The sequence below is a fragment of the Gossypium raimondii genome, chromosome 12 (assembly GCF_025698545.1).
Source record: "Gossypium raimondii isolate GPD5lz chromosome 12, ASM2569854v1, whole genome shotgun sequence".
Lineage (NCBI taxonomy): Eukaryota > Viridiplantae > Streptophyta > Magnoliopsida > Malvales > Malvaceae > Gossypium > Gossypium raimondii.
The window spans coordinates 44,981,112-45,033,979 of NC_068576.1; the positions used below are offsets into that span (position 1 = coordinate 44,981,112).

The following is a 52,868-nucleotide window of genomic DNA, read 5'->3' on the forward strand; positions in this document are numbered from 1 at the left end:
AATATTTAAAATGAAAAGAAATTACAAAAAAGTTATAAAAAACTATAAAATTAAAAAACAATATAAAATTACTAAAATTAAAAAACACATTAGATATTTTAATATTTTAAAATTTTATAGATCACATTTACTAGAGCTTGGATATGGTCTCTTGGAATGATATCACCTTTATAATATAATTAATCGGAATTTATAAATGGTAGATAAATTTGGATAAGTTTTTTAGTTATTTAAATAATAAAAATAATATTATTTCAAATCAATAATATTTTAATTATTTCAAATATTTTTACTATCTCAAGACAAATTATTTGTCTCAATACCAAAATCTTAAAACTATTGTTGAATGTTTGACCATTCTAAAAACATTGGTACAAAATAAAAAGAGCATGTGCATAATGATAAATGAAGAACGCTTACTCCATAAATTAAATAGGGAACCAAGTCAAATAAACATGTTGTCAGTAACACTAGTAAAGTACTAAAATTGATATATTTTAAAATATAAAATTATTCAATCATTATTAAAATATAATTTTTATAAAAATGATTGCATTACTATATACAATTTTTATATCAATTTTTAATATTTTAAATATGGTTAGCAATGATATACTTTATTCTAAGATATAATAATTTTACTAGTTTTTAAATTTTAAATAATTATTTATAATATTTTATGGTTTATAATCATTTTTATAATTTTTACAATAGTTTACAATTTCTAATAATTTTTAATCTATTTTTAATAATTTTAAAGGATTAAATCAATTTTTTTATTTTTAAGAGGAGCCAAAGTACAAATTTACCATTACTAATTTATTTATTTTATAAATTATAAAGATTCTAAATAAAAAAATGATTTTAAAGGGTTAGAGCCTCTGGCTTTGCATATATATATACTAGACAAATTGCAATAATTTTTTTTTTGCTTAACCAATAAGATGATTTGCAAGCTATTCTATTTTTTTTCCATCTTGGCACTTAAATTATTTTTCTTAAATTGATACTTCGCTAATTAAATCATTAAATCTATTTTAAAAGAAGCTTAAGCCACAAATTATTTGCACAAATGGAAATTTATTGGTAAAATGATATACTTTAAGTACTACTTTATGGATTAAGTATGGAATGTTTAATTATTTTTTAAAAATTCCTATTAAATTTATTATATATTTTTAATTTCAATACAGATGAATGCAACATGCTTATGTTCTAACCGGTCGAAAATGCCATGTTATACATTTTAGTAAGCGCCACATGTTAATCCACTTTTTCAACCCCAATACATTGAATCGATTAACAAAATAACACTTTGAGTATCAGTTTAGTTTAAAAAAAAAAAAAAAAAAGGTATAGTGTAGGGCTAAATCATTCTTTAAATCTAAAAGGAATGATGTTAGATGGAACAACAATGAACGGCCCAAAGCATACTTTACTGTTCAAAATAATATTTAAAAATCAAGTCATTTATGTTAAAGGTTAATCTAATATGAACCCGTGTATTGACATGATAACCAGAGTGTTTACTGTCCTATACTTTTACTGTTTCAGGTATGATTTGGGTTCAAGTTGCGCTAATTATATTACTATTAGAGTTTTGTCTTCCTCCTGTAATTCACCAAAAAAATTAATATAATATTTTTAGACAGCCAAAAATAATGTTAAATATACCTTAAATTTATATATATGTATATTATTATAGTTAAATTTAAACACAATTTTATTATTAAACAACAAATTTTATAGATATTAAATATTAATGATTAATATGTAGTTTGTTCCATGAACTTATTTCAAAGCATTTAGTTGGTAGCAGAAATTTTATTTTGGATCTAATCTGTATCTGAACTTATATTTCGTCACCTAGGTTGTTACCTCTATACTAACACCGTTAGTTTATGCTGATGTAGCACTGATAGCCAATCTCTTGATGATGCGAGGCAACCTCTTAATATAACATGAGAAAAATATACAATTAAAAATTAAAAAATACTTCTAAAAATATATAAATTAATAAGAGAAAGTATAATTTTTTTCGCATAAAAAATCTAGACTAAAATTTATAATTTTATTAATTTATTTATTTTAAATATTTTTTATTTTTTTAATTAATGTTCGTCACATACTATGTTATAAAGCTACTATATGTCATCATTAGATTACGTGAAGAAATCAACTTGAATAACAGAATATAAATTTAAATACTAACTAGATCTAAAAAATTAAATACCAACTAAATATTTTTAAACAATTTTAGAAGATAAACTACGTATTAAAGCAAATATTAATTTAAACCAGCCTAAATTCATAAACTTAAGTGCAAAATCTGACCCTTGGTGTAATCAGTAATGAAAGGACAAGGGACTCTAAAGATATGTAGCAATAGAATAGCTTTGGGTTTCCTTTACTTATTTAGGCTTCTCCCTCAATTCTACTCTTTTTTCTTTTTCCTTTCCTATGTAAAACATTGCCCACTCGGTGTGTGGGTGTGTGGTGCTATGGGAGTGACAGTGAAACCTCTCCCCAAAATAATGCCTAAAGTGTTTATGGGTAGGCTGAAGTCGAGTTTAGGGATAATATTGACATGTTTTATGTTTGTTTAAGTTTGGGTTAGATTTAAATATATATTTATATTACTTTTAATTTAACATTTAATAATTTTATATATTTTTTATTTATTGAAAATTTGTATATAGCAATTTTAACATTTGTTAATGTTTATATTATAGTAGTATATAATACTACTATAGATTTAATTTTTATGTGTTATAAAATATATAATATATAAAAATAACATAATATAAAACATTAAAAACTTTAAAAATGGACCGGGCCAAGCTCGGGCCTTAAATGTTTAAGCTCGAACCTGACCCATATTTTAAAAGGGTCTAATTTTTTCTCAAGCCCATTTTTAGGCCAAATATTTTTATACAAACCCTTTTAAATTTTGAGGGGGCCTTTGGGCTTCGGCGAGTAGCCTGACCCATGAACAAGTCTACCTAGAACTATCCATAACTCATCCTCAACTTTTAAATAGGAGAATAAACGTGTTTTAGCGCACTCGAACTTACGTCCTCCTGCACTAGCAATAAGGCAGATGTCAACTGAGCTAATACTTAGTCGGCTCTCCCTAAAATAAGCTTAAGAAAGCGATAAAAAAATCGATTGAGTCTTAATTTAATTAACACTGTTGTTGTTAAAGTAGTTTTACAATGTGGAGTTTAAGCATGCTTAAATGTATTATCCTTCAATTTAATTAGTTTGGGATTTGGGAACTTTAAAAAAAATTAAGAAATGTATAAAGAAAAGGGGCTTAACCAACAAATTGGTACATAAATTATATTTTTTCATTTTGGTACTTTAACTTTTTTTTTAGTCACAAGTAATACCTAAATTATTTTTTTCTCAAGTTCGTACCTCTATTAGTTCAAACATTAATCAAACCGTTACGTCAAATTTTTTAAAAAAGGCCTAACCCACAAATTAATTCCTAAACTATATCATTTTCTTAAGTTGGTATCTAAACTTTTTCTGTCATTAGTGGTACCTAAACTATTTCTTCATTACCATTTTACATCAAAATATTATATTGATTAAAAAATTCCAGCTAATAATAGTACCTAAACTATATTATACTTTATTGATTAAAAATTCCAGTCAAACCGTTAACGTCAATTTTTTTAAAAAATGCTTAACCCACAAATTAGTATCTAAATTATATCATTTTTCTTAAGTTGATACCTAAACTTTTTTGTCACAAGTGGTACTAAACTATTTTTTCATTACTAATTTTACATCAAAATATTATATTGATTAAAGAAATTTCAGCTAATAATAAACTGTTACATTATATAAACTTTTAAAAAATAATTTTTAAATTCCTTTATTTTCTTTTACATTATTTTTTTTTTCACAAAGCCAACAATGCTCAAAATTTGCCCTCTCGAGGTTGAGGCGTTAGCAATTAATTTTGTTTTCAAACTTCACTGACTACTCGTTCGACCTGACAGGATCAAAAAAGTTTTTTCATTGATCAAAACTAGTGTTTTCAAAAATAAGGGTTGAATGGATTGACTCACAAACTGATGGTCCGATACTGATCGGTTGAATTGAGCTAAAAACCCAGTTGAATTGGTTTTTCTCTATTTTAAATCTATTTTATAAATTTTTAATAATTGATTTGATCAAATCGCACGAACCAATCAAACTAAGAACTAGTAGTCTGATCGATTCGACTATTGATTAGCTTTCGAAAACCATTATCAAAATTATAAATCCCAAAATGTTCTGTAAAAAAAAGCATAAAAGGAGAGGAAGAAGGAATATATATACAACCTAACCTATATTTGATATTGTAATATATTGTTTTATTTTTATAATTTTATCACATAAAAATTAAACTTATAATAAAATTTAATGTTATAATGTCAATATTAAAAAATGTTAAGTTGTATATATTTAAAATTTTAATAAAAGAAAAACACATAAAATTATTGTATAATAAATTAAAAGTAGCATGAATTATTATTATTTTTATTTTTAAGAAAAATAAGGACATACTTAAATTGGGTTTAGACTTTATCAATCATTTACAAATTTAAGTATACCAGACTTAAAAACAAAGAAGAAAAAATTGTTAACGCCATAAAATAACTTGAAACCCAATCTCAATTCTCATCCAACCCACCAACAACACTAATCGCAGTTGCTCCCTCATGTATATATAAAAGCACCATTTTATCTTTATAAAAAAAAAGTGTTCCTTCTAACAGGTATTTTCTTAAAATAATTCATTAAGAAATTTCTATATAAATTGAGACATGGCATATGGCGTATTGCCCAATTGGCCATCTAGGGTTTGTTAAATTTATTTCCATAAAAAAAAAAGTTAGATTTGTGATGGGTGTCGAATCCACCAATATAAACCTACACCTAATTTTGCAAATTTAAGCAGTATAGGGAGTAGGGTCGATCCCTCAGAGACTGGGTTTACTGCAAATTGTTGCTCTCTTGACCAAATTTATGTCGGGGCAGTTGTCGTGCCCAAAAAATTTGGGGAGGATAAAATCGAAAACCTGGAACCTGAAATAAATAAATAAAATGCGTAAAAAGTAAAAGCCAAAAATAAATAATAAAAAGCAGTTAAATAAATCTGAAGAAAAATTAATTAAAATAAGCTCAGCTTTAGGCACGAATTTTTCCTCGTCTTTGAACCGATCCTCAAAATTAGATGAACTCCTCTTTTCCAATAAGCTAGTTATAGCTATCAAGGACGCCTCGGACACCAACTCTTCCTTGTGTAAATTAGTTATGGAACGTCTAATAACTAACCCTTACCAATCGAACAACCACGAAACGTTCGTGATTTAGAACTCCGGCGGCAAGTTTGCGTTCTAGAAGAACCTAACTCGAACCAATGCCCTCAACCGCGTGGGACATTTAAATCCGGTTACTACTTCCCTTGACGGAACCAAACAGCAATCTCCACTTGGCACGCCAATGTGTTCACAGAAAACCGATTAGAAACGTTCCTTTCGGAATTCCAACTGTACGTCTAACCACACTAAATCAAACGACGTCTTTTTTGACTTAATGTTGATCTGACTTTGTGAGTTGACAAAATCATACTCCTAATCAAGAGAAATAATAAGTACTGAAATTTTAGGAGTTAATTTGCTCGGGTTCGTAACTCATGGATCTTGACGAGGCTAACTCCAACCTAAAGCTGAAAATTTGACTAAGGTTTGGGACATGTTGGTATTGGTCATAATTGGAGAAGATTTGAATAAATGAAAAAGAAATGAAAATAAATGGGTGAAGGTGACGCAAGGTTTGGGTGCTAAAGCTAGAAACTAATAGATGTAAAAATATAAGGAATTGTTTTCAGCAACTAAATTTGCAAAAAGGAAAGAAAAGCTTGAATTGCAAGAGAAATAAGCTTGATTGAAAACTTGATTAATGACTTCGTTCAAGACTTGATGATAAAAATGAATGAAGTAGTCCACTATTTATACTAGTAACTTTGCTAAATTAAGAGCCAACTAGTATAGAAAATCAAGGAATAAAATATTAAAAATCCCTACATAATCTCCTATTAAGTCAACAAAAATTTCAGCTAATTAATCTTGGAAAAATTCTGCTTTGGCCCTCCTTCTTTGCTCCTTTCTTCAAACTAGCCCAATTGTTTCCTTTTTCTTCTATTTAGCCCCAAATTGCACCCCTGCACAAAATTCAACAAAAACATGGAAAAATTAGTGGTGCACTCTCATAAATTAACCAATTTAATTACATAAAATATGTAACTTTAGCATTTAATCAATTTGTCAAACATGTATGGCCCAATTGCTCTTGTGAATGAACTTAAAATCGAAGATGAGTACCGGTTTGGCAGGTAATCAAACAACTATGGATTCGACAGCATAGAAAGCATGGTAAGGATTAAGGAAGCAGAAGTAACGATGTTTCAAAGCACGAAGAGAAGCTGAGAGTTGCATGATGATTCGGGTGAAATGTGAAAAGTTCGAAGAAGAGTATGCGGACAATTTCTCGAGTCGAGAAAAGACGAAGGAAGAAAATGGAAGAAGTAAAAGTTTTGGAACATTCACATTGTGATTATTACACATTATATATTTTTTAACTAAATATTAAACACGCAAATAAATTTTCAAATTTTAGAACTTTAAATCTTAATAAAAACCAACTAAAATCAAATTGCTCATTGTTGATTCTATATTTGAAAGAAAAATGCCAAAAAGAATAAAATAAAATAAAAACACCGCATGCTCAGGTGTGTTTGAATGTATTCCATCATGTTTTTGACAATATTAGGTCAAGTTAAACAACTGAATCATAAATTATAAATATAAATAAATAAATAAATTATGCTTGTTATTATCATAACAATAAAAGAATCGAAACTGATCAAAGTTTGGTGCAACAAAAGAAATTACTCTCAATATCAGCACCGAAGCACCAAAGGAAAATAAAAAAAGCAGTGTTGGAAATGGTTGATGGAAGGATAAAGGGGAAATATGGACCATAGAGATTTTAAATTGCAAAAGCCAAAATGCCATTTGCCAATGAGTCACGGCAACTTGTATTGGTTGGTTTCCCTTTTCGACGGTCAAATCTATAAAATATCTCTATTAATAGGTATACACATCTTTACTCAGTTTCTTTTCAATATAATAATATTCATAGCGATGTTTTCCTTTAATTTTTCGATTTTTACATATTTAGAAGATTATATATTTATGTTGTTGATGTAGGGTAAAGCAAAGGTGGTTTTTAAGTCATTGTATGGTGCCTGAAGATAGAGAAAATCAAGAATAGTAATATTAGGACGAAGGGTGTAATGCAGAGCGTTGCCTGTACTTTTTTTAGACATGTCTTGGGGAGGCTTCAATGTCTAAGTCAATGTTTGAGCACGGCGCACATGTAACTCTCGGTCTGTTACGTGTTCTGCTTCATCGGTTATTTAGTTTTGCTCCAATAATTTATATTTGAAAATGGGGGACGAAGTAAAACATGTTTAGGAGAAGTTGGAAGTTGCTCCAGCCTTAGCAAATTAATGTGGAGTTTAGATTGACGGTTGAGTACGGTACGGTGTGTTTAATTATTGTCGAAACCACTTTTTTTTGAAAAATAAAAAATTTTGTTATCGACTTATTAAAAATGAAAATGGAGAGCCGCCACCGATCTTTTATTAAGGTGTGATCGATTCACCATTAAAAATAAATTTTAGGTCTGCGAGATTTGAGAAAATATGTCCGGGAGTCGGTTACGCACGAGGAAGGGTTAGCACCCTCGTAACGCCCAAAATTGGTACCTAATCGATTGTTTAATGTCTTAGTGTCGAAACTTTGAAAAGATTTTAAAATACGATCCTTTGAAAAGAAAATTTGAGTAAAATGAATTGGACGATGAGATTTACTTATTTCAAAGAAATAAATCGTCACACTCAGTAAGTTAGAGTGCAACACTTTAAATCCTCAAAATTAAATTTATTTCTTGACTTTTAAAACCTATGTATTTTGAGAAGGATATCCGATTATTTGGGTCAATCGAGAAATCAAAACCCAGTAAGTTAGGGTTCAATTTCTTAAAATTCCTAAACACCAAATATTGCCTTTATTTATTTGTTAGAAAAAATCATCGTCTCGAGAAAGCAATACGTCATATCCAATGCGTTAGGACACCACGTATCGAATTCTCGAGAATGAGTTTTTTATCTGGAATTTCTAAGTTTAAATTGAAAAAGGGATATTCGGTTATTTAAATCATCAAAGTGAATTGAAGCCCAGTAAGTTAGGGCACAATCCTCTCGAGAATCTTGGATACCGAGTGTCGAAACCATTTTTTTGAAAACAAAAAATTTAGTTACCGACTTTAAAAAATTGGAGTCGCCACCGATCCGTGATTTAGGTGTGATCGGCTCACCTTAAAAACAAATTTGGTCTACGAAATTTGAGAAAACAGTTCGGAGTCGATTCACATACGAGGAAGGGTTAGCACCTCAATACGCCCAAAAATCGGTACCAAATTAATTATTTAATGTCTTGGTGTCGAAAATTAAAAAGATTTTGTTAAATTCAAATGTTGAAATCTGAAAAGGATAATCAATTATTCAAGTCATGCGAAGAAATTGAGACCCAATACGTTAGGGTACAATTTCTCAAAATCCCCGAATTTTGAATATCACTTTTCAATTAATTTCAAAGAAAATCTTCATTTCGAGAAAATAATAGGTCATGTCCAATACGTTAGGACATAACCTATCGAATTCCTGAAAATGATTTTTATTTATTTTAAATAACGAATATTCTCGGTTATTTGGAATTAACGAAGAAAATCGGAACCCAATACGTTAGGGCTCAATTTTCCTCGAAAATCCCTAACTTTGAATATCGTTTTATTTTGAAAACCCTTGAATCATAAAAAGAAATCGATTTTAATATTTGACAAAATCAAAATGTATTTTAAAAATATGTTAAAAGGTTAATGCAATATGAAACAAGTATTTTACTTTAAATTATGTGTATACAAAAGTTATGAAAATAAAATATAAAATTTGTACATGTATTTATAAAAGTAAAAGTATATATATATAAAATATTAATAAATTTTGAAAGCATGTACATGTACACATATATAAAACGAATGTGAAAATGTATTTATAATAATTTTGAATAACATGTATATATATTATAAAAAACATATATAAATGTATGAAAATAAAATAAAAGTAAAATATAAAAGATATATACGCATTTAAATCCATTTAATATATATATATAATGTATAAGCATATATAAAAAAATTGTAACATACGAAAACATTTAAATGTTATAAAATATAATGTATATTATATGCATATGTAAAACAAAAACTACGAAAGCCAAATAATAATAAAATATATAATATGTATATGTATCTAAAAACATTTGAAATAAATACATATATATTAACATACATATACGTATATATATAGATATAATAATAATAAAATAATATAATAATGACAAAACGGCCAATTTAAAACTTAAAACAGTGATTTGGGGTAAGTTTGAAAATAATAAAATGCGAATGGACCAATTAGAATACGCAATTAATAGTAAGGGACCAAAAGGGGAATTAATCCACTCCCCAAAACGCTGCACAACAACACGGGTTAGATTGAAACAGGAATAAAATATGCGGTAAAATCTGAAAGATAAAGAAAATAATTGAAGCACTCCATAAGAACATGAGGACTAAATGCACAAATTGTCCTTTTTGAACCATATATAACCCCATCTCAGAACCCTAAAAAAATCACTTTTCAGCCACTCCCCAAAATTGCGCCGTAACTCTTCTCTCCCTCTACTGTTCCAACTCCTCCTCTACTCCGATGGCGTCAAAGCAAAGGAGTCCTCCAACAACACCGCACCGGTAATGTCTTTTATTCCCTTTCTTTATTGTCTTTGTGCTTTGAAAGAAAAAAAACAAAAAAACAAAAGAGAAGCAAAAATAACAAAAAAAAACAGTAAAAAACGAAAAAAGAAAAGATCCGAATCTATCACCTTCAAAACGTTCTCTTTTTCTCTTTGATATCTTTTTTCAGTGTTTTAGTACAAATTTTGCTAACCTTCTATCCTCTATTTCTTTTTTTTTTTCTCTTAATTTTTGTAACCCCCCTTACAAGATTTTGAATGGCTTTTTTATAGCCAAATCCGTTTACAAATAGCTATCCTCCCCATTTTGCTTCTTTGTTGTTCGTGATTCTGAGATCTGTGCTGAAGGGCGAACGTGAGCGACGTGGAGGTTGCCGAACGATGGAGGGGCAACGTATGCACCCAAACCGCTGTTAGTCACCGCTAGGGTTAGGTGGGGTTTGGGCTTGTTCGTATTGGGCCCGCAATTTGGGTTCTTGGGTTTAGTAATTTGGGTTATTGTAAATGGGCCGGGCAAAATTTGTTTATTACAGCTGCCCCTCTTTGCTCGTTGTCATGTAATGAGAACATAGCAAAGACTCTAAAATAACCAATTTTGCCCGGCTATACTGGACTTTGGTACACTTCTTCTTCAAGTAACCACATTCCTTCTTACTTGTAGCTTTTCAAAAGAACAAAATTTGCTATTTTTAGTCTGCTCCACTGCAACTTCAGGGAGATAAAACTGGATGTGACATGCTCTCTGCAACCTCAGAAATATAAGATCTAGATGTTAATCCGCTCCACTGTAACTTCAGGGAGATAGGATTGATTTCTTCTGCCTGTTCCCCTGCAACTTCAGAGAAATAAGACTGGATGCGATCTGCTCTCTGCAACCTCAGAAAGATAAGATCTGGATGTTAATCCACTCCACTGCAACTTCAGGGAGATATGATTGATTTCTTCTGCCTATTCCCCTGCAACTTTAGAGAAATAAGACTGGATGCGATCTGCTCTCTGCAACCTCAGAAAGATAAGATCTGGATGTTAATCCACTCCGCTGCAACTTCAGGGAGATAGGATTGATTTCTTCTGCATGTTCCCCTGTAACTTCAGAGAAATAAGACTGGATGCGATCTGCTCTCTGCAACCTCAGAAAGATAAGATCTGGATGTTAATCCACTCGCCGCAACCGGGGAGATAGGATTGATTTCTTCGCCGATTCCCGCAACTTCGGAGAAATAAGATCGGATGCGATCGCTCTCGCAACCTCGGAAAGATAAGATCGGATGTTAATCCACTCATTGTAACCCGGTGAGATAGGATTAATTTCTTCGCTGTTCTCTGTAACCCGGAGAAATAAGATCGGATGCGATCGCTCTCGCAACCTCGGAAAGATAAGATCTGGATGTTAATCCGCTCCATCGCAACCGGGAGATAGGATTGATTTCTTACGCTGTTTCCTGTAATTTCGGAGAAATAAGATCGGATGCGATCGCTCTCGCAACCTCGTAAAGATAAGATCTGGATGTTAATCCGCTCTATCGCAACTTCGGGAGATAAGATCGGATGCGATCGCTCAGTAACCTCGGAAAGATAAGATTCGGATGTTAATCCACTCGCCGTAACCCGGGAGATAGGATTGATTTCTTCATCGCTCCATCGCAACTTCGGGAGATAAAAGCGGATGCGATCGCTTCAGTAACCTTAGAAAGATAAGATCGGATGTTAATCCACTCACGCAACTTCAAGGAGATATGATTGATTTCTTACATCGCTCCATCGCAACTTCGGGAGATAAGATCGGATGCGATCGCTCTCGCAACCTCAAAAGATAAGATCGGATGTTAATCCATTCGCTACAACCGGGAGATAGGATTGATTTATTCGCTCGCTCCACCGCAACTTCGGGAGATAAGGCGGATGCGATCGCTCTTCGTAACATCGAAAGATAAGATCTGGATGTTAATCCACTCCGCCGCAACCGGGAGATAGGATTGATTTCTTCATCGCTCCACCGCAACTTCGGGAGATAAGATCGGATGCGATCGCTCTCGCAACCTCGGAAAGATAAGATCGGATGTTAATCCACTCCGCTACAACCGGGAGATAGGATTGATTTATTTCACTCGCTCCACTGCAACTTCGGGAGATAAGATCGGATGCGATCGCTCTCGCAACCTCGTAAAGATAAGATCTGGATGTTAATCCACTCCGCTGCAACTTCAGGGAGATAGGATTGGTTTCTTCTGTCTGCTCCACTGCAACTTCAGGGAGATAAGACTGGATGCGATTTGCTCTCTGCAACCTCAGAAAGATAAGATCTGGATGTTAATTCACTCCGCTGCAACTTCAGGGAGATAGGATTGATTTATTTTGCCTGCTCCACTGCAACTTCAGGGAGATAGGATTGAAGTTTCACCGGTTTGTTCTCTGTTGAACATGACCTGTATAATTCAATTTATAAACCTAATTATGTCTAATGATTAGGATGTCATGATCAGAATAAATCAAATGCTCCTAACTAGACGTGTATGAATGACATTTGAATGTAAAATTTTTCTTTTAGAGAATGACCCCGCTTAGGTTGTCATTACTCAAAATTTATTAAGGCTTTATCACCGACGTTATACAACGCCTTCTTGCTTGGCTAACATCTTCAAAAGCGCTTAATCCAGTTGCCCCCACTGTAAACTTCCAAGTTTAATCTACTGGGATGCAACATTTGTACCATCTTTCTCCCATTGTAACCCAATGATAGAAAAAACTAGCCTTTTCTCAATCCTCCACTATCACAATGCAAGGACGCAGAATGTAAAGCCCCTCCATCACTTTCACCATTTCTAGGGAGTCATACCAAACGCACATGCAAAAATGAAGAATATTCTTTCTCCGAGAAAACCTCCTCTTATTGCAAGGTGATCATAGTTTGTTTGTTCATTGACGCTTTGTCACCAACACGATATCTTGTCATTTTGTTTAATTAATGCTTTTGACAACAAAATCCAAAGAAATAGTCTTAATTTAGACTCTTCCTTCTCAGATTTCCCACCTTTAAACCAGGCGTGTTTTAAACAATAGTCCTATTTCAGGTTCCCGTATTATTTAGAAACTTCTAGAGTAATATGCAAAACTTCCCTTGTGAAAGTTTTATTAGTCTACTAATCATTATTCTAATGCAATAAGCTCTGCTCGAACTGAATAAATAGAATTGAATTAAGAGCATAGCTCGAAATGAATAAATTATCAATAATATTGAGAACAAAAGAGGAGTTGACTCGTATCTTGAAAAAGAATAAAGTATTCCAAGAATAAGCAATTCAATATAAATAGTATGAAGACTAGGTGCCCCAGATATCGCAGTTTGAACTTCTCTGCACAAACTTCCTGAAGACCACTCTGAATCCGACATGTGCTTAGAAGATCTACAGTACTCTGTCGATGCCCCCAAGATGTTGCGTCCCCTTTCCCACTGATTCAATCATTGCAAGATCACCGGATGTGTCACCTGATCAGCATTTGAGCCGCCCTTTTTCGGGTTTTCGACTCAAATCCCCTTTTGGTCCCAAAGTGCCCTTTACGGGTTTTCACATTGGCCTCTCCCTTTTCTTTCTTTCTTTTTTTTTTAGGAAAAGTATTTTTTAACTGAATCCGAGTTTACGGGATTTGGCAAGTCCTTGCCATCCATCTCACTCAAAATCAAAGCTCCCCCTGAAAAGGCCTTTTTTACAACATACGGACCTTCCAAATTTGGCATCCATTTCCCTCTAAAATCCTTTTGTATAGGAAGGATCTTTTTCAACACCAGCTCCCCCTCATTAAATTCTCTGGGACGAACTTTTTTGTTGTAGGCCCGCATCATCCGCTTTTGATACATCGACCATCTTTGAATGACTTTTAGCCTTTTCCCTTCAATTAAGTTCAATTGATCGTAACGAGATTGAACCCAATCTGCCTCATCCAATTTCAACTCAGATAATACTCGGAGAGAAGGAATTTCTATTTTAATAGGTAGAACTGCTTCCATGCCATAAACCAAAGAGAAAGGTGTTGCCCCAGTCGACGTCCTGACAGATGTTCTATAAGCAAAGAGAGCAAATGGTAATTTCTCATTCCAATCCCTGTAAGTCTCGGTCATCTTTCCCACAATTTTCTTGATATTCTTATTGGCTGCTTCTACTGCACCATTCATCTTTGGGCGGTATGGCGACGAGTTATGATGTCTGATCCCGAATTGACTGCAGACCTCCGCTATTGCACTATTGTTTAAATTCAGCGCATTATCAGATATGATCCTCTCAGGCATTCCGTATCGACATATGATTTCCTTTTTCAAGAATTTGCTAACAGCTGACTTCGTGATATTTGCATATGAAGCAGCCTCCACCCATTTGGTAAAGTAGTCAATAACCACAAAGATGAAGCGATGCCCGTTAGAAGCTTTGGGCGATATTGGCCCAATGACGTCCATACCCCACATAGAGAAAGGCCATGGAGAAGTCATAACATGAAGAAGTGAAGGAGGTGCATGTATTTTATCACCATAAATTTGGCATTTATGGCACTTCTTAGCATAGCTGATGCAATCTCTTTCCAAAGTAGACCAATAATACCCAAATCTCATGATCTGCCTGGCCATTGTGAATCCATTTGCATGTGTTCCACAAATACCTTCATGGACTTCTTCTAGAATTTTTCTAGCTTCTACTGCGTCTACACATCTTAGCAGTACTTGATCCTTCCTTTTTTTGTACAGGATTTCCCCATCTAGAACATAGTCAATAGCCAATCTTATCAGTGCTCTTTTATCATTCTCCGTTGCATGATCTGGATACTCACGATTCTTTATATATCGCAATATATTCAAATACCAGGGATGATCATCCTTTTCCTCCTCCTCAACATTATAACAATGAGCCGGGGCCTCAGAAATACTTATCTGAATAGGCTTCATATCCTCTAACCTATTCACTCGGATTAGGGAGGCTAAGGTAGCCAACGCATCAGCCATTTGATTCTCATCTCGTGGAAGATAATAAAAAGTAACGTCATCAAACTCATCCATCAATTCAAGAACCATCTTTCGATAACTGATCAGTTTAGAGTCCCTTGTCTCCCATTCTCCTTTGAGTTGATATATCACCAGTACAGAATCCCCATACACTTCTAACACTTTGATTTTACGCTCATTGGCTGCACGAACACCCATAATGCATGCTTCATACTCTGCCATATTATTTGTGCAATCAAAATCCAGTTTGCTAGCGAAAGGATAATGATCTCCACTTGGAGATATTAGGACTGCCCCAATTCTATTACCCACAGCATTTGAGGCTCCATCAAAATTTAACTTCCACACCTGATCCATTTGGGAATTTTCTTCAGTGGTTGCCACGTACATTAAATCCTCATTTGGGAAATCAAAGTTCAAAGGCTCATAATCCACCAAGGCTCTGCTAGCTAAAAAGTCAGCTTTTGCGCTCCCTTTCACAGCCTTCTGACTCACATACACTATGTCAAATTCAGAAAGCAAGATCTGCCATCTAGCCATCCTCCCATTCAAAGCAGTCGACTCCATCATATACTTTAAGGGGTCTAACTTTGAAATTAGCAATGTCGTGTGATACAACATATATTGTCGTAATCTTCGAGTTGTCCAAACCAAAGCACAACACAACTTCTCAATAGCTGAATATCTCGCTTCACAATCGGTGAATTTCTTACTGAGATAGTATATTGCCCTTTCCTTTCTCCCTGTCTCATCACGTTGGCCCAACACGCACCCCATGGATTTGTCAAATACTGTTAGATACAGTATTAATGGCCTATCCGGATTAGGTGGTGATAACACTGGAGGATTAGACAAATATTGTTTTATTTTGCCAAAAGCCTTCTGGCAATCTTCATCCCATACACCAGGATTATGCTTTTTTAGGAGACGGAATAGGGGATCACATTTCTCAGTCAGTTGTGAGATAAACCGAGAAATGTAGTTCAATCTTCCCAGAAAACCCCGTACTTCCTTCTGTGTGTGTGGTGGAGGCAAATCACGTATTGCCCTGACTTTGTCTGGATCAACTTCAATTCCTTTCCCACTGACTATGAAGCCCAACAACTTCCCCGATCTAGCTCCAAAAGTGCACTTTGTTGGATTAAGCTTGAGTGGAAATTTCTTAATCTCAAAATAATTTTCGCAAGACTTGAACATGCTCCTCTTCTGTTCTAGATTTTGCAATCATATCGTCAACATAAACCTCAATCTCCTTGTGCATCATGTCATGAAATAAAGTTACCATAGCTCTTTGATAAGTTGCTCCCGCATTCTTTAATCCAAAGGGCATCACTTTATAACAGAACGTTCCCCATAAAGTGATAAATGTGGTCTTTATCATATCTTCTGGGTGCATCTTTATTTGATTATATCCAGAAAAATCGTCCATGAAAGAAAACAATGAATAGCCTGCAGTATTATCTACCAAAGTATCAATGTGAGGCAACGGAAAATTATCTTTTGGACTAGCTTTGTTCAAGTCTCTGTAATCCACACACATTCGCACCTTCCCGTCTTTCTTAGGGACAGGGACAACATTAGCTACCCATTCTGAATACTTAACTTCTTGCAAGAAACCAGCGTCAAACTGTTTCTTGACTTCCTCTTTTATCTTTAGCACAATGTCAGGCCTCATTCTTCTGAGTTTCTGCTGAACCGGCTTGCAATCCTCTTTTATGGGAAGACGGTGCACCACAATATCAGTGCTCAACCCAGGCATATCTTGATACGACCATGCAAAGACATCTTTGAATTCTCAGAGTAACTCAATGAGGTCTTGCCTTGTTTTGGCAGAAATGTCAGTTCCAATCTTTACCTCCTTTCCCTCCTCTAGACTCACAATCTCCAATGATTCTTTATGAGGTAAGATTTGTTTATCCTCCTCTTCTACTATTCTCAATAAGTCCGGAGATACATCACAGTCTACGTCATCTTCAAAACTCTGTGATCCTTCTAAACACCTATCTCGTTCGAGAGGTGATTCTGAGTCTGAAGCAGCTTCATTCATATCATTGATATCTGGGGACCTATGATAGGTGCCAAAGAATATACAAAGAGTATATGAATTTATGAACAAAATATGATTATGAAATGAATAAAGAATGATGTAGCAAAAAAGAATAAAAGAATAATTACTCGAAAAAAAAGAAATAAAAGAATACTGGCTCAAAAATGCATACGAAAAAGTATATTTATTATAATATCCAAGATGTGCCTAATCCATAAAGAAATTATATTTTAAGTTAAAACGATAAGGATGTTCTGCATATTTACTCTGAACAAGCTCTAAAAACTACAGGAATCTCTTCCGCAGTCCAATTGTCTAGATCATTTCCAGGCTCGTAAGGGCGAATCTCTAGCCAAGTCTCTCTTCCAATCGTGTCTAGGGCATTGATGTGAACATCTCCTAATATTTCTTCAACACCTTCCACCTCAAGCACTCTTTGTTCCGTATGAATAAACCCTCCTGACACGAAGGTCTTGGATATATGAGGAAAAACCATAGGCTCCCAACTAACTTCAATTCCACTCAGGCGTGCCTTTCTTCTCTCATGTCTTCTCTCTATTTCCCTTCTTCTTTGTTTTACATTTGGTCTATAACCCAGACCAAAGCGATCAAACTTTTCTTTCATCACTGGTGCTTCAACTCTTCCTTGCAAATCTCTTCCCAAACCTTTTCCGGGTACAGCTCCTCTTCCCACCATTAATTGAAGGCCCATTCTTGTAGTCTTGGATATCTTTGGTACTGGAATTCTATTCCCCTCAGCAATAAATGTTGTATTAATAAACTCTAAAGTCTGGAAAGAACATTCCACCACCTCTTCGTCCGTCTCCACATATGGTGCATTGCTGGTCACTGACGCAATAATACTTTCCTCGGCATTTATTGTCACTAACCGTCCTTCTGTCACCAATTTTAACTTCTGATGCAGCGTTGAGGGTACGGCCCCTGCCGAATGTATCCAAGGTCTGCCCAATAAACAATTATATGAAGGCTTGATATCCATTACAATGAAATCTACTTCATAAGTATTCGGGCCAATCAGCAACGGTATCTCAATTCTCCCCAAAACCTTTCTTTCCGTTCCATCGAACGCCCTTACCACGTTTTGACATGCTTTCATATGTGAGCTATCTACAGGTAGCCTATTGATAGTAGATAAGGGCAGTACATTCAATGCAGACCCATTATCGATTAAAACTCCCGAAACCAAACTTCCTTTACACCGAGCAGTAATGTGCAGAGCTTTCGTGGACCCCATACCTCCAGATGGTATTTTGTCGTCGTTAAAGAAGATAAAATTATCAGCGCTTATATTGTTCACCAACCGACCCAATTGGTTGACAGAAATATCACTTGCCACGTACGCTTCATTTAAAGCCTTCATCAACGTATTTCGATGTAACTCTGAATTCATGAGCAAAGACAACACAGATATATGAGTTGGCTGCTTATGTAGCTGCTTTACCATGCTATACTCACTGTGTTTCAGAAATTTCAAGAATTCAGTGGCTTCTTCCTCCTTTATTGGCTCATTAATCAATGGCCTTAATTCAGCCTTCTTCTCTTTCTTTTGCTCAGCTGCAATAACTTTTTCCTCCACCGATTCTGTCTGATCATCTATCCGACCATAATACTTCTAAGTATTCACATAAAAAGCTGTCTTTTGTTTTTCTCTCTCAACACTAACTAAAGCTTCTTTCTCCGAAACTGTTACCTCGCATTCATAATTCCAAGGGACCTTCTTGTTATCCTTATATAGAAACTTCACCGGCTTTTGAATAACAATCTTTGGTGTCATTTGTGCCTTAACTTCAGTAACTCTTGGGCGCGAGATGATTATCTTCGGAATCCTCGTCTCTGACTCCGATGCGTATATATTTTCTTTTCTTTCTTCCTCTTCAAAAAACTCTATTTCTCCAATATCCATCATGCTCTGGATCAGAGCTCTGAACTTCTCACATTTTTGAATTTCATGTCCCACCTCCTGATGGAACTCACAATAATTTTGGGTCTTGCCACCCTCCACTAAATCTGAAACAATCAATCTTCTTCCTACCATTTCCTTCCAAACCCTCCTCAAAGGGATCTTTACCTCAGCAATATTCTTCTTGACCTTCTTCCCTGTACCTTCACCTACCATGTTTACCCCTGCATCATTATGTTTGGGTAATGGATTTTCCGTACCTGATGAATCATCTATCTTGACAACGCCCATCTGAAGTAACTTCTCAACAAACTTTTTAAAAGCAGTACAATGCTCTATGGAGTGCCCCGTAACTCCTGCATGGTAATCGCATTGTGCATTTGCGTCATACCATTTAGGATATGGAGGCTGTAAGGGGGTCAAATAAAATGGGGCAACAACGTGCGCGTTAAATAAATTCTGATACAACTCTTTGTACGACATAGGAATGGGTGTAAACTGAGGCCTCTCATTACTTGGCCTTGTACCAGATTCCTGTTTTGATGAACCCTGTTGACCTGTCACCACCTTCCTCGGCTGATTCACCGTAATTGATTTGCTATGTGTATTCACGTTGTTTACCTCACCCTCTTTTTTCTTTGAATTTTATCTTCTATTGTTATCTCCAACATCAATCTTCCCGCTCTTTATAGCACTTTCAATCATCTCACCACTCATGACTATATCAGCAAAATTTTTCGTGGCACTGCCTAGCATGTGTGTGATAAAAGGGGCCTTTAGCGTGTTTACAAAAAGCATAGTCATTTCTCTTTCAAGAAGCGGTGGCTGGACCTGCACTGCCACCTCTCTCCACCTCTGAGCATATTGTCTAAAACCTTCATTCGACTTTTTCTCCATGTTCTGTAAGGTAATCCTATCAGGAATCATTTCTGCCACATGACCGTACTGCTTCATAAAAGCCTGTGCTAAATCCCTCCAAGAGCTAATCTTAGCACGGCTTAAATGATTATACCATTTTGACGCAGCCCCTGTGAGGCTATCCTGAAAACAATGTATCAATAACTGGTCGTTATTGACATGCCCAGTCATTCGCCTACAAAACATAGTAATGTGGGCTTCAGGGCAAGTGGTCCCATTATACTTCTCAAAATTCGGCATTTTAAACTTGTACGGAAGCACCAAATCTGGCACCAAACTTAAATCCTTAGCATCCATCCCATGACATCCTTCAGTAGTCTCCATCGCTTTGAATTTCTCCTCAATCCACTTCCATCTTTCTTCAAATTGCTTTGGTAATTCTTCTTTTGTTTTCTCTCTTTCAACTGCTTCATCGAAATCAGGAACAATAGGATTGGCAGTATTATTCTCAGGACTTGAGCCTGATTCGATTTGAAAATTCATCGACCTTGAAGCATCGGCTTGAACTTGCTGAGGCCTAATCGTAACAGAAGATTTACGCGGGTACCCTTCCGCTTGGTGCTGCACATGTAAAGGAGTGAAGCCTGGAGGATAGTGGAGTCCATCCTCATCTTCCTCTTCAATACTTGTTACAGGGTTCTTTCCCTTATCTTTCCCTTCGGTTAACAATCGCGTTAACTTTGTTATCATACTTCCTTGTGATTCCTCCATTTTATCCATCAAACTTTGTTGAATCTTCTCGAGTTGTTCCTTCATTTGCTGTTGAAGCTGATCTTGCATTTCTTTTTGGAACCCTTCGAGCTTTTCCAACCTTTGGTCCATATTTCTTGATTTCGCTCGTGTACTGTAACGGTGCTGAACTAGCTGGCTAGATTCCAGATTAACTGAGAAATGATTTTGATTAATCAGAACCCTTTGATAATTTTTAATGCATGCAATGTGATGTATGAAAATGAATGCAGAGAAGGCATTAATTCTAGTTTCAATTACTTTCAGAAAGCTTTATTAGAAAATAAATTTCTTTACATAGAATGGGTTACAAATATGGCTTTGCCCTAACACTTAAGACATTAATCCTTTTAAGCAACGATGCCAACTCTTGTCCTCGATCTGACTCTAGCTCGTACTTTACGCTCAACGTGTCAGCTTGTACCGCCAAAGTTTGCAAGTGATCTGCCACTTCACGAATCTGCACAACAGCTTCTCCCATAATGTGATCCCTATTTCTGACTTGATCCTGGAAATAATGAAGCTGCTCATTCTGACGACCTTCCTTTGCCTCTAGATGCTTAATCCGACCCTCACAACTTTGTAATGCTGCTTCCAACTCTTTTATTTTACCCTTCATTTCTTCAATCTTGCTCAGACTTGCTTTCAGCTCTATTACAGAATTTCGACTTCTGTGTTGACGGAGAGACCCTTCTAACTCAACGACTCTGTCCTTTAGTTTTCCTTTTTCTTTTTGACTCTCTGACAAGCTCTTCTCCAAGGCTTCATTTCGTGCTTGGACTTCTTGGAATTTTCTTTCCCACCGGTCTGACTTGTTTCTTTCCTCTCGAATTTCTTCACGCCTTTCGCTCAAGTCTTTCCAAGCCCTAGTTCTCATGGATGACGCGACTTCTTGTAATCAGTCTTCAAGCTATCTAACTCCTCTTCAGCCTTGTGCTTCCCTTTCCTTAGTTTATCAGCCTCGAGCTTCTGAACATCCACATCTAGCCTCAAATTCACTTTTTCTTCCTCCATCTGCTCGATTTTCCTCTCTAATTCTGCATTTTTCCTTTCGAAGTCTTGCTTTATGATTTCTAGCTCAGTAGGGACAACACGCAAATACTCCTCTATTGACTGGCTATTTTCTGAACCCGGCCCAGGAATGTTATCGTTAATCCTCTTAGCCCACCATTCACCATATTCGAGAGTTGTCATGGGACCCACAGCTAATCCCTTCATTCGGCGAGTCTTATTCCATGCACTGACCATCTCTCGAACTCTCCTCTTGTAACCATCGCCTCTATACGAGAACTCACACTCGGCCAATCCCTGAGTTGCAGGCACGAACTGTCTTGACCTGTATTGCCTAAGTACTAGCAATGGTGCGTAACCAACGGCTCCCCAAATCCCAATCAAAGGAACTCAATCAAAATCCCCACATCGATATAGGATCTAACCTGGAAGCAACCATGGGGCTCTCCACTCAATATCGCCCTCCTGTAAATTTTGAAAAATAGCCATCCATTTCTCTTCCGAGATGTCATCCCTCCTCGGTGTAGCCACTATGTCATCCCTCTTCGGTGTAGCCACTATCTCTTTCAATGGTGAATAAATGTCAGAGAAGACCCGATATGAAACCTTATCGATCTTCCAAAAATGACTATGGAACCATGCAAGTAAAAGCTGCGCACATCCAATGAACCTACCGTCTCCCACTCTCCGGCATGCATTCAGTGACCTGAAGGTTTCTGCCAAAATTGCACGGACTGGTGTAACTCTCTTTTCAAGTCGATCAAATAAGTCAGTAACTGCCTCGTCAACATGCCCCAAAATCTTAGGGAACATAACCAAACCATATATACTTAAAGCAAAGACATCTACCTTCTTCCTTGCATCTGGGTGCGCTAGAATGAGATCCTTCAAAATTTTCCAAGGAATACACTTGCTATTTCCCTTTTGCCTGATCCGAGCTGTGACCCACTGCTCACTCATCCCCGTTATATTCATCAGCCTTCGAATAAACCTTATCCACTTGAATCTTCGAACACCGAAGTAAAGCCGTGTATTCTTCTATTGTAGGCACCAAATCAACCCTCCCAAACGTGAAACAACTATAAGCGGGGTTCCAAAATTGTGCGAGAGCCCGAAAGAGACGCTTATCCACCTTCATATCAAGCAAAAAAGGCAAATCCCCATAATTTGAATAAAATAATTGTCTAACCTCATCATTACACTGCTCCCAAACTTCTTTCAACTCCTGCAAGTTGTTCTGGGTTACGCTAACACGGGTGAAGTCCCACAATTCAGATATGTACCCCTCGGCCAAACTATCACCTTTCTCGCGCTGTGTGATTTCAGCCCAAGTTCGGACAGCCGCATTATCTTCCACGCTATCAAGAAACCCATTTCCCATGATAAGCCTTCTATCTAGCAATCGAATACGAACCAACGCCTTCTAAAATGAAATGCCATGTGATAGTAATGCCATGCAATCAGAGTAAAACATAAAAAGTCAGTAACAATTAAATATAATCCAACCAAAAATAATAAAAACTCCTAATTAGGCATTTACTAAGGTTAAGAGTAATTCTACCTAAGGTGAGTTCTTATGGTTCACTATATGTGGTTTGGTTTCTAGAGTAAAGGTACCCGAACCAGCAGATTCCTCGATCCTCACCCATTATAGGCTCATATAGACCGAGTTCGGTTCAGGGGAATACATTTTCCTATGGCTGCACGGAGATGAAAATCTCACGAAGACATAGGTGATGTATCCCGAAAGTGATCCACTATCCTGCACGGAGGTGAAAACCTCACGAAGGAGTAGCTTCTCACTCCCACTTAGAGGGGTAAAAACGACCGACGTTATGAGATGCAAAATGCAAATAAGATAACAGACTTAAACCAAACAAGCAAACAATGAAAATCAACGAGTGCAAAGGAAAATTATGATTTAAAAAAAAACTTTAATTTCCGACAAAAAGACACCAAATAATCAATTTATGGCTCGACTCTCGAAGTCCCCAGCGGAGTCGCCAAGCTGTCGAAACCATTTTTTTGAAAACAAAAAAATTAGTTATCGACTTTAAAAAATTGGAGTCGCCACCGATCCGTGATTTAGGTGTGATCGGCTCACCTTAAAACAAATTTGGTCTCTGAAATTTGAGAAAAGCAGTTAAAGTCGATTCACATACGAGGAAGGTTAGCACCTAATGCGCCCAAAAATCGGTACCAAATTAATTATTTAATGTCTTGGTGTCGAAAATTAAAAAGATTTTGTTAAATTCAAATGTTGAAATCTGAAAAGGATAATCAATTATTCAAGTCATGCGAAGAAATTGAGACCCAATACGTTAGGGTACAATTTCTCAAAATCCCCGAATTTTGAATATCACTTTTCAATTAATTTCAAAGAAAATCTTCATTTCGAGAAAATAATAGGTCATGTCCAATACGTTAGGACATAACCTATCGAATTCCCGAAAATGATTTTTATTTATTTTAAATAACGAATATTCTCGGTTATTTGGAATTAACGAAGAAAATCGGAACCCTAACGTATTGGGTCTTAATTTCTTCGCATGACTTGAATAATCGATTATTCTTTTCAAATTTCAATATTTGAGTTTAACAAAATCTCTTTAATTTTCTACTCCAAGACATAAAATAATCAAATTTGGTACCAATTTTTTGGGCGTTACGATGGTGCTAATCCTTCCTCGTGCGTAACTGACTCCCGAACCTGTTTTCTCAAATTTCGTAGACCAGAATTGTTTTTTTGGTGAGCCGATCACACCTTAATAAAGGATCGGTGGCGACTCTAATTTTTGTTTTTAAAGTCGATAACCAATATTTGTTTTCAAAAAAAATGGTTTCGACACCGAGTATTTGAAAACTTATGGATAAGTCGATTTCGATATTTAAACCAAATACAACTTTTTAGACGAAATAAAAATGTGAATGAACGATAAATCAGACCACGAGGTGCTAATTCGCAAGCTAAAACGTATAATAACGAATGACAAACAATCAATAAGTACAAGTGAGCAATACAAAACACACGAATTCCATGATTTCATATCACATATTATACAAATATTAACGACAATATTAAAAATTGAATTGGAGGTTAATATAATGATATAAAAACAGTACCATACATATAATAATAATTTAGCGTAAGTTAATGAGAAGATATAAAATAATATTATATGAGAGTTTATTTATATGAAGAACAATTAAAAATCAATGAAATATAAAGGAGAATTTTTATAAATAAAATGAAATACGTTAAAGATATGTACAAGTAAAAATAATAATAATAATAATACTAATACAGCATAACTTCTAAGTAATAATGCATAATAATTTTAGAATAATAATACACAATAACTTCAAAGATATGAATACATGATACAAGATGAAATAAAAAAATAATGCATCATAAGTTTAAAATAATAATATGTAGTAAACTCAAAATATAGTACATAATCATACGATAACTTTTATGTTGAAGTATAAATATTAAAAATAATATTAGATTTAAAATTACCTACATTTAAATAATAATGGGATAATAAATATTTAAGAAAAGAAAATATAAAACAACTTAATAAGGGTCAAATTTTAACTTAAAGCAGAATTAAAGGTAACAAATAGAAATAAATCAAAATGCGGGGGTTGAAACGAGAAACGCGAATAACAAGGGGACCAAAAGGGAAATATTCTCGTCCCTCAAAACGCGACACTTTAGCGTGGATTAAAATGAAACAAAAATGAAATAAGAGATTAAATTCGAAAATAAATAAAAGTACTAGATTGAAGCTCCCTTGAAAAGTGGAGGGACCATTTGCGCAAATAAGCCATTGAGATGAAACGCGTGGATCCTTCCCTCGGGTCGGGTCACCGCGCGGGTAATGGCCAATACGGTACCGTTTTGGAGCCACTGAGTCTAACCCCAAACGGTGCCGTTTCGAATACCTCCAAATATCACTCTAAACCCTAAATAAAAAAAAACCAAGTTACTTTCCTTTTCTTTTCAGAACAATCAGCAAACCTATGCCCCGTCTCTTCTTATCCGCCGCTTTTAGCCCAGAAACCCTTGCCGAACTCCGATCACGGCAAAGGAGACAAGGATTCCACGGCGAAAAATGAAGGTAATCCCTTTTCTTTTCTCTTTTAGTATGGAAAATAGAAAGAAGCAAAGAAAAATAATAGAGAAAATGCAGAGAAAAAAATAAATAAAGAAATAAATAAACAAAAAAAAATCGTGCATCCTTCTCAAATCTGATTTTTTATTCAGTATGTGTGTCCGAAAAAGAAGGATACAAGGGGTTTTTGTTCTTATAGCCTTTATCGGCCAAAGAAACTAATCAAGAAAACCAACTGAGCCTGAAAATAAAAATAAAAATCAAAAGAAAATCCCATTCGTTTTTGTTTTCTGCCGTGTTTTTGTTTGCGTTTGCAGGTACATCATACAGCTTCAGGGGGCGTGGCGCGTACGGAGGAGTGGACGTGGAGGCGTGGCACGTGGTGGTGGCGCACGTGCGATGGAAGGCTCTGGTGGCTGCGGCACTGAAGGCTCGTTGTGGCTGCTAGGGTTTCGGCGTTTAGGGAATGTTTTGGGCTAGGTTAGGGCTGGATTAGGCTTTGGGCTAGGCTAGTGTTTGGGCCATTGGGCCCGTTGTCATATATTTTTTTAAAATTGTTTTTAATTTGGTTTTATTTTTTTGGGTTTAAGCCGGGTAAAATTTGGGTATTACAATTATTATAGTATTATTATAGTATCTAATCTTATCGTCACCATTATTTTTACAATCTTAACATCAATACCGAGTGCCCGATTATGACTATCTATATATTTAAAGAATTAGCTGTTACAAATTTTGAATGTAAAAATCCAAAAAAATAAGAATTGAGTATGAATTTCACATGACTTGGTTTTTTTACTACTTCCATAAAAATAATTCAGTATCAAGGTTACTATACCTTTATATGGTTGTCGTTTGTTTCTGATTTGGGCGTATTGCGTAGGGTATATTCCATCATCATAGCCATAGGCGGCATTGGTTACTTGCCTCAAGACCATCACAAATTTAGTAATGACTTAATTTATCAATTATTTAAACTTTGACTTGAATAAAGAGGCAACCACTGGCTGATTTCCCTTAATTATATATGTGAAAGGAAAGCTTCTAACTATACAATCAACATCCTCTCAAAGTCTTTGTTCATCTGCACGATAAAATATCTAATAATAAAAGTTCAATTTTATACTTAAAAGGTTTTTTTGTCCATTAATTACTTCAACTTTATTTTTAATTTAAATTGGTATTTATGACTTTTTAGTTCAAATTAATATTTACAATAAATGATTTATTTTAACCGATTTAAATTATAAAACCAAAATCAATTACCAATTTAAACCAAAAATATTAAATTTATGTACCTAATTAAACAAACAAAAAAAAAACGAAAATACCAAATTAAACCATGAAACAAAGTTCAAATACCAAAATATATTTTACCCAATAAAAACTTCCACCCAGATTTCAAGTCAAGCATCACACAGTTCCCCCATAAATGGATTAATAAACCAAACAAATCCATAGTCAAAAAGTATTACGTTTTACCAAGTCAATCCATTCAAAGCCGCCATTAATACTCGACTTTAACTCTGTTCATTCTATAAAGAAACTATCTCCAATTTCTCCATTAACAAAGCAGCCATTGAAACACCATGTCTTTGCTTTTCTTCTTCTTCTATTTCTTGGCTCTCTTCCTCTGTAACCTTCCGCCATTGTTGTCCCAGCAAGGCCAATCCTTCAATTTCTCGGATTTCCCATGGACTCCATCTCAAAACAAGTTTCTTATCTCCTCAAACAAAGTCTTCGCTGCTGGGTTTAAGTCAATAGGTTCTTCTGCAAATCTCTACACTTTCTCTGTTTGGTATTACAACATATCTGGAAATAACACCCTTGTTTGGTCGGCTAATGATGATTCTCCGCTGACCCGAAATTCGTCTCTTGTGATCGGGGACAATGGCGAGCTTCGTTTAATAAACTCTTCGGGCCAAAACTTGTTGCCGGGGCAGCCATCAGCGACTGGTAATCGGAATTCGACGAGGCTGGTATTGGAAGATGGGGGAAATCTGACTTATGGGAATTGGCAGAGTTTCGATTTTCCAACCGATACCATTTTACCCAACCAGAAGATGAAAACAAATGGGACGACTATTCGTTCAAATAACGATAAATTCATCTTCCAGAACAGCAAAAGCCTTGTTTTCAATTCATCTCAATACTGGGCCACTGATAATCCGTTTCTGAGACTGGAATCAAGTGGGAAAGTGGTTCAAGCTAATGGGGCGACTTTGGTTTCTTCCGATTTCGGCGAACCCAATCGTTTACGAAGACTGAAATTGGATTCCGATGGAAATCTCAGGATTTACAGCTTTGATTTGAGATCCGGTGAGTGGGAAATCGTCTGGTTAGCCGTTCAAGAAATCTGCACCGTTCATGGAACTTGCGGGCCTAACGCTATTTGTATGAACGATGCAACGAACTCGGATTCAACATCTTGCGTATGCCCGCCGGCATTCAAGAAAAAATCGGGTGATAATTCTTCATGCGAGATCAAAATCCCGCTGGGGGAAAAGACCAAGTTTCTTCACCTGGATTACGTTAATTTCTCTGGCGGCGCAGATCAAAGTAATCTCAAGGTTCAAAATTTCTCCATGTGTCGATCCAGATGCTTGGCAAATCCAAATTGTTTGGGATTTGCGTTCAAACTTGATGGAAACGGCTACTGTGTGCTCCAGATTGATCGGTTGTTGTTCGGGTATTGGTCTCCGGGGACGGAGGCCGCATTCTACTTGCGCGTCGATAAATCCGAGACAGAACTATCCGAGTTCAGAGGCATGACGAGCTTGTTAGAAACGACATGTCCCGTGACTATAAGCCTTCCTTTACCGCCTGAAGAATCCGATACAACGACGAGGAATTTAGTGATAATATGTACCCTTTTCGCTGCTGAGCTTATTTCTGGGATTTTTTTCTTTTGGGGGTTCCTGAAAAAGTACATCAAGTATCGAGACATGGCTCGAACGTTCGGACTCGAGTTCTTGCCTGCAGGCGGGCCTAAACGATTCACCTACGCTGAGCTGAAAGCAGCGACAAATGACTTCTCGAATCTTATTGGGAAAGGAGGGTTTGGCGATGTTTATAAAGGGGAATTACCTGATCACCGCGTTGTTGCGGTGAAGTGCTTGAAGAATGTGGCCGGTGGGGATGGGGAGTTTTGGGCAGAGGTTACCATCATCGCTCGAATGCACCATCTAAACCTGGTCAGGTTGTGGGGTTTTTGTGCCGAGAAAGGCCAACGAATCTTGGTGTATGAGTTTGTCCCAAATGGTTCGCTCGACAAGTACATCTTTCGATCCACTCCAGTCCCCTCTAATGAATCGTTGGCCCAAGTCCCTAATGCCCTTATTCTTGATTGGAACATCCGATACAGGATCGCCCTCGGGGTGGCAAGATCGGTTGCATATTTACATGAAGAATGCTTAGAATGGGTGTTACATTGCGACATAAAGCCTGAAAACATACTTTTGGGGGATGACTTTTGCCCCAAGATATCTGATTTCGGGCTAGCAAAGCTGCGAAAAAAGGAGGACATGGTTAGCATGTCGCGTATACGGGGGACTCGAGGTTATATGGCACCAGAGTGGGTGAAAATGGATCCAATAACACCGAAAGCCGACGTTTATAGCTTTGGGATGGTGTTGCTAGAGCTGGTGAGTGGGGTTCGAAACTTTGATATGCAAGACTCATTGTTGGATAATAGTGAAGATTGGTATTTCCCAAGGTGGGCATTCGACAAAGTGTTTAAAGAAATGAAAGTGGAAGATATTTTGGACCGTCAAATTAAGCATTGTTTCGACAATCGAATGCATTTGGAGTTGGTGGATCGAATGGTAAAGACGGCTCTTTGGTGCCTACAAGATAGGCCAGAGGCTAGACCATCAATGGGGAAGGTTGCTAAGATGTTGGAAGGGACTGTGGAAATTACGGAACCTAAAAAACCCACAATCTTTTACTTGGTAGACGAATGAGACTTTAGGTGTTTTTTTGAAAGAGTATTCGTCTCTCACATCTAAGGCTATAGTAGGTGGATATCAAAATCTTAAAATAATATATATTTAATTGTTTATATTTGTATCTGCTCTAAATTTATTGTGGATAATAATTAGAATATATATATTAAATCTTAAAATAATAGATATTTGTATCTTGTACATAATCATATATGTGTATAGGGATATATTCCTCAAAAACAAAAATCAATATATCCCTCTTGAAAATAAACTTATATTAAGGGGTGAAAGCAGAAAATGTTTTAGGGGTCAAAATTAAATTTTAATTTTTACGATAATAAAATACAAATTCACAATTTAAATAACCTATACTTTATAATTTTTAAAGGATTAAATTAAATTTTATCATTTTAGAGAGGGCCAAAGTACAATTCTACCTCTACTAATTTAAAATTTTAAAAATTTAAAGAGCCTAAATAAATATTTTTCCATTTTAGGGTTGGGCCCTGCTTATATTCAATATTTACACTTAAGTTTAAGTATCAAACTAAGCTTTGACAATAGATTCAAGTATTTAATTGAGACAAAAAAATTATATATCAAGTTAAACATTGAAACTAAATTATGAAAAGGGTGAACTATCAAAATAGTCATTTCTATTTACCTCAGGTTACATTTTAGTTATTTATGTTTGAAATGTTACGTTTTAGTGACTTACATTAACATGTTGTAATATTTTAGTAACTGAGTCGTTAATTGTTGTCAACAATATAACGGTAACCTGACATGGCCCATTAAATCATAATTTCAAATAAAAATTTTAGGTTAAATTCTACAATTGGTCCCGATATTTTTTCGTTTGGTCAATTTACTTTTTTTCTTTTATGTTCTTTTAACTTTTCTTTATTTTCTATTCTCTTATGCTTCTCCCTTTGTTTTCCTCCTTTCTCCATCTCTTTGACATATTTTTTCTATGTTTTTCATTTGTTAAAACTTTTTATATTTATGAAAACATAGAAAAAGTACGTTAAAAGAAATGGAGAAGGGAGGAAAACAGAGTGAGAAGGAGAAGAGAATAGAAAATAAAGAAAAAAAGATAGGAAAGTTCAAAGAATATAAGAGAACAAAAATTAAATTGTTCAAAACGAAAAAAATATAGGGACAAATTATATAATTTAACCTTTTTTTTTGTGAAATGATAATTTAACGTGCCATGTCAGTGTATCGTTACACTGTTAACGGCAATTGACGCTCAGTTACTAAAATGCTACAACATGATAACGTAAGTGACTAAAACATAGCATTTCAAACATAAGTGACTAAAATGTAATATGAGAGAAACAAAAATGACTATTTTAATATTTTACCGTTAAGAAAAACCAAATAATAAGTTAACGAGAATGCAGTGTAGTAGAAGATAATTATGAATAAAAGTATTGAATAGGGCAAACTTTTTCAAATCATACAACAATAACATACACGAGGGCCTGGGCATTCGGCTATACGACATGTTATTAATGTTATATTCACACCTTCCTTTTTCTTCCCATTCAAATCACCAACTCTTCTGTTCTTGCCTAAAACATATTGAAAATATAAATAAAACCCAATATTAAATAAAATTAGACATCTTAAATTTGTTTTAAACTTCATATAAAAATTTATTTTATAAATTCATCTTTTGAAACAAATGCGAAAATGATAATAAAATATATGGAAAAAAACATACATTCATAAAGATCCGAGTTGTCAGCAAATATAATGCATAAAAGAATGAGATAACTTGAAAGAAATTTGGTATTTGCCATTGTATGAAATGAAATTTTGATAGTAATTATGTTGAGAACTTGGGTTTATATATATATATATATATATGGTTTTCGTTTTTTTCAGTGGCGGAGTCAAGGGGGTTGACAAGGGTTTTGGCCCCTTTAAAATGGAAAATTTCTCATTTAAGCCTTTTATAATTTATAAAATTTTAAATTATGAATGGTAAATTATATTTTGGCTCCCAAAAAATGATAAAAATTTGATTTAATCTTTTAAAAATTATAAAGATATAGACTATTAAAATTGTGAAATTGTATTTTATTATCATAAAATATACAATTTAAGTCCGACCCTCAAAAAATTTTCTAGCTTTGCAAGTAACTTTTTTTCTTAAAGTGGATATGATTTTTCACTAATATGAAAGAATTATTGTATTCAGATCTGGTTAAGATCTTGGGTTTATACATATGGCACTTAATCTTTTAAGGGTTTCTTTTGGAAAGGGAATATGAATTTTTACTAATAAGGAAAAATTATTTTGAACCTTTTAAGTTTTATAGTTTTCACCCATCTATACTATTATTTAAAATTTTTATTGAGTTGGTGTCATCAAATTTTAATTTAGTTAAATAAATTATGAAAATATCATTTAATTATAAATAAATTATATAATTTTAAGGGTACTTTTGTCTTTTATTATTTTAATAAAATCAATGGACATATCTCAAAACTATCGTGAATTATGGTTTAATGTGTAATTGTATACATGAACTTTAATTTTGTGCAATTTTATACATGAAATTTTGATTTGATCTAACTCTTGTAAATTATTAACACAATTATTCATATAACATTATTTTATGTTTATATATTGCATATGTAAATAATTATATTTATTCAATATAAAAATAAATTGATGTATTTATTTCTTTACATGTGCATCATTAAATCAAAATTAAAGTTTCAAATATACATTTGAACCACGATTAGAGTTTTATGTGTATAATTGCACCAAATTAAAGTTCATGTATACTGATTGCACATTAAATCAAAATTCATGTATAATTTTGATATTTATCCCTAAAATCAATATAAATTTTGCATATGTTGAAATTTGAACTCATGCCACTAGCATCTATAAAATATTTTTTACCACTTCAACAAAAAAATATTTTGATATTTTTATACATTTTCAATGTTGTTACATAAATTGTTTGTTTAACTATACTATTAAATTTGTGCGTGTTAGGATTTGAACTAAGGCCACTAGCACCTATAAAATCTTTTTTTTTTTAATTTCATCAAAAGCTTTATTTTGATACTTTAAGCTCTTGGTTGAGTTGGTGTGACGAGTTAATCGGATATTAAACTATCCTTATATATTTGAAACAAATTATATCTTACAAATGTTACTTTTGTCTTTCTCTTCATTTTAGTAAAATGAGTGTAAATTTTGCATATGTTAGACATTTGAACACATGTCACTAACATTTATAAAATGTTCTCTTTACCACTTTAACCAAAGTTTTATTTTCGTAAATTTAAACATTTCAATGTTATTACATAATTTACTGTGAAATTTAAACTCATTTTTATTTAAATTCGTAAGTATTGTATATGTGTTGCTATTATTATTAGTTTGAACCTTACATTTTATTAATTATTGTATGTTATTTTTAAACGTGTTCTAAATAAGTAGTTTCCACGTGCATTGTGATAGAATTTCTAGTACTTTTTAAGATCTTAGTTTATATATAGCTTTGGATTAATATTTTGAATCTAAATTTCTTCGTCAATATTTTGGATCTTAGTTTATATCTTTTGTCAATTGGGTCATTATTTTTCTTTTGGAGCTAAATTTGGTTGTTAATATTTCAAAAGAGTTAAATCGCTTTTAATGAAATATTGACTAAAATATTAAATTTTAACGATGTTGGTATGACATCAACGTGGCAATCCACATATACTTTATGCTAACATAACACTATTTGTCTTATATATATCATGTCAACAAATAATTTAAAATTTATAAAAAATATTCAGAATTTATAACTATAAATTATAAAAATTCAAAAATATTAGCATAGAGTACATGTGGATTGTCATGCAGACTAAAATGTTTAAAAATTTAAAGTTTTAGTCAAGATTTTCGTTAAAAACTCTCAATTTCACTCTTTTTAAAAGTTTATGATTAAATTTGACTCCTTTTAAAATGTAGAGTGCCAACTTTAACTAAAAAAGAATAAGGGTAAAATTGACAAAATAGATAAACATTAAGGTTAAATTTGATATTATGTCAAAATTAAATTCTTATATATGTATAACACTTTTTATGAAAGCGAATTTTGGTTATTTAGAAGTTGAAAGTTAATCGAACAACTGAATATATTTAATATAATTGTACTTTTCATGAATGTAAATCTTTTAATAGATATGAAACCTCTAAATATTGTTTAACAGTTGAAAGTTTCTTTTACGTTAAACAACTATAAATAGTTAGAATTTTTAATTTACTACAAAATTTAAGTACATGATCTTAATAAATAGAAAATGAAATGTGGTTATTAGATTATTAAAATATTGATCATACAAAAAGGTATGTAAATATATGCATATTTTATACCTATATAAATGAATTCCTTCCCTATATATGCATATTGTAACGGGCTAATTTTATCCGGCCCGAATAAAATAAAGCAAACCAAAAATAAAAAAATAAAGTCCAAAATAAGAACAGTCCATTTACAACAAATATAGCCCAATATACTACAAGCCCAGTGGCCCAAAACACTTAAAAATTTTTAGAAAGTTAGAAACCCTAGGGTTTCCCGTATAGCCATAGGAAAATGTATTCCCCTGAACTGAACTCGGTTCGTATGAGCCTATAATGGGTGAGGATCGAGGAATCTGCAGGTTCAGGTACCTTTACTTTAGAACCAAACCACATATAATGAGCCCTAAGAACCTATCCTATGTAGAGCCACACCAAACCCTTAATGGTCACCCGATTAGGTGCTCTATTTATTTCTTATTTCTTGCTTCAAATTCTAGTTTGTATGAAATATACTGACTTGTTTCGTTTTGTTTTGGCTGTGATTGCATTGCATTTTCATCATAGAAAAGGGTGTTGATTCACGTTCAGTGCTAAATAGAGAGCTTGTCATGGAAAAAGAATTTCTTGATAAAGTGGAGGACAATGCGGCCATTCGAATATGATCTGAGAAGACATAACAAGAAAAGGGTGACAACCTGATGGAGGGATACATGTCAGAATTATGGGATTTCACTCGCATCTGTGTGACTCAAAATAATCTCCAACAGTTGAAAGAGGTATAGGACCAATGGGATGACGAAACCAAACAACTATTCTACTGTAACTATGGTGATTTACCTTATTTACTCGATGGCAAGGTGGATAAACACTTGTTTCGAGCTTTAGCTCAATATTGGAATCTCACCTACAACTGCTTTACTTTTGGGAAAGTAGATTTGGTGCCTACTGTGGAGGAGTACACAACTTTACTTCGTTGCCCGAGGATTTAAGTCGACAAAGCTTATTCTAGAGCCGCCAACGTCCCGGCTTTCTTAAAGAAGGTAATGAGCATTACGGGGATGAGTGAGCAATGGGTCATGGCTCGGATTAAGCAAAAAGGAGATAGTAAATGTATCCCTTGGAAAAGTTTGCGAGATTTGATATTGGCACGTCCGGACACGAAGAAAAGGGTCAATGTCTTCGCCTTGAGTATCTACAGGTTAGTAATCTACCCCAAAGCACTAAGGCACATAGATGAGACAGTTTCAGATCTATTTGACTGGCTTGACAAAAAGGTCACGCTCGTCCCAGCAATTTTGGCTGAAACTTTCATGTAACACCCATAACCTGTATCCGTCGCCGGAATAGGGTTACAAGGCATTACCATATAAGACACGGCTCAAAATAGTCATATTACACATGCTTTAAAATCCCACCATTCGAAACATATATACTTCTTACTCATATCATTCAAAAATCAAATTATAAGATAACTCATCACATTACAAATTCCATGCGCATACATTAAGACATCCAAGCATTTTTTTTTACTTCTTAAGCTGAATATCAAACATATTAATTCATACTTCTATTCATGTGCATAAAACCAAACAATCCATATCGCTTGGCTTATTGTCCATCAGAAAATGCAGCATAATCAATTTCACCAAATAGTCAAGTTTAGCATATAAACATCTTAGCCACAAATGCAATTAACCTAATCAAATATGCACTATTTTTTTAAAAAACTCAACTAATAAGACATACATGCTTAACTTCCCGTTTAAGTGCAAAACATGTGTATGCTTTGCCATTCATCTTATCTTCTATTCGGCTAGCAAACTAACCATACAATTTACACCCAATTCGCATGCTAATTATTAAGCCTAAAATACATATAAAACCAATTCATACTTTACTCACTTGACTAACATTAGCCATTTTCCAAGTACTTTAGCCGATTCAAAACGTGCCAATTCCATACAATATAAATCATGTCAAAATTTCATATACACACCCAAATCAATTTATTATATATATCTAGTCATGCAAATTAACTTCTATATAACATTTAAATCACATACAACCTTTGCCATCCTATATTAAGCCTAAATAGTCAAATTTGTAACACCCCTAACCCGTATCTGTCGCCAGATTAGGGTTACGAGGTATTAATAGACATAGCACAATTGAATACAATTAAAACAAAGTCTTAATTCAGAAAGTGATTTAAAGAAATAAATATATTTTACTAAATAAAAAAAATAACTAATTATACATAGTGAACCATTCAGTTTAAAACAAAATGACATCTCATATTAAGCAGTCAAAATCAATTTATCCGAGTATGTTCGAATATAAATATTTATACATATATATATTTATTCAACATATATTAAACCTATGTTTTCATGTTTGCGAGTTACAAGTATATATGTCTATATCGATTATCAAATCCTATAAATATAAGTATATGTACTATCATCTCTTAATTTACTAAAGGAAATTTTGTTTGTCATATGATCTTCAAATAAATATATTTATACTTCATAAAATACACCAACCAAACATGCAAAGTCAAACATCATTTTAATCTCAAAATATTCTAAACCACAAAGCCAAAATTTCACCTATCAAGTTTATATATAAATACCAAAACCGCATATACATATTCATAATTATTTATACAAAACCATTTACAAAAGTTTTTCATTTCATTACCTTATAACAATGCATTTCATATCCCATTTTAAATATATATACTATCATATAAATTCAACCTTTAGTCCTATGAATTTAGCTTCCCATTTGTATAACCTTGATCAAACTCAATTCCAACAACTAAAACATTTATATAATTGAACATTCATTCAATGCTTATAATATGTTAGTAAAACATTTCCAAAATTTCGCATATATACTTCCATTTATATGCATAATATATATCTATATATATCTATATATATATTCATCTGGAACTAACTCTAACAAACCACACAACCATGCATAAATATAATATGTCTCGTATAATACTAAACCTCAACCAAAATATGCATAATTATTCACTAGCATATAGCCTGTTAGGCTTGAAGCCTGACTCAGAACACCGGCATTAAGCCTGCTAGACATTAAGTCTGAAAAATTTACCGGCATTAGGCCTGCTAGGCACAAAACCTGAATATCACAAATACGAAGATAATTCCTCATATAATTCTTACTAGCAATACACATGTTCGAAACATTTATGTATAATTCATGTAAACATTAACCTCACTTCAAGAAATTTGCAAACCATGTTCGAATTATATAGGTATTTAAAATTCATACTTTTAATTCAACTCAAGTAATTGTATATACATTTATATCCATTCAACCACACACATTCATATATATAAAGTTCATACCTTAAATTTATTTCAAGAATCTATATATACATACACCTATACTTGAACCTCACACATTTACATGTATGTTTTTCACATCTTTAATTCAACTCAAAACTTATACTTATATATATATATATATATATATATATATTCAAAATTCACATATACAATATAATATACATACCTTTAAATCAATTCCAAAATTTATACAAGTATATATATATATATATATATATATATATATATATATATATAACTTCCATACTTCAACTAAATTCAAGAACCTATATGTGTATACATATATATTGAACAATATATATATCATTCACACTTTAATTAAATTCATTCTATATACTTTTTATCACAGCTCATTAAGAATACAATAAATATACACGTATATATGTTGATTTAATAACATTAAATTGCTAATAGACTTACCTCGGAAGTGTAAAATCGAAACCGGACGATTAGTCGACAACTTTAGCTTTTCCCCAATCCAACTCCGATTTCTTTGGTTCTTGATCTAAATATATTCAAAATGAGCTAGTTTAAATATTATTACATTCAATTTAGTCCAAAAAAACATAAATGGGCAAATTACCATTTTGCCATTGACATTTACACTTTTTGCAATTTAGTCCCTATTGCATAAAACACAAAATACACAAAATTTGTCCACACCATACAAGGGCCGAATGTTCCTAGTGTTTAGGCAAGTCCACACATTTTATTTATTTCATATTTTAGTCCCTTAAAATTTTAATTTCACAATTTAGCCCTAAATTCTCAATTTCACCAAAAATTCAAAGACAAAACATGTTAATCTTTCACATATCTTACATATTTCATCATCAACTATCACAAAGCTCAAACATTCATCAATGGCATATCACAAAATCAACACCAAATTCAAAAATTAAAGCATGGGTCTTGTAGTACACAAAGTAACGATCTCAAAAACGTAAAAATTATCAAAAATCGAAACAAAACTAACCTTAATCAAGCTATGAAAGTGCCGAACTTTAGAAAGCCATAGTTGAGTTTCTTTTTGCTTAACATTCGGCTTGGAGAAATATATGTCTATTTACTTAATTAACCTTACTTAATTAACATATATTATAATATATGTCTATTTACTTAATTAACCTTACTTACTAAATATAAAATATATATACATTAAGGTTAGTCTTGACTTTAACCGTCCACTACCTATATAGTGGTTAAATTGCACCTTTAAGCCTCCCGATTTAAAAGGCAACAACAATTAGATGCTTTTAAATTAAATCCCTAAATTTTTATTTTACGCGATTAAGCCCTTTTTATCAAATTGAGCACTCAAACGATCAAATTTTCATATGAGATTTTCACAATTAGTAATTCACATACTGCAAATACCAAAAACAATTTAAAAAAAATTTTTGACTCGGATTTGTGGTCCCGAAACCACTTTGTCCAATTAGGCTCAAAATCGGGCTGTTACAAAATCATAATAATGACATAAACATTTCATAAACTTAAAAGAACACATACAATGCAAATATTTCATACTTACAATAACAAGTCAATTACCATAATCGATCATACCACTATGTATACATATAGCACATTTTGTAATTCAAGCATTAAAACCATTAGTCCTTTACATACCGAATTATCAAATAACTTATCAACCGAATATATATATAATAATATATCAATTTCCATTTTCAATCCATTTCACCAATGTACTCATGCCATTACAAATTTACTCAAATTAACCATTTAAATTTACCAAATATTCATAGCATAACATAGTCCACACATAATGAATACAACCAAATTCAAAATTAACATATAACTAAATACTTAACTACATGATTTGATCACCAATGCCGAATCACAAACTAGATTATGACCATCACCTATATTTACATCACATAAATCGAAATAACCATTATTTCATCTTCAATATATATCGTATTTTACCTATTTAATCAAGCCAAATCTCAATACCATTCCATCACACAAATTAGACCATAATTCATGCTTACAAATTAGGCTAATACATGACTGAAAATCACTATCATTAGCATCATTAACAAACCACAACCATAACACATCCATCATCCATATCAAGCTTACCAAAATAAAATAATTATAAACCATATATATATCATTACGTCTTACCAAATTCATATACCAAGCATACCCCACACCTTTACTATGACCAAAATTGCTTAAACCTTGGATCATTAGCATTAGATCAAGCCATTTTCGCATGGCTAAATATATATACAAAAACTAAATTAAAACTAGCCTATACATGCCACATAACTAAAAACTCAAAGCTTTAATTTACCGAAGCGATAAACCGGATAGTGTGATGACGACTCCAACGAATTCTAACCCGAGCAAGTCTTTGGAACTCTAAAAATATAGGAAAAACACACAGAGTAAGCTATTACAGCTTAGCAAGTCATGAGCAATTAGATAACTTAACAACATTTAATTAGTTACAACAAAATCAAATAATGTTTTCCATATTCATATCCATTTCCATAATCGAAAAATACATTTATCAAACACATACTATACATCAAATCCATATTTAACCGAATACACATAAGTTTAACATTTGGCCAAATATATATATAATGTCATTCACATGTGCACTCTCATTTTAACCTCATTATTACATATCAATTTTGACCGGATATAAACTACATTATCAACTCATTTTTAACCAAATTAAATTATACTAGCATAATCACATTTAACCTCAAGCTTAACGTTTCATATAAAACATGTGTTTTCTTAAGTAAATCTTATCTTAACCGAATGTATATGTATATATATTCAAAGTGTCATTCAATTCAAAGACATAATATCATTATATATCCGAATATATATTTACACACGTATACATATAATTTTGAATCAAAATATAACATCATATGCATATACATAACATATGGCCGAATATACTTCACCAATGTACATATGCTCATATTAGTAACTTATATAATTTGTATCACATACCAACTGACCAACTTACCTTATTTTTAAACAAGTAGTCAAGTAACTCATACCTGATCGTTTTAGCTCGTTTTACACCTTCGATCACAACTTATCATTGCCCGTTGAACCATTCAGAATTTAATAGGATACTCGGATAATCACATATATCGAACAATGCCAATGTCCCAGACGTGGTCTTACATGCTATCTCATATCGATGCCACTGTCCTAGACAAGGTCTTATACGAATCAAATACAATGCTAATGTCCTAGACATGGTCTTACACGTAATCACATATATCGATGCCATCGTCCTAGACGTGGTCTTACACGAGAACACATATCGGAAATCCTATGTCATGACATATGTATCCTAGCTATTCTTAAGGTTCGTACGGGGCTTTCTGACGTCGTAACTCGATCGAAACGAATTCATAAACATAGCTTCCAAGCTTATTTTCATTTGGTTAACACATGTATGATTTCACATATTTCCTTTCAGCATATAAAATTCATATTTAATTAAAATAAACAATATATATTTGCTTATAGACTTACCTCGGATTTATCTGAAGACACAAAAGAGTGAAAATCCGAAAGCTCTTTTTTGTAGTTGTAATTATAATGCCAAAAAATCAAGTCGGCACAGTCGTCTTTATGTTGATCGTTACAGGCCTCTTGAATCTTCTATTTACCTACTTATTTCTTTTTCTTTGCTTTGATTTGTTCTTTGTATGAAATGTGGCTTTATTCTTGTTTTCTTTCTTTTTGATAGGAATTCTCTTATTAAGACCCTATGAATCAATTGAAACTTCAGATTCATACCAGAACCGCGATGATTCAATAAAACCTTCAAACTAAGTCCAAAGATTCTTTGAGTAAGAACCATTGGATCATCACTTATTCAAGCAACTACAGAAGGGTGACGAAGCTTCTTTGCATGACGGGTATATAGAACGACTATTCAACTACTATTTTTTTCCCCGATCCAAGTCCGATTTCTTTTTTTCTTTATCTATACAATTTCAAATTAAGCTCATTTAAACACAATTTCATTCAATTTAATCCAAAAACACATAAATGAGAAAATTACTAATTTACCCTTGACATTTTATACTTTTTACAATTTAGTCCGATTTGCATAAAACACAAAACATACAAAATTTACACATACCAAGCTTTGGCTGAATATTCATTATGTCCATACAAGCCCAAAAAATTCATTTATTTCACATTTTAGTCCCTCAATTTATTATTTTTGCAATTTAGCCCTAATTACTCAAATTCATCAAAATTTCCAATACAAAACATACTAACCCAAAACATATCTTCAATAATTCATCATCAAACATCACAAAACACAATTATTCATCAATGTAATAACTCAAAATATTCATCAAAATCAGAAATTGAAGCATGGGTCGGGTAGTATTTGAAGCAACGATCTAAAAAACGTAAAAATTATCAAAAACTGAAACAAAACTAACCTTGAATTAGCTCCAACAATGGCCGAATGTATGAACTTCTTCTTTTTTTTCGTAGTATTTTAGGCTAGTTTATGGGCAAAATGAAGGACCACTTTCATTTTATTATATTATAACATATAATATATTAAATCATTTACTTAATTAACCTTTAATAATAAATATAAAACCTTTATATAAATAAGTCAAAACCGTCCACTAACTTAAATTATGGCCAAATTTCAACTTAAACACTCCATGTTAAAAAGACAAATGCAATTTGGCCCTTGCACATTAAACCACCAAATTTTTATTTTACGCGATTAAGCCCTTTTATTAAATCGAACATCTAAACGATAAAATTTTTAAACAAAATTTTAGCACATACTAATTCAAACATTATAAACACCAAAAATATTTTTAAAATATTTTTTTTCTGACTCGAATTCGTGGTCTTGAAACCATCGTTTCGATTAGGATCAAAATCGGGCTGTTACATTTCAGATCTTTGAGTGCATGCCGGAGAGTGGGCGAAGGAAGATTTATCGGGTGTGCACAACTCTTGCTAGCTTGGTTTCACAGCCACTTTTGGAAAGTAGAAAAGGTTTTCGAGCATTTTCCGAGAATTACTCTTCGCTGAAACAATCCGTAGCTATACCAAGGCGAGAAGACATTTCGGAGGAGAAAAGGATGACAATTCTCCAGAGTCTCCAAAATGAAGAGGTTGAATAGAGAGCTCCTTAGATGATCCCTAATGGTATTCTGTATCGATGTGAAGACTTCGATTGAGCCCCTCTACTCGGGATATGGGGAGCTATTGGATATGCTAACCTACTTACGTTGAGGCAGTATAGATCGAGGCAGTTCATATTGATAACGCAAGGGTTGGTTCAGTGCGAGTTTGCGTACAAGGGTGACAATTACAAGAAGAAGGTTCGTGAAATATCAAACGCTTGGATTCAAACTCATAGAATAAAAAGATTTTCACAAATCTCATGATAACCCTCAAATATGATTAGTGGTGGGGTAAAAGAGTCAATGACAATGTCCCCATGTCAAGTTAAGAAAACACTTGGCCAATGGAAGAACATCTACAAGTGATCCCGTCTGAGCTAGAAATCATAAAGCAAAACTTTGAAAAGAGAAGTTCAAAACTGGGGAAAAAGATAGAACAATTGAAAGAAGAAGAGATGCAGCTAGGATTAGACGTCGACGTTCAGAAGTTAGAGGTCGAAAAGATGAGAAAGGAAAGAACAAGGCTGAGGAAGACTTGAACAGTCTAAAAAAATATTATAAGAAGTTGTGTTTGTCGATAAGGACTACTTGGTTGGGAAAAACATCAGAACAATGGCGGCAATAGATTAAAGAAGAAAAGATTAGAGCCGATCAATGGGAAAAGAAATTCTAAGATGCTTGAGTTCGAGAAGAGGCTCCAGAAAAGAGTTTGTTAGAAAGCTGAAATGAACCGGTTGGATTAAAAGCCTGGGTAGCAGAATTAGAAAGGTCGCTTCATCAGTATCGTAGTCGCAACTCCGCAATTGAGTTGAAAGCAAACCTAAACAAGATTGAAGAGCTGAAGGGAAAGATAGAAGAACTCGAAACCGCACTGTAAAATTACGAACTTCGAGTTGAGCTTCCTGAAACAAACAATTAACACTGGAAAGAGCAACTCCAACGCTCTCAAGGTCAGGTTAAGGATAGATATCACATCATGGGCGAAGCTGCGACTCAAGTACGGGAAATGGTCGATCATTTGCAAGCCCTAGCAGTTCAAGCTAACATGCTGAGCTTAAAATACGAATCAGAATCAGATCGAGGCCGGGAATTAGCCTAGCTCCTTAGGAAAGTCAAGGCTTTGAGTATTAGGGCAAGTTCGTATATGTAAAATATCCGTTTTATGTAAAAAGATTTGTTTTCTAGTAAAGTTTTTCTGATAGAATTAAATCAGAATCAATGCCTCTTTTTGCATTCATTTCATACATCAACATTACATTTCATCATATGCATTAAATTTCATAAAAAGACCCTAATTAATCAAAATTATGACAGTTACCCTAGAAACTAATAAGAATCTACCAATTGAATATCGTTACGGTACCCGCAGTAAGACCAAAGCAATGGATCAAAGATTAGAGAGATTAGAACAGATTCAAAAGGACATGCAAGATCAGTTGTAAGCGCAACTGGAGGAACAATTAGCTAAAGTACAACAAGACATGAGGGATCAAATACAAGAATCCCAAAGAAGTATGATAAGCCAGTTGACACAGTTGCTGGCCTACCCCTAGGCTTTACCCCGGTAAATGTCTAAGCCAACCAGAAACATATCTACGAAGGGTACCCATTACCATAAGACTTCAACCATATCAAGTCGGTACCTCAGCGCCGGTTAATTACCCGGCGGGTTCAAGTTCCAACCCCGGGGATAATCTTACCAACCCAGTAATTCCCGATTTAGACGACATGACTGAAATGGATAGGGCAAAGATTGAATTGCCAAAAGAACTAGAAGATCGGTGCAAGTGGTTAGAAGAGAAATTCAAAGCTATGGAGAAGCCGATTACCTTTGCGGGGTTGATGCTAAGGAGTTGAGCTTAGTCCCTGATCTAGTGCTCCCACCAAAATTCAAAACTCCAGAATTTGAAAAATATAATGGGACTAGTTGTCCTGAAGCCTATATCACAATGTTTAGTCGAAAAATGACGGGATACGTCAATAATGACCAACTGTTAATCCACTGCTTCTAGGATAGTTTGATCGAGTCGACCGCTAAGTGGTACAACCAGCTAAGCCGTGCCAAAATTAGTTCATGGAAAGATTTGGCACAGACTTTCATGAAACAATACAACCATGTGACTGACATGACACTCGACAGAATTACACTGCAAAACATGGAAAAGAAGCAAAGTGAAAGCTTCAGGTAGTACGCTTAGAGATGGAGGGAGGTGACAATGCAAGTTCAGCCATCTCTTTTGGAGAAAGAAACGACAATTCTTTTTATAAATACTCTTAAAGCCCCGTTCATTAACCATATATTGGGAAGTGTTACCAAGAGTTTCTCAGATATAGTAATGTCTGGAGAAATGATTGAAAATGTAGTAAGTAGTGGGAAAATAGAAGCAGGGGAAAACGGTAAAATATCAGTCCCGAGAAAGAAAAAAAATGAAGTGAACACCGCGAGCGTGTATAATAAAAGCTATTCAAAATCGGTTACTGTGGGCCAACCAAGGACCGTGACAACCAGCCACCAAGGCCCTTCGTGGCAAGAATCCAACTAAAGACCAAACATAGAATAACTCTAGATCACACCCATCCCGATGACATATAGGGAGTTATATCAGAACTTGTTCGATGCGCATGTGGTATCCCCGTTTTATTTAAAACCCATGCAACCTCCGTTCACAAAATGGTACGATGTGAATGTCAATGTAAGTACCACACAAGAATAACGGGACACTCAATTGAAAACTGCACCGCATTCAAAAGGCTAATTGAAAGGTTCATCAAGATGGGGATCGTAAGGTTTGATGATCCATCATGACCTAATGTGGCAGGAAATCTGTTACCTAGTCATTCAAATCAAGGGGTAAACGCAATAATTGAGAATAGAGAAAAGATGACCAAAACTGATGTGGTGGAAGTAAAAACCCTACTAAATGGGTTTCGCAAAAGATGATAAACGTGAGATTAATCGTTTAAGATTCAGAGGAGTTACCTAAAGAAGCGAGGAGTTACTATGAGTTCCACGCTGAAGAAGGTCATGAAATTCAGGAGAGCGCTGAATTCAAAACTTTGTTGAAATATCTAATAGATAACAAAGAGTTGGAATTTTTGAATAGGTCAAAGGCCTGGAAGGAATGTTGGGAAATTTGAGCATCAATGCCATATCTGAAAAAAGAATTGGGGAAGAAAACATGTCAGACATTCGTCCTTATATTCGCGGAAGTGTTTTGAACAATTGGACTGCGGAAGAGATCCCTGTAATTTTTAGAACTAATTTAGAGTAATGATTCAAAACGCACTTATTGCTCTAAGCCTGGAAGCATAAGAATCCTTTTGTGCAATAGGCATAGGTCCAATATCTTTATTTCAATAAAATGCATCTTTGTGTCTCATTTTGGTAAATATTATTTTATTTCTTCCATTTCATCATACTCATACCATACAAATAATTATTCTTAGAATCATTTGTTCTCTGGGTCTTCCTTCGTTCCTATAATAGGTCTCTAGATATCAATGGTATGAGCGACATTGCCACTGACTCAGGGTCTCCTTTTGAGCAAGATATGTATCTCGAGGAACCTTAGGACTTTGAAGATGATCAAAATTGTAACATATCTCCTGATTTGTTAAGGATGGTAGAACAAGATGATAAAAAAATCCTACATTACTAAGAGTTAGTAGAAATTGTGAGCTTAGGAGAAGAGAAAGAGGTGGAGATTGAAGCTTGCATCACCGTAGAGACAAAGTGAGACCTCATTGAGTTACTCCAAGAATTCAAAGATGTCTTTGCATGGTCATGTCAAGATATGCCTAGGCTAAGTATTGATATCGTGGTACACCGACTCCCCATAAAGGAAAAGTGTAAGCTAGCTCAATAGAAGCTCTGAAGGATAAGGCCCGACGTCTTGATGAAAATAAAAGAAGAGGTCAAGAAGCAATTCGGCACTGGTTTCTTACAAGTGGTTAAATACATAGAATGGGTAGCCAATATTGTCCTCGTCCCTAAAAAAGATGGGAAAGTATGAATATGTGTAGACTACAATGATTTAAACAAAGCCAGCTTAAAAGACAATTTCCCGCTGCCTCATATCGACACCTTAGTGGACAATACGGCAGGTTATTCACTTTTCTCCTTTATGGATGGCTTCTCCGGAGACAACTAGATAAAGATGCATCCTGAAGATATAGAAAAGACCATATTCGTAACCATGTAGGGAATATTTTGCTATAAAGTTATGCCATTTGGACTAAAAAATACGGGAGCGACATATCAAAGAGCCATGGTAACTTTGTTTCATGATGTAATGCACAAAGAAATTGAGGTTTATGTCGATGATATGATTGTAAAGTCCCGAACAGAAAAGGAGCATGTACAAGTCTTGAGAAAATTATTCTTAAGATTGAGAAAATTCTATCTGAAGCTCAATTCAGCAAAATGTACCTTCAGGGCTAGGTCGGAAAAATTGCTAGGATTTGTAGTCAATGAAAAGGGGATGGAGATCGACCTAGATAAAGTTAAGGCTATACTAGAGTTGCGTTCACCGCACACTCAAAAAGAAGTTCGAGGTTTTTTAGGAAGACTAAATTACATCGCTCGATTTATTTCACAACTAACTAAGAAATGCAACCCCATATTCCGTCTCCTTAAGAAGCACAATCCAGGTGTATGGGATGAAGAGTGCCAGAAAACTTTTGACAAGGTAAAACATTACCTGTCTAATGCCCCAGTGCTGATGCCACCTAGTCTAGATAATCCGCTGATACTGGATTAGCAGTATTTGGAAATTCGCTAGGATACGTGCTCGACCAACATGATGAGTTAGGAAAGAAAGAAAGAGCGATATACTACCTTAGCAAGAAGTTCATTGAATAAGAAACAAGATACTCACCGATCGAAAAGTTGTGTTGTGCTTTAATCTGGACAACTCGAAGACTGAGACAATACATGTTGTACCATACAACTTAGCTAATCTAAAAAATAGACCCTCTAAAGTACATGATGGAGTCGACTACTCTGAATGGAAGAATGGTCCGATAGCAAATTTTGCTTTCTGAATTTGATATAATTTATGTGAACTAGAAGGCAATAAAATAGAGTACAATAGCAGATTTTCTAGCCAGTAGAGCTCTAGAAAAGTACGAGCCTTTGAACTTTGATTTCCCAAACGAAGATATGATATATGTTGCGACCATTGAAGAAGATGCTTAGGAAGGATATCCTTGGAAAATAAATTTTGACAAAGTGTCAAATGCTATAGGTAGTAGAATCGAGGTAGTCTTGGTATCCCCAAACGGATATCATTATCCCTTTACTAGTAAATTAGATTTTGATTGTACAAATAATATGGCTGAATACGAAGTATGTATCATGGGTATCCGCACAACCATAGAACGTAAGATCAAAGTACTAGTCGTATATAGAGATCCTGTACTAGTGATATATCAACTCAAATGTGAAAGAGAGACGAGAGACCCCAAATTGATCAATTATTGAAGGCTGGTTCTTGACCTAATTGATGAGTTTGATGCAATCACCTTCTGCTACCTCCCGCAAGATAAAAATCAAATGGTTGATGCCCTATCTAAATTAGCTTCCATGGTCAAAGTGAACAAACAAGAAGATGTAAATCCTATCCAGATAAGTATTTATTAGACTCCGGCTTATTGTTACAACATCGAAGACGAAGAAAATGATGATCACCCTTGGTACCATAATATACTGCGACATGTGAAGAATCGTGAATACCCTAACCAAGCTACTAATAATGATAAAAGGATGTTGAGAAGACTGGCCAGTGACTATGTCTTAGATGGGGAGATCCTATACAAAAGACGAAAGGATCAAGTGCTACTAAGATATGTGGACACTGTTGAGGCTAAGAAAATTTTGGAAGAAGTCCATGAGGACGTTCGCGGAACGCATGCTAATGGTTTTACAATGGCCAGACAAATCATGAGATTTGGGTATTATTGGTCCACCACGGAAGGGGATTGTATAAATTATGCCAAGAGATGCCATAAGTGCCAAATTTGTGGAGACAAAATTCATGTACCTCCTTCACCTCTTCATGTTATGACTTATCCATGACCTTTCTCTATGTGGGGCATGAATGTCATTGGGCCGATATCACCAAAAACTTCCAATAGGCATCAATTCATCTTCGTAGTCATTGATTACTTCACGAAGAGGGTAGAGGTCATTTCTTACGCCAATGTCACAAAGTGAGTAGTCAACAAATTCTTGAAGAAAGAGATCATATGTCGATATAGGATGCTAGAAAGGATTATATCTGATAATGCATTAAACTTGAACAACAACACTATACCGGAGGTCTATAGTTAATTCAAGATCAAACACCGCAACTCGTCACCATATCGCGCGGAAATGAATAGTGCGATGGAGGCGACCAATAAGAACATTCAGAAGATCATGGGGAAAATGACTGAGACTTATAAAGATTGGTATGAAAAATTACCATTTGCCCTCTACGCTTATCAAACGTCTGTCAGGACCTCTGTAACGCCCCAAACCCGGTCTAAACGTTATGACCAAATCTGACGATGTCACATTGTAACACCCCTTTCCCGTATTCGACGCCGGAATAGGGTACGAGGTATTACTAGAAGACATACATTTGCATACGTGTTAAACCGAGTTAAAAAATTTCATCCGAATTAAAACTTTTAAATTATTAACGTTCTTTTATAATTTTTTACAACATATCCTCGAAATATTATATTCATAACAAATAGGGCCTACGAGACCCAATATTTACTCATGTAATTCAAAGCTTCATTTCCATTTCATTCGATTCACAATTTCTCATGTTCACAATTCAAATCAATTTCTCAATCCAATATATATATTTCAATCATCTAAGAATATAATTCAAGTTACACGAACTTACCAGGCTAAATTACAGAAATACCAAAATTCAGGGACATTTTGATAATTTTCTATTTTCCTCGAATTTTCACCCAATCTTGATATAAATTAATATTTCATTCAATTTATTAATTTAAATAATAAAAAAATTCATTTCATGCAATTTGGTCACTTTTTGACATCTTTACCAATTTACCCTTAAAATATTACTTTTATTCAATTTAGTCCTTGAACCTAAAACATGCAAATTGGCCATTTTTAATGAGAACTCATGCTACTTGAAATCATTTATTTTCCTCCTCCTCCTCTCCATTCCACATCCTTAATGTATAATATGCTTATATGTAACATTATCTATAATTCCACCATTTATTTATATATTAATTCAAAGCTGTCCACTTGACTCATTGTCACTAAATTATTTATATCATGAGCTACGGAACTCCAAATTAAGATCTGCTAAATTCTTATGAAACTAGACTCACATATCTTCTTACCATAATATTTTAAGAATTTTTAGTTTAGCCAATAAGTACAGTTTATTCTTTAAAGATTCCCTTGTTTCACTATTTGACAGTTCCGACCCCTCTTCACTAAAATTAATTATATCTTTGTAAAAAATTTTGATGATGTTTCTGTCTATTTCTATTGAAAGTGGACTCATTCAAGACTTTAAACATATAAATTTAAGCCTCTAATTATTTTTATTCAATTTTGATGATTTTCCAAAATCAGAACAGGGGAACCCGAATTCATTCTGATCTTGTCTCACAAAATTTATTATATCTCATGATTTACAGTTCCATTACTTACACAATTTCTTTTATGAGAAACTAGACTTAATAAGATTTAATTCCATATTTTATTCATACTCTAATTCTATTTCCACAATTTATGGTGATTTTTCAAATTTAACCTACTGCTGCTATCCAAAACTGTTTTAGTGCAAAATGTTGATTACTAGGTGTATAACTCCCTTATTCCCTTTCTCTATAATATTTCCCATCACTTTCACTTATTTCTCTTCACTAATATATCAAGAACTTAAGACCTTATATAAGAAAACTCTACTATAACATTATTTCCATGCTTTTTCAATAATATCAAACTTAAAAATATATTGAAATCTTGATTTTCTCTTATTCCCTTATTCTATTGATTTCAATCTTTAACTTGATTTTATCTCTCCTCTAGCTTCTATTTCTTGAATCTAACTTGATATTCTATCTCCCCATTGTCTCCTTATCAATTTTCTCTCTTGGTGGCTATGGAAATTTCTTTGATTTCTAAGTGAAAATGATGACTTTTTGGTGGGAGGAACAAATTGTAAAGAAAGGAAAACATCTTTCTTTTCCTCTCTTCTCATGCTGGTTGCATGGGAAAGATGATGATTTTTTCATCATCTTTCCTCCCTTTTATATTAATCATTTAATAATAAAATAATACTAAAAATCTTAATAAAATATTAACTAAATAACATTTATCTATTTAATTAATTAAAATATCACAAACATCATCATTACATTCTATAATTCTCTCTCTATTTGACCATTTTGCCCTTTATAATCTTTTGAAATTCCATCCTTGAGTCATCACTTAATTTGGTAAAATTATAATTTAGTCCTCAAAATTCTTCACCATTTCAATTTGGTCCTAATTCATCCATTTTTTAGTTTCTAGATTATTCCACTCTTAAAATATTTACACTATTGGTCCTTCAACTTTTTCATATTTACACTTTAACCCCTCAAATTTTAAGTATTTACTCTTAGGCAACAAAACTTTTCTCACTTTTGCAATTTAATCCTTTCTTAAATTAATATGTCATAATATACTTCCCAATGTTGACATAACTCAATATTACCCTTTTTATCACTTTATTTCCTTATTTTACTATATTAAAGATATTACCTTACTTTCTTACTGCAGTAATTTTCGGGGTATTACAACCTCCACCGGGGCAACGCCGTTCTCATTGGTTTATGGAATGGAAGCGGTTTTGCCCATTGAAGTCGAGATTCCTTTTCTCCAAGTTTTAGCGGAGTTGAAGTTAGATGAAGTAGAATGGATCCAATCCCGATATGATCAGTAGAATTTGATTGAGGAGAAGAGGATAAAAGGTATCCGTAATGGTCAGATGTACCAAAAGTGAATGATGCGAGCTTATAACAAAAAGGTTCATCCTAGAGAATTCCATGTGAGGGACCTAGTATTGAAAAAAATCCTGCCCATACAAAAGGATTTCAGAGGGAAATGGATGCCGAATTGGGAAGGACCTTATGTGGTAAAAAAAGCCATTTCTAGAGGAGCGCTGATTTTGATTGAGATGGATGGTAAAAACTTGTCTAATCCTATGAATTCGGACTCAGTCAAGAAGTACTTCACCTAAAAAAAAGGAGAGGCCAAGGCGAAAACTCGTAAAGGACGCCTTGAGACCAAAGGGGTTTTGAATTGAAAGCCTAGGAAAGGGCAGCTCAAATTTGGATTGAACATGTGACGGCCGAGTCTTCTCAGAGGGAAGAACGTTACATCTTGGGGTATCAACGAAGTACTCTAGATCTCCTAAACACATATCAAGCTCAAAAGGGTCCTTAAGAAGTTAGTGCGAATAAGCTCATGCTACAATATCTGGGGTACCTAGTTTCATCTTATTCATTTTGTATTTTAGCAACGTTTGCTATTTTGATTAATCTATTCAATTCAAGCTTTGCTCCCAATAAATTTCAAACTTGTCCATTGTTACAATCTTTTTCAAGTATTTTTCATTGAAATAACGATTAATAAACTAATAATATTCAAGTAAAATGATTTCTTGCATATTGTTCTAAAAGTTTTCTAAATAGTACAAGGACCTAAAACAGAACCACTAGTCAGAACTAACCAAATCTAAGAGTTGGAAAGGTTTGGGAATGAATAGTTTAAATTATGATTATTTCCTTGGGTTTTTTGTCAAAGATACCAGGTGAACAAGAAGGCAAGGTAATGCGTCAGTGATAAAACCTTGATGAACAACGAGCAATGTCAACCTAAGCATTAAAAGGGTATCATTCTTGAAAAAAATGACATTCTGCATTCATGCAAACATCATTTATACACATCTAGTTAGGAGCATTTGATTCATTCTGATCATGACATTCTAATCGCTTGGCATAAATATCGGTCTATGAAATGGATTCTAGAGGTCGTGTTCCCTAGAGAATGGTGTAATAATTCAGTGAAGCAACAAATCCTATACCCCTGAAGTCGCAGTGGGACGGATTGAAGTCATCGTGGTGAATCTTATCTCCCTGAAGTTGCAGTGGAGCAGATTAAAGCTACAAATGTAACACCCCTTACCCGTATTCCACTCCGGAATAGGGTATGAGGCATTACTAGAACACTTACACATGTAACGTATTAAACCGAGTTATAAAATTTCATTCAAATTTAAACTCTTCAAATTTTTAACATGCTTTTATAATTCTTTACAACATATCCTCAAAATATTATACTCATAA

General features: G+C 34.0%; 3 protein-coding genes across 3 annotated transcripts; 1 reads left to right on the forward strand and 2 right to left on the reverse strand.

The window, feature by feature from the left end:
* Positions 1–11,066: 11,066 nt before the first annotated feature.
* LOC105762207 (uncharacterized) lies at positions 11,067–20,633 on the reverse strand. Its single transcript, XM_052625284.1, is given in 8 exon segments — positions 11,067–11,582; positions 13,720–14,052; positions 14,161–14,295; positions 14,422–16,096; positions 16,098–16,991; positions 17,239–18,602; positions 18,684–19,469; positions 19,551–20,633. Coding segments are annotated over 8 exon segments (6,786 nt in total).
* Positions 20,634–20,847: 214 nt separating this feature from the next.
* On the reverse strand, positions 20,848–21,417 carry LOC128035513 (tropomyosin-2-like). Its single transcript, XM_052625285.1, has one exon. The coding sequence runs from the start codon at positions 21,415–21,417 to the stop codon at positions 20,848–20,850; it is 570 nt and encodes a 189-aa protein (XP_052481245.1).
* A 5,702-nt stretch (positions 21,418–27,119) lies between these two features.
* LOC105764398 (G-type lectin S-receptor-like serine/threonine-protein kinase At1g34300) lies at positions 27,120–29,795 on the forward strand. Its single transcript, XM_012582948.2, has one exon. It carries the CDS (start codon positions 27,259–27,261, stop codon positions 29,629–29,631), a length of 2,373 nt encoding a protein of 790 aa, XP_012438402.1. The 5' UTR covers positions 27,120–27,258; the 3' UTR covers positions 29,632–29,795.
* Positions 29,796–52,868: the final 23,073 nt, after the last annotated feature.

Bases quoted from the DNA above. Each gene is read 5' to 3' on its own strand.
- LOC128035513 (XM_052625285.1), bottom strand. From the start codon at position 21,417: ATGAGAACTAGGGCTTGGAAAGACTTGAGCGAAAGGCGTGAAGAAATT.
- LOC105764398 (XM_012582948.2), top strand. From the start codon at position 27,259: ATGTCTTTGCTTTTCTTCTTCTTCTATTTCTTGGCTCTCTTCCTCTGT.